Source organism: Akebia trifoliata, chromosome 8, assembly GCF_017979445.1.
Source record: "Akebia trifoliata isolate Shusen 1 chromosome 8, ASM1797944v1, whole genome shotgun sequence".
NCBI lineage: Eukaryota > Viridiplantae > Streptophyta > Magnoliopsida > Ranunculales > Lardizabalaceae > Akebia > Akebia trifoliata.
Window position 1 is genome coordinate 43,131,617 of NC_141382.1, and position 72,089 is coordinate 43,203,705.

The window sequence follows — 72,089 nt, forward strand, 5'->3', positions numbered from 1 at the left end:
CCGAATCAAAGGCGCTCTCGTCATTCCATTCAAATCTGGTTTAAAACCAAGATACTGGACCAAGATGACATTTTAAAAGGAACGAAACTTTAAACCATGACGACCACTAGCATCTCTTGAAAACAAAAACAAAATTAACTCTCAGGCACGTGTTTGGCAGAACTACTTAAAGCCAAGGTAAATTTTGTGTATTTTGAATTTGAAAAGCAATGGTGGGGGGGGTTCAGTCATCGTAACTGAAGTAATGTATGTCCTGATACGTCCAGGACACACAAGAATGAAGGTCTGATAATCAGCGAAACTTGGAAATTAAACAATTAAATAAAAATCAATATACATCAAGAGGAAATTTTGCTATTGCATTTGCTTATGAACTTATAAGGCAGCTGCTGTCAATTAAAGCCAGCAACCTATTAAGAATTTACATTCCTCACCTTCAACCCACTCTACTTTCCAAACTTTATAAAAGAAAAAGAAAACCAAGACTACTATCTCCCTCTTATACCAGACCAGACTTTCACTTCAACAAAAGCCATGTCAAGATTCATTAGCATGAGCTTTCCACATGATCGAGACATGAAATCCTAAAAATAGCATTTGATTTACAGATTATTTGTGTCAATGAGCCAAGTCCTCACTCCCAAATCGGACACTAGACTTGTCAGCTGCACGCACATTATAATGCTCGTAAACTCTTGCACGGTTCTCTTCCCACCATTTTTCTGCATGTTTCTGAGTAAACCGCTTCCGACTGCATTCAAATATTGTAGAAATTAAAGCACCATTGTTACCTCTTTTTTTTTCCTGAGAGAGCTTATATTGCCACAATAAAAGATTAAAAAAATCTTAAATAGATTTTTATGAAATATCAGATTTTCTTTACATTATTTATGAGCTCCTAGGAGATTAGAGATCATGTGCTAGGCTTAGTAAGAGTGGAAAGAAAAAATGCCATTTAAAAAAAAAAAAAAAAAAAAAAAATTTGTGTGGGGGGGGGGGGGGGGGGAGAGTTCTGTATAAGACTTGATAAGAGTATTGTTAGAATAATAAAATTTTGTTGTTATTGTTTTGTTTTATTTCGAGAGAGAGGTGGTGATGGAAGAAAAGACCAGTTATCCCCACCCCATTTTATTTCATAGTTGCGGTTTATGGCAGTAGGAGATCTCATTTTCTTTGAAAGAGAAAGCAATGCAAACTTCTTTTCTTCCATTTGATAAGAGTATTGTTAGAATAAAAATAACGATAAAAAATTGTCGAATTTCCAACTTCTTCAGATTGCAGAGCTTGTCGAGAGGAGGGAGAAGGGGGGCGGGGGGGGGGGGGGGGGGGGGGGGCGGGGTCAAAGAAAAGGATGGTTGTCCCCCACCCCTAGACACCCCATTTTATTTCATAGCTTTGGTTTATGGCAGTATGAGATCTCATTTTCTTTCAAAGTGAAAGCAATGCAAACTTGTTTTCTTCCATTGATTTACAGATTATCGAAAATATGGTTCAATTAAACAACAATCAAGGATACTCCAACCTAGTTAACTGTCTAATATCAGACTCAGCATATGCCACAGAAAAAAGTGAAAATGGATAGTACATACCTGAAGCGGACTCGCTTAAGATCCTTAATGCCTCCAGGCAAAGATGAAAGTGTTATATAAACACCAGGTTCATCTTGCTCAACCCATTCAGCCTCTTGATTGAATTCCCCTTCTGTCGTTTTGCTCCCATTCCTAGTGCTTGCTGCTTCGGAAAGGCCCAGTCTATTGTGATTTGAATTACGGTTACCAGTTGTGGTTGATCCATTCAAAACTACCAGACTATTTGATCCATTTAAATCTGTATCATGGGACATCATTGGACTGCTCATTCGGTCAATGGCCGGTGCAGAAGCATCTGACACAGGACTGGAACTAAAGGATGCATATGAAAGTGGTTTACTACTGTTCCGTGATGCCCCAACAGGTAACTTTTCAGCCATGTCCTTCAACTATTAAAAATCCAAACAAGAAGACATGAAAAAAAAATCAGTAAATAAAACATAAGAATTGTAATAATAATTGGAGTTGTCTAGGAAAATGATCAAACCAGAATCAAATATTGTTCTGGCATTTTATTTCAGTCTATCTAGTTTACATAACCATGCCTATACTATAAGCTTACAATAAATGCTATAATATGATAGTTTGAAATTACCAAGCTGTCATGGTGATTGTTGCGCACTAATTTTAAAAGACAATATAAATCATTCCTCATGTTGCTTAAATTTAATAACTACCATGTCACTTAATTGCAACGAAGGACATGTACCCAAGTCTCTCCCTCTCAAATTGATAATGTTTTATTTAAATAATGAATTACAATATATAAAATTTCCTAAAAGGCCTTTCGAAAATTGATTTCTAAACAATAATTGTGTGCCAAAATGGTAAGTTACCAAAATATTCATTCATCTTACTTGAGCGGTAAGAGACCTAATCACTTCCTTCGCTGCCTTGCATCTTGCCGCCTCTTCACCTGCAATTGCCATTGCCTCTTTCAGCTGTTTGGTGGTTCTTTCCAACTCAACTTCTTGAAGTTGGGCTTTACGAGTGAGGTTTTCCACCTACAAATAAGGTTGATCAGACACCACTCAAAAAGCATGCAAAGTGCCGAATATGATACCAGATTGAGGAAATTGAAGTTGCGTTTGTTATGAGAAGCAAAATTTAGTTTCCAAGATAAAATATAACACACGTGGCCTTAATTTTCTAAGATTCAATACACCATAGAAAGCCATTTTATAGGTATACGGAGTCCAAAATTCTAAATAAATGAGAGCTTCTATCATTCCCTAATACATAAGGCTTTGAATAGACCAAAATTATTCTCAAATCATGCATCACACTTCTACTATGTTGTATGAAATTATTGTCCATGAGATACTTCAGTTTGCATAGATAACTTTTTTTCCCTCTGTTGTGACTTATGATCAAGGATGTTCTAGCCAGAGAAACTATCACCTTATGAGATTGAAACAAGTGCTGTATTAAATATAGACTTTTTTTTTTCCTTCTAGTGGGGATGGGGGGCAGGGGGCATAGCTCAGATGGTTGATGAATTTCAGTGCAACATTGAGGACATAGGTTCCAGATCCAGCTTACCTATAACAAAAAAAAATATAGAAATATTTTTCCATACGACTCTCATCTCTTTCTTCTTTTCTATATGATAACCGAACAGATCTAAAGCATTGAGTATCATGTGAGCAGACATTTATGAGAGCCGAAATGAGAGATAAATTTCGTGGTGGAATTAAATTCACGGCAATGTCTACATTGCATCTAATCCGAAGTACCAATAGAAGACTTAGATCAATGAAGTAAATTCTAACTTCATCAAGTATGAGATAACAAAAGGGATATCCCCCCTTGTTTTAGGTTAGAGGATCAGTTGTAGATATTTTTACTAAGACAAAGAGCCATGATAACCATCATAATGGTGCAGTAGAGTTTCAACATAATGTGCTAAATGTCCATAGATGCGCAGACCAGATACCCACACCAAGAAAAGAATGAAGGGTTATTGTTAAATAAGTCTGTGTCCTTTTTAATCTTTTCCTCTACTCATCTTATGTAAAACTTATATAGCCTAATTAGGGCAAATTAATAATTTTAATTTTCTTCTCTCTCAATTTCAACTTGGTATCAGAGCCAAGCTCTCTCTACCTCCATCGTCTCCCACTCCTTCTTCTGCTACAAACTCTATCACCTTCCTCTTCCTTAAATCAACCTCCACACCTCTCGTCTTCAATACATATCACCCCTACTTGGGTTTTTTGTCTCCATACACCCTAATCACATCATGCGATAGGGAGTTGAGGACTGTTTGGAGCCTGCGATCAGGCTGTACTCACAGCAATGCTGTTGTCTAGGGCTGGCGATAACAGCAAGGCGCTGTTTTGTTGAAGATCAAGTCTTGCGGCACAGAGATTGAGTGTTTTGGACCCTTGCGACCCAGCAGTTGCTGTCGGTTTTTAGCAGGGACATCAAGGTGGCTGTTTGGAGCCTGGTGACACAGCAGATTGTATTTTTTGGCCCCTTGCGACACAACAGTTGCTGTCGTTTTTTATTGTGGACACTCAAGGTGGCTGCTTGGAGCAGTTACGACACAGCAGGTTCTGTTTTGGGCTCTTGCGATACAGCAGATTGCTGTTTTTTGACTAGGCGACACCTAAGGTAGCTGTTGTGACCCTTTGCGACATAGCATATTGCTAGTCTTAGGCCTGCAATCACAGAAATTGGCCGTTTTTTTATTTTCGATCACAATAGGTTGTTATATGAGGGTGGCGACAGTGTTGAACATCTACAGAGGCTTTTGATCACAATAGGGTGCTATTCTAGGAGGTTCTCAAAGCAGTATTACTTCTTGTTTTTTTACTCAATTGCGATAATGATTACTCAGGTCACCCATAGCTGTGTTTGATCAATTTTTTCACATCTCTCACGATCGTGCATTGTCACCTTTAGGGTGCTGCGATCATTTTCTCCTTGCAAGACGTCCCCTCGTCTTATTTTAACTCTCTTCAAACCAAAGTACACAGATTTTTTGATGGCTTCTGAGACGTCATCTTCCTCGATCACTGGCAATAGTAATGAATCAAGTGGTTTTCCTTCTCACTCCACCGACTTTCCAGAACTTCAAATTACTACCGTAAAATTAGATGGCCCTAATTATCTTCTTTGGGCACGATCGGTTGAAATGTTCATTGGTGAAAAAGGAAAAATCGATTACCTCACGGGGGCAGACAAACAACCTGCACAGACGGACACCTCTTATTCCCATTGGTTTGCTAATGATTCTATGGTCAAGTCTTGGCTGGTTACTTCTATGCAACCACACATTGCGGCTGATTTTATGTTCTCTTCGACAGCAAAATAAATATGGGATTCCACAAAGAGCATTTACTCGCAACGTCGAAACAACGTCCTGATTTTTAACTTAGAGCGTGAAATCACTTGTTTTTCGCAAGGTGACTATTCAGTTACTACCAATATATCACAGCTACGTGCTCGGTGGGAAGTGTTGACCTTCTATTCCTCGTCCTACGCCTGGAAGGACCCGTTTGATGAAACATTATATGCGTCGATTCTGGATAAGAATCGAGTTTTTTCAGTTTCTAACTGGTCTCCAGGATGAGTTTGAGTATACGAGAGTTCACTTATTGGGTATGGATCTTTTTCCGTTCCTACAGACTGCATATTCTTATGTCTTGACTGATGAGAGTCATCGCGCAGCTATCCTACCTCAGTCTTTAGGAGGCCACTTTGCTATGCTTGCTCGCCTACCTTCTCCACAACCCTCCAATGGGTCTCTGTCTACTCGTCAGCGACACAAGTGTGATCATTGTGGAAAATTGGGTCACATGAAGGCTCGTTGTTATGCACTTCATGGTCGTCCTAATCAGCATCATCAATAGTCTCAATGATCTTCAGCTCATGTAGTTTCTCAACCGACGAATGATCTAGCACCTCCTTCAACTATTATCTCCTCCTCGGATTTAGTATCTTTATCCCAAGACGAGCTTGACAAGTTTAGGAAATTCTTCAATCAGATGGAGATTTCATTTCAGCCAGTCCCTACCTTCGCTCACTTAGATACCTTTGCATCTGTACATAATGTTTCCACCACTTCCTCACTATAGACCATTGATTCTGGTGCCTCAGATAACATGACCGATACGTCTTCCCTATTTAAAACCTATAATGTTTGTTCTAGACATCGCAAGGTTCGCCTAGCTGATGGTTCCTTGTCTTCTATAGCTGGTCGAGATCATTTTCCTATTACATCTTATTTATTCTTAACTAATATACTGTATGTTCCTCAACTTACTACTAATCTTATCTCTGTTAGTAGTCTTACCAAAAATTTGAATTGTAGTGTAATCTTTTATCCATCTCATTGTGTCTTTCAGGATCTGGGGTCGAAGAGGACGATTGGCACTGGACGTGAAGTGAATGGCTTGTATCTCTTGGACGTTCCTGGTTCACCTAGCACCCATTCTGCTTTTCAGCTTAGTAGTAGTAATCAATCTAATAAGGCTCTTTATGGACTGAGTAGTCTCCTCGTGCTTGGTCTGAACGCTTCACTAAGGTCATGCATCAGTTTGGATTCCATCAGAGTTCTGTTGATCACACTTTGTTTTTGCGTCACTCCCAAGGCAAAATTGTTGCTTTGATTGTGTATGTGGATAATATTGTTCTTATTGGAGATGATGACACTGACCTTATCAAGGTAAAAACTTACTTAAGACGTCAATTTGAAATTTAGAATCTTGGGCATCTTCACTATTTTCTTGGTATTGAGGTTGTGCGGTCCCATTCCGGTATATTTATTTCTCAGCGTAAGTATGTCATTGATCTACTCAGTGACTCTGGTCAGCTTGGATCTCATCCAGTTGATACTCTTATTGAGCAGAATCACTAGTTGGCTAATTCTGAGGGGGAGTGTGTCGGATATTGGCCAGTATCAACATCTTGTGGGCAAATTGATCTACTTGTCTATGACTCGCCCTGACATTGCCTATGTTGTTAGTGTTGTAAGTCAGTTTATGCACTCGCCTCGAAAACATCTCATCTTACTACTGTTTATCGTATTCTTAGATACCTTAAGGGATGTCCTGGTCAAGGTATTTATTCAATAATCATGGTCATCTTCGCGTTGAGGCATGGACAGATGCAAATTATGTTGGTTCAGTGACTGATAGACGGTATACTTCTTAGTATTTTACTAAAGTTGGTGATAACTTGGTAATTTGGCGCAGTAAGAAGTAAGATGTAGTTTCTCGGTCGAGTGCTGAGTCAGAATACAGAGCTATGGCACTTGGAGTGTGTGAGTTGTTGTGGCTCAAGATCTTACTAGCTGATTTATGTCTTCCTGTGCCGGTCCCTTTCTTGCTATATTGCGATAATAAATCAGCTATTAACATAGCTGCAAATCCGGTTCAGCATGACAAAACGAAGCATATCGAAGTTGATCGTCATTTCATTAGAGAAAAGATTGTTGCTGGATAGATTTGTACTCCCTTTGTTCCTACATCTCAACAACTCGCGATGTTCTTACTAAAGGTGTTAGTAAAACCTTCTTTGAAGGTGTCTTGTCCAAGATGAGTGTTGTTGATATCCACGCACCAACTTGAGGGGGAGTGTTAAATAAGTCTGTGTCCGTTTTAGTCTTTTCCTTTACTCATCTTATGTAATACTTATATAGCCTAATTAGGGCTAATTAATAATTTTAATTTTCTTCTCTCTCAATTTCAACTGTTATGAAAAGTGAGAGAAGAACACAATGATGATTTCAGAGCATTTAAGTGAAGGCAACATAAATTAATTAACTACTTTTAGTAAAATATGTTTTCAGTAAAGTAAGTTCTGAATTATTACATTGTAACTGATGTTTTATCTTAAGTAGAAGTTGAAAACAATTCTAGATGATAATTGAAGGATCTTTAGTAATTTTAATAAGTTGAGGTAAATATGTTTTAATAATTCTAGGGCATGAAATGGGTTGGGTCCCCATAAATCCAAATCCAAAACCACTTCAAACCAGGCCTCTTATAACCTGGATCTGTGACTATGATCCAAATGCAGCCCACAAACACACCATGGGTTAGATTCCTCAATTTTAAGCATATTTACAGAACATAAGCCATAATAATCGGATAAAAAAAATCCAGATCCAGATATGACGCAGTGCATCATCTGGATCCGAGTCAAACCAAATATCTCGGTCTGAATTTTTCCTTTTGGTTTTGATGGAAGTCTATATTTAACCAAAATAAAAAATAAAACTTTATTCGCAACCTGCCAGCTTGTAAAAGGATCTTGCATTAAAGATCCAAACTAATACGGGACTAATCTAAAAACAACTCACAATTCTTTGCATATACTGTTATTTTATATTCAAATTTATTTCTAAATTGTCCTTGCATGCCAATAACAACAAAGGAAAGGAAGAGAAGAATTTTGTAGCAAATACGAAGAAGACAGAAAGAGGAAAGTAAACATAAAATAAGATTAATATAAGAACAGGAAAAAGGCAGAAAAATTAAAGTTTGAGGAAGATGCCTCAGATAAAAGGTGTACACCTCACTCAAACCTCGCACTAAGGCGTACACCTTTCAGAAATCACCTGTTTTGCGCCGTAGAACTCAACTGTTTTTTATATTTCTTTTTTGTGACTCGAGGCATTTCTAATGAACCTCACCTGGAAGCATGCCTTGATGCTTACATCTCAAACAACTTTAAGAATGCTGGGATACCATGATTTGGGAGGATGACAATGTCTCTTGAGATTTTTCCTTCAGAATGAATGATTGGGAAATTCATCTAGTTTTTGACTTATTGAATCATATTGAAAATTATCATATTTTTCCTTCAAATGATGACAATCACATATGGTTAAGGAATTGGGACAACTTGTTTAGGGTCCATTCATTCTCTCAAGGTCAAATGTGCATCACAGGTCTTTATGTGTATATATATATAAAAAGGTAAATAGGTGACGGTGGGGTTTTGATCCCCGTTCTGCAGTATCACCAGTCACATACTTCTACCACCTTACCACAGTAGCACCTTCTATCCCACGGCTGCTTGTCTGGCAGTTTTTGTTTGACTCCAAAATCTTTTCCTGGAACGCAACACTAGTTAAAATATTGACTTGTAACTTGTAGTTTTTTGGTGGTTCTTTTCTTCTTTTTCTTTCTCTTGTTTGGGGGCTATCTCAGCCTCCTTTGTACTCTCTTTTTGGTATTTATAACATCTCTATACTTATCAAAATATATATATATATATATATATATATATATATATATATATATATATATATATACCAAAAGGCACCTAGAGAGAGCTCGGGTAGCATAATAAACCACAGTGCACCATCCGAGAAAGCACTTGAGATTCTAATTTGGGAGTTAATATGGATGTTGAGAACCTAGTGTACCAAACTACATCAGGTATAAAAATCCATCTCTATCGTACAGCTTAACCATTGTTTCTGCACTATAAGTTAGTTCATATCAAATAAACAGCAAATATATTGTTTTCAGTGCTTCAGGCTTTTGCATGTATTAAACCTAGATATAGGAGAAGGCAGATACAATTATTTGAGTTAAGCTCCAAAGGTGGATCAGTCATGACTCAATGAAAAACAAAAGAGATGTATACCTGTGCTCTCAATTGAAGAACCTCTTCGCTCAGGCTGTCATTTGTCCTTTTAGCATCGCTCACAACGAATTTTGGGGAAGTGAGTCCCCCAAGAGTTGGTGTTGGCGTTGTTGAACGAGGTGGGCTAGTCCGTCTTGATATTGGTGATGTTGCTCGAGAAACAATTCTTGATCCGGGAACAGAAGCTGAGAAGAATTTCTTGGAGGACCCAAATACAGGATTGAAAGATTTAGAGATACTAAGTGTTCCTCTTTGAGAGCTTCCATTGGGAAACGGTGAGACACGGCTGCTATTAAATTCTAATTTCTTGTTCCTCTTGGATGATCTGCTTTCCACTTGTTTAAAGGATTCCAAAGAAGAAAATCTAGCAAGCTGCACGTGAGATCTAGAATCAAAATTTTCGCCCTTTTCGACCAATTCTTCATTCATTTTTACCCTTCTATTCATAGAAAATTGGGACATAGAATCCGTCTCTATGGCCTTCATTACTTTATCAAAGCAGTTATCACAAACTCGGTATGGTTTTTTTGGATTGGGAGCCATAGAAGCCTTAAGAGACTTTTTACTGCTGCATGAATGACAAAACACCAGCCCACAATGGTAGCAGTTATGCCTTTTTCTTTTGAAACTAAATGGCAGGCGACAGCCAGAACACATTGATTGATCTATACCAGATACCCATTTATGAAGACATATAGCAGTTGTAAAATTAGTACCACAAGCAATACTTTTGACTTGTTTGTCTTTCAAAGCTTCAACTAAGGATGGGGAATTTTTATCATATGAGTCCCCATGACCTAACTGTCCATTTGCTCCTTTCCCCCAAGTGTAAACTTCATTTCTTGAAGTTAAAACTGCAACATGATAAGCACCACAAGCTATTTCCTCCACAATATTCTTTAGTAGGTTTCCTTCAACACGGGTGGGAAGTTTACCATCGGCTTGAGGATTTCCTAGCTGACCACAAACCTGACTACCCATTGTGTACACATGTCCTGACGTTGTAAGCGCAACAGTTAGGCTGTACCCACACGCAACTTGACGGAAGTTTGGTTCAACCAGTGCAGCGACACGAGTAGGCACAAGTTTTGGTTCCTTATTTCCATGCCCAAGACGACCTTTATCTCCATCTCCCCACGTGAATAGCATCCCCGAAGAGCAATTGCTAGAACTTGACGTCCCAGCCATGATTTCTACAACTGCAGCAGTGTGCCAAACACCACAAGCTGCTCTCACAGTGCGGAGCCCTTTAAGAGATTCCACTTCCCTGGGTATTGAGACACTCCGCTGATCTCCATGGCCCAGAACCCCAAAAGTACCATCACCGAAAGTAAACAACTGCCCAGCAGAGGTTACAACAGCTGTATGCCATGCTCCACAGGAAATGGATGACACATGTATGCCTTCCAAAGGCCCACTCACCCTTTTTGGGACCCAGTGACTCACTCCATTACCATGTCCAAGGAGACCAAAGTTATGAGTGCCATCACCCCATGTGTATAGGTCTCCAGAGAGTGTCACGGCACAGGTGTGATACTCTCCACATGCTACAAGATCAATGTTTGTATTTCCAAGAGCATCAATAAGTTTTGGATGTGACACATCGGAATCCACACCATGCCCAAGCCTGCCACCTGATTCCTCCCCCCAAGAGAAAATCTCCCCTTGCTTGGTTACTAAAACAGCATGTCGTCCACCGCAAGCTATATTCTGAACATCGAGTACGACTGCAGATTCTAAGGCTTTAGGCACAAGTGAATCCATTTTGGTACTGGAAGAACTTTTAACTCTATTGGCACCACCACCCACAACACCATCCCCAGTGCCTTCCCCCCAAATGAAAACATCTCCTAAAGCATCACCATCATCGTGACCAGATCCTTGACTTGATGAGCTGACCGCACTTGATAGACTTACTCGAAAAGCATCCATTGACATACCCTTCATGTGCCCATTCATGCTATCTGAGCCTCCTGACGACAACGAGTGGATAGAGCCACTAGCAGAATCAGAGGGGAAGAAACCCTTAGGAGGTACAGCATATAATATCAGTGCCTTATCCAAACCATTCTTAGGGGGGCTGTCATATGGACTATGAAGACGAAGGGAATTTGCACCATCCTGAATAAATATAAAGATTTTATGTTTTTTTTTTTTACTTGATATGGTTAATTGTACGGTGAGCAAAACAGAATAACAGAACAAGAATCACACACCTTTTGCAAGCTATCACCACTACTAAATGGAGAACTCAAAGGAGAACTTCTTCGAGTGTATGTTCTAGGACTATTTGCCTCAGATGAAACTCCATCGCTTCTTGATTCGGTTCTCCATTTCCGGTGATGACCACGTGAAATTAACGCTTGTAGACCAACAATCCAAACCTCAGCTTCATCTTTATCCTTGCAAATCTGGAACATGAATGTGAGACAACCAAAGTAAGGAAGACTTGCAAGTTGCAACTTCCACGAAATCAGGTAGTAGAAATGAGAGAGAAAAAGGTGTATTAGAATGAAAACATATCCAACAATCACCTGAAGCAGCAGGTTAGTAAAAATAATAAGACTGGTCATGTTAAAGTAAACGCTTACCAAGTTTAGTGACCCATCATTATATATAAGAGAAAATGACTGGTATTCCTTCTCGGGTCGAGGATACCTCTGAAAAATTTGCTGTAGAAAATATAGGTGCGTATGATCAGTAAATGTCTCATTCTGAAAAGTAAGGTGAAAAAATAAAAATATTGAAAATCATTACTAGAAAGCTAGCACAGAAATGTAACAGAAAATACATGTATTTTAAAATCCAAGATGACAACTACATAAAGAAAATAAGATAAATACACAAAAAATTACAATGATTCTCATAATGATACCAAATGAAGTTATGGAAGGGAAGTGCATATGTCAAAACTCAATAGCCGGACTATAATGCAATGGGAAAGCACCTGTATCACAACTTAAAAGAAGTCAAAATGAAGTTATGGAAGGGTAGCTCATATATCATCTTTCTTAGATGTATTTTAGCATATTAGCATGTACATACAAGCATTCATGTTATAATTAGTTGGAGATATATATAAAGTAATACATGAATGTAGTACTTAATAGCTTATTCATTTAAGCACGTAAAATTAAGGTGTGTGTAATTAATGTGATTCTCATTTCTATGTATACTATAATTATTTGTGGTTGTCAGACTCTCAGATACTTACGTCAGAATGTGGTGAAACGATGTTGATCTTCATTTCCACATTCCATATGTTTGTTTATTATAGTTTAATGACTTGTGAGTACTTTCATGCCTTTCTTTTTTTTATATATACTAATTTGTTATAGTTTTGATGAAAATTTTCCTCATTTCCATGAAATTGTATTAATTTCCATGAGTTATGAGACCATATGCTACAGTCATTCTAGATTCTCCTAAAATTGTCAATTTACAAGATGGTAGAAATGCATGAGATCATAACAAGAAGAAACTTACGGTGCGCTGCCCAGGTATGATTCTGGACACATGGCTTAGTTTAAGATGTTTCTCCTCTTTCCCCGAGAACCATATTAAAACAGATTCATCCTGAAAGGAAAGATATATTCAGAGACCAACTTTATTTAGTAAAAAAAGGTAGAGAAATATTGCACAATTATTTCACTCACCCAAAAAATCAAAGCAACCACTGTGGGAAAAGATAGATTAAGAAAAACTAGCACCTTAAGCATTAAAGAATTGTCAAGAAGAACCCTGGATTGAACAGAAATGCATATATAGAATCCAACTTGGTACTTTGCTGGCCATTAATAAAACAAAGTATGGATAGCATTTATCAAATGGAAGAAACTTTACACACAGACAAAAAACGTACACAAAACTGGTGAAGAAGTGCGCTCCACGTATGGCAAATCATGGTTAAATGAACAAGATGGATATGAAGTTCAAATTATGTAGGGCATAATTGATATTAGATGCAGACTATTATTTTGATATTTAAAAAATCTGTAATGCCATGTACAACTAATGACACTAGCAAGGATGCACATATTGGAAGTAGACATAAATACCATCCAAGTCTTATCCCAAAAAATTTGGGTCAGCTGAAAGAATCTTGCTCCTCCATCTAATTTTTTCCAAGTGAACATGCACATTCTTTCTAACTGAAGTTATAATCGGCATTCATTGCACATGACAAAAATATCTCAATCGGCACTACTACATTTTCCCGAATACGTTCATTTCTAATTTTATCTCCCCTAGATGTTTTCACTCATCCATCTTAACATCCCCATTTCAGCTATGCTCAATTGATGCACATGTCTTTTGACGGCTTAATCTTCAACTGTATAAAGTACAGCTGGTCTCACTAGCATTTAATAAAATTTTCCTTTTAGTTTGATTGGAATGCATCGATCAACAAATAGCACCTTAAAACCACAGTTCCACTTTAACCATCCAACTCTAATCTTATGGACAATATCCTCCTCAATTCCTCCATCCTAGCGGATAATATTACCAAGGTAATAAAAATGGTAATTTTGTATATTTCATGATCATCAATCTCCACTGGCCTCCCCTCTATCGGTGTTATTACCATTTTACTAGCATTTTACACTTGCACTCCATAAAATCTTTCTTAGGTCTACTTACTTTGAAACCATCTAATATAGATAGGTTTGCCGACACTTATCTCAATGCCTATGATCAAGTTGAGATTGAGGTTTTTCGGCGTTTTATGACTCAATTGGAGCCTCCTTGTATGGCTTCTACATCTATGGTCGCTTACTCAGGTATTTCGGCATCGACCTTCAGTGCATCTATTTCCACTCCTAACAGCTCTTGGGTTATTGATTCAGGGGCATCGGATCATATCCCTAGTATGTCTTCATTTTTTTCATTTTATCATATTTGTTTTGGTAGGGACAAAGTAAAAGTTGTTGATGGTTCTTATTCTTCTATAGCTGGCAAGAGTAGTATTATTGGTCATCCATCTTTGACCATATCATCTGTTTTTCATGTCCCTAATTTTGCTTTAAACCATTTTTCTGTGAGTCATATCACGAAATCATTAAATTGTAGTGTCATTTTTTTTCCTTTTCATTGTGTTTTCCAGGAGTTGGATACGAGGTGGATGCTTGGTACGGGGCATGAGGAAGGAGAACTTTATTTTTTGGATCCCCCATTACGGGTTGCTACCTCAGTCTAGAAACTTTCATTTACTGTTCGGATTGGCCATCGTTTTGAGGAGTTATTACAGTGGCATAGACGCCTTGGCCATTCCTCTTTTTTGTTGTTTAAACACTTGTTTCCTCAGTTATTTTGTTTTTTTCTGTGTCAGATCTTCAGTGTGAGATGTGTGAATTGCTAAATATTATCGAGCGTCTTATCCTGTCAGTGGTAACAACAGTAATTTACATTTTTCTCCTGTTCGTTCTGATGTGTGGGGACATCCCCAATTACCTCATTACGTGATTTTCATTATTTCGTTGCACTTGTGGATGATTTTTCTCATGTTACTTGGGTTTATTTACTCAAAGCTAAAAGTGATGTTTATTATGTGTTTAAACTCTTTCACAAAATAATTGAAACACAATTTTGTGTAAAATTAAAGTCCTTAGATCTAATAATGGTGAAGAATACATGTTGATGGTCTTGCTTCATTTTTTATTGAGCATGGTATCAGTCACCAAACCACTTGTGCAAGTACTCCTCAACAAAATGACATGATTGAGAGAAAAAATCGTCATTTATTGGAAGTTACTAGAGTTCTCTTATTTACGATGAACGTACCGAAAGTGTTTTGGTCAAATGCTCTCTTAGCTGCTACGTTTCTTATTAATCACATGCCTTCGCGTACCTTGGGATTTAAAATTCCCATTGAGGTTTTGTCTTCTCTTGATAAGGTGTTTCTCATTCCCCCCCAAAGTCTTTGGGTGTGTGTGTTTTGTTCATGTCTCTCGAGCTGACCACACCAAACTTGACTCTAAAGCCATCAAATGTGTCTTTCTTAGGTATCCTTCTAATCAAAAGGGTTATAAATGTTATCATCCCCCTTCTCATAAATATTTTGTATCTATGGATGTAACATTTTGTGAGTCTACCTCCTTTTATTCCTCTTGAAACACATCTCTCCAGGAGGAGACAAATGAAAGTAAAAAGATGATTTTTTCCCAAGAGTTGTTGTCTTATCCTCTTCCTCTTCCCTCTAACAATGTTGATAGTGGTCATAACAATGGTGATGATGGTGGTCATAACAGTGGTAATGATGGCCAAGGGGAGGTTCCTATTATACAAGAGAAAGAATTACAAGTTGGCAATAATAATGGCCACGGAGAGATTCCTATTATACAAGAAGAGAAAGAATTACTTATGTATTCTCGATTGAAGTTGCTAGATCAAATAAGGGTATTTTCATCTCACAGCGGAAATATGTTATGGATCTCCTTCATGAGACAGGTATGATGGGTTGTAAGCCTTGTGATACTCCCATTAAGTCAAACCATAGGCTTTGTGAGTCCAATAGTGAGCCCTGCATTGGTATTGAGAGATATCAGAGACTTGTGGGCCGGCTTATCTTCCTCACATTAACCCGTCCAGATATGGCTTATGCAGTTAGTGTGGTAAGCTAGTTTATGCATGTACCAACTACAACTCATTTAGATGCTACTTATAGAATCCTAAGGTAAAATCTACTCCTAGACGAGGTTTATCATATGCTTGTCGTGGTAGTTTGCGTGTTGAAGCCTACGCAGATGCTGATTGGGCAGGATCAGTGTCAGATCGTTGTTCCACCTCTGGGTATTGCGCATTTGTTGGGGTTAATCTCTTTTCTTGGAGAAGTACGAAATAGACAGTGGTTGCAAGATCCAGTGTAGAAGTTGAGTTTAGATTTATGGCTCATGGGGTGTGCGAGCTTCTATGGCTTCAAATCCTCGTAACAGAATTGAACCTTCTTATTCATGGACCGATGAGTTTGTATCGTGACAATAAAACAGCTATTAGTATTGCTTATAATCCAATTCAACATAATAGAACCAAACACATTGAGGTAGATAGGCACTTCATCAAAGAAAAGTTGCAGTTTGGACACATTTGTACTCCATTTGTGCAAACTGAAGATCAGTTGGTTGACATCCTTATTAAGGGGCTTGGTAATTTACTTTTTCATAGCATTGTTAACAAGTTGGGCATGAAAAATATATATGCACCAACTTGAGGGGGAGTATAGAAATTCATATCAGGGTTTCTTTCTTCATTTTTTTTCTTCTTCTTCGCAAAAACCTTAATCCTAAAACTCTCATCTACTCTCCAGGTCTCCCATCCGTCTTTTCCTAGTCCTAGGCCTCCCTTGTGGTCTTCGTTTAATAATTTCTACAAATAAACGTACCACTTTTTTTCAATCTCTTCATCTTTAACCAAGACTACCATATTATCTTCTAATATGTCTAACATGACATAAGTTTTTATTTTTCCTTTTTCATATTATTGACATCTTGTAGACATCTCTCTTTTTTATTTTGATAAGTTTATGCTATTTGGCGCAATTTTGTTACTTTTTCTTTAACTTATAGACATCTTTATCACCCTCTTTAGTTCTCTTTTTTTTGCTAAGTAAACCCTCTTTAGTTCTCAAGTGGTTATATATCATCACATGCCTTACATTTACCAACACTCATTTTGCTTCTTTTTTGGCATTTTTTTTATATTTTAGCTAGTTTTTCTTCTTCTACTACTTTTTATAGGTTCAAGTGTGGAAGATGGGGTATGTGGTATCACATTCGTGATTGTTACTTAGTTTTCTTAGTATCTAGTCATTTGTCAAGCCTTGTAATAGATAATCTTTTTCTCTCCAGTGATTGTTTGAATATCATCATTCCACCTCGAAGTTTCTTTATCTGTGATTTTTCCATAGATTCCCCAAGAAACGTTTTGCGCTTTTTATTATTCATCCCACATTACTGTAGTCTCTACCTCTAAGATACACATTTCTTCCTTTATCAATTTATTTATGAAAGATGGTTTCTTGTCATTTTAGATTCCGCCACCTTATGATTAGGTATCCTTATTTTCACCCCTCTCATCTTTTAATTATCATCTAAAATTACTAGCCTATGTTGTGTGGTTAGACTCTCCTCAAGAATAACCTTACGGTTGTAGATTATTATTACATGATAGGTAATGATGGATAGCATAGCTATTCATTATCTATGTTTACAATAAGAAAATTACAATTTTATAAAGTCATTTACGCATAAAATACCATTAATATAATACTTTGAAGAAATATATTGATGGTGTACATTATATAGTACATAAGCATTAGCATTATAATGGGTCCATAGAAGTGATGATACATCATAGCTATGTATACATATACTTGATTATACAATCCAAACATTTAAGAGCATGATTTCGCCTTGGCAAACACGATGACTTTCGAAATTTTTAGAGGTTATCCAATTAATTTTTAGTAGCTACGTAAAACTTAAGAAGAACAAAATAATAAACTTGTGTGTCATATAGAAGTACAAAAACACAAGCTTAACTATACCAAAATGGAACCGATAACAAGAAGGAAATGTATACGAAATTGGTTATGACTAAATTAAAATCCATTGCTTACTAGAAAATGGAGATGCTCTATTTAGTTAGATAGGATATTGGCATCTAGTTCAATGAACTCTAGAAAGGGGAAATCAAATGGAAAAATAATTCCATTGTCAGATAAAATATTTAGCAACTCTATATGAGTTGTACCCACTTATGGAAGGATAATGCCTTGCATGCATATTAGTAGCACTAATGGATAGTTGTCAATGCTGATTCCTAAAAATAACTCAAATAGTTCCCTATACATTGATTGATTATGCCCTAGGCAGACCAAAGATTATTAACAAAACAAGGCAGATAAATCTATAACTGAATAGTACCAAAATTTTGAAAGGCCAAGTTAACAAAGTTGTGATACTCGGGTTCGACAGAAATACACTAGTCACTATGGAAATTAAGCACATAAAAAATTGGAACCAGAATCCACAAACTAAGAGATAACCCAAAAGAAACAGTTTACAAGTACAATGGATTTGTAAGGTCTCAAAATGAATTCAAATTCACACAATACTATCTTTGTATGTTACTCAAAGCATCCTGGCAGAGAGACTTTTTTCTAAATAGTCCCTAAGTTTTGGGCGGTCTCTTAATAGTCCATTTAGTAAACTTTTCTTTTCTTAATAGTCATTGGACCTCATCTCCCAACATTTCTCACGATTGAATGCCCTAACATCCAAATTTGTCGCTTCATCCAAACAAATTGGATTTTTGACATACCAATCAAGTTTCGAAGACTCCATTCCATCGGAAAGGATTTAAGAAGGAAGAAGAAGCCATTTTCAAGGTTTTTTTCAAACATTTTGAAGATGTGTGTAAAAAATTAGGGTTTTTTAACTTTTTTTCTCAGTTTCTGGATGAAAATCGATCAAGAATGGTTCTTTAGGTTTGAAATTATCTAAACAAGTCGTTATCTCAAGTTTTTAGTTGATCTTTCCATTTATTTTAGTCGAAAAAACTCAAAATCGAAAATGGGTGGGTTTTACCAATGTTGAGTTCACCATTTTATTTATTGTCAAGTTTAAGGTTTAGGAATTAGTGGTGAACTCAACAATAAATAAAAAGTGGTCAGTTTGACAATACAAGTTGTGAACTCGACAATAAATAAAAAGTTGTGAGTTTGACAATAAAATTTGTGAACTCGAAAATAAATAAAAAGCGGTGAGTTCGACAATAAATAAAAAGTGGTGAACTCAACAATAAAAGAAAGAGTGGTGAGTTCGCCAATAATGAGGGACCATTAAGAAATAAAAAATTACTAAATGTCTTCTCAAGTTACCACCCAAAACTTAGGGACTATTTAGAAATAAATCCCTCCACCAGGGTCCTTTAAGTAATTTTCCCTTAAAATAATGTATTACTTCAGAACTGAGATGTAGTTCAACAAAATCCCCTCACCTAGATATTGTTGCCTAAATATGATGTAAATAAATTAACGAAAACAGATAATATTATCTATGGTACAGTACCAGATCCAAATATTGATTAAGTTGAAAATTCAATCCATAAAATGAAGGTGGTGATAAGAAAATAAAAGAATAAATTGTGTACATTTTTGAGACCTTTAATCAAACTTACATTTGCTAGCCTGAAGGGACAAAACTTAGGCTTCCCTCTACGTCCATACTTGAGCAAACATGCTCCTTTCTTAAGAGCAGTAATGGCCTGTGGTAAAGATCAAGCCAAAAACCTAAAAAAATTAGAACAAATTTTAGCACATATGCTAGTTTCTGGAATAAAGAAAAAGATGATGTTAGTAAAGGAGGAAGAAAAAGATATGGAATCTAACTTTGAAATGACAGTCAGGAAAAGCGAAACGTTAACTCACAAAGTTCAAGAAATATGATTAGTAACATAGATTCGGGCTTAAAATGATATGGTGTGCATATGGATAGAGATCACAAACGATGAGACACAGATTTGTTTAGTGTCATCAGCAATAAATAAAAAGACAAGCATAGGTAAAAAAGTAATAAACTGAAAAACTTAGACACAAAGCACTCTACATTGAAAGAAGTTACCATTGGAAAAACCAGTCAACGCCATATGAAAATCTCTCTACTCTGAAAGTAGTATGGTTACTATAATTGCAAAGCAACAGAGAGACAGAGAAACCATGCCAAAAAACAAACAAATAAATAACGAAGGAGATAGAATAGCAAGAAAACCAAACAAGGATTAAATAATCCATGAAAAATATTCTTACATATAAAAATATTTCCCTAAGTTACTTGAATACTGTTAGGAGTTTCAGTTTTTGTGTGACAGCAGCAGCCCCTAGGGTTTTTCGTGGTGGGATTTTTATGTAATGGGGCCCACCTTATGTTATGTATGTGGGTCCCACATACATTTTATTTGTTTTTTATTTAATATATAGGAGGAGAGGTGGAACCCTAGTACTTGGACTGTGTTCGGCACTCTCTCTCTCCCTAATCTTCTTCTTCTCTTCTATTTCTCCTGTTCTTTTTGCTCTAGACTGTTTTGGTTCTTTACTTGGTATCAAAGTGAAGTTTTTTTCTTCTCTCCCAACTTTTTTTTTTATAGTTTTAAAACCTTATTTCTGCAAGAACTTCAGTTCATTGTGGTGGTGCAAGATAAACCCTAGATGTGTATCTAGGGTATGGTTGTGTGTTTGTGGTTAGTTGTGACTGATTTTTTGGGCTGCATAGTGCTGCTTTCAGACTTCTTAGAAGGTTTAATTTCGGTCGGTGGTGTCTAGGTAAGTTTCTTTTGGCCAAAATTGGATTTTTGATTTACCCAAAATTGGTGGAGTTTTTTTTTCCTTTTTTGGCACCTCCTACCCTTTTCACCCCTCTCGAGTGTCTTTTACACTGGTTGTTGCCTCCTTCATTGTGTGTTTGTTCCTCTTCGTGATTTCTCTAATGGATGAACGTAGCTTTTTAACTGATAATTCCACCAAGCAAATTACGTCGGTAAGGTTGAACGGAAATAATTACCATTCTTGGTCCCATGCTATAAAGGTGTTCCTACGAGCCAAGAAGAAAGCGAAGTACCTTGTGGAAGATCCTCCTCCTGAAAATTCAAAGAACTATGAAGATTGGTGGAGTGAAAATTCATTGGTTATGACCTGGCTTTAGTTAAGCATGGAACCATTTGTAGCTTCCAATATCCAACTCCTTGACACTACAAAGAAGATTTGAAGCTCTCTTGCAGAGATGTACTCTCAAGAGAATAATGTGACTAGGGTGTTTGAGTTGTTTGAACGCATGTTCACTACCAAACAAGGTGATAAACTCCTGAATGAACATTACAGCAATCTGAAAGGTACGTGGGAAGAATTATTGTTCTATCAACCTCTGAGCACTGATTTAAAAGTTTAATGACGTCAATGGGAAGAGTTTCAAATTGCATTATTGCTATCAAGTCTAAACTTAGAGTACAGTGTCTTCAAAGATCAGATTCTGGTTGGTGAATGCCTTCCTACTGCAACGAATGTATATTCTCATCTTCAAAGGGCCTCACTTATGCACTCAACTCCTTCTCTTAAGAATCCATCTGCCTTAGTCACTAGTGGTGGTACTCGTGGAACTCCCTGTGGTGGACGCGATGTACTCGTGGTGGTGGTCGTAGTGGTAATCGTGGTAGCCGTGGTGGAACCCGTGGGGGTCGTTGTGGTGGTATTGTTTCTGGTCGTGGTACTGACACGTCCAACTAGAAATACAACTATTGTGGTAAGATAGGGCATAGTGAGGATTATTGTTGGAACAAATGGGGACATCCTAACTTTGCCTACAATGCATCTGTCAATACATCATCCGCATCTGTCACTCAACCAGCTACTTCCAGACCCCTAATTAATGATTTTGAGTCCTGCTCAACTTAGTCAGCTCCTTCAGAAGTTGACAGGTCTACATCCTCTTTCATCTGCTCCCACACCAACTATGATCAATAAAGGTAATTCTACTTGTGTAATTGCTCAATCTCCTTCATCTTCCTGGATTATTGACTTTGATGCTAGTGCTCACATATCTAGTATATCCTCCATTTTTTTCTAATTTTCATTCATCTAGATTTCATATTGTTTTAGTTGATGATACCTCTTGTCTTGTCCTTGGCATTAGAGATCTTCATCCTACCAATTCCATGACTCACTTTTGGCTTATTTATTCCTGAATTTTCTTTTAATCTTCTATTTGTAAGTCAGCTAACAAAATCTCTAAACTATTCTGTAACATTTTCTCCTACTTCTTGCGTTTTTCAGGACCTCAAGATGAAAAAGGTGATTGGTTCGGGGACATGAACGGAATGGGCTATATTTTTTGGACTGTGATGAGTTGATTACTACTTTGAGTGTTGTCGTCTCTTCTCTACAGTGGCATTATCGTTTGAGTCGCCCATCATTGCAGAAGTTGTGTCAAGTTGTTCCCACATTGAGTCATATTTCAGTAAGGCTTGTCAGTTAGACAAGCACCACCATAGTAGTTTTCCTCCAAGTCTAGAGAGACATCAATTGCATCCTTTTGATATAATCCATTCCGACATTTGAAGTCCTACAAGAATAAAGAGTATGTCAGATTTTTCTTATTTTGTCATTTTTTGGATGATTACTCTAGAATAATTTGGCTTTTTTTAATGAAAGACCGTTTTGAATTACCCAAATTTTTCTTAACTTTTTATAATGAGATATTTGTTCAGTTTGAAAGTCGTATTAAAATTTTCCATTCTAACTATGCCCTTAAATATATCCAAAACTGCATGTCTAATTTCTGCCGAGACCATGGTATAATTCATCTAACTATCTGTCTACATACTTCCCAACAGAATGGCATTGTAAACTTCGTCATCTTTTGGATGTCACTCGTATTTTATTGTTTAACATGTCAGTTCCTAAACCTTATTGGGCAGATGGTATTCTTACTACTTATTACCTCATTAATCGAGTTCTCACACCTATTTTGGGTAGCTAGACACCCTTTTCTTTGTTATATCTTAAGGCCAAGCCTTTTCCTCTTGTTCCGTGTGTCTTTGAGTGTGTGTCCTTCGTCCATATTCTTGGGATTGGTCATGATAAGTTGTCTCTTCGTGCAGTTAAGTGTGTTTTCTTGGATTATTCTCGGACCCAACAGGATTATCATTGTTATAATCTTATAGGACGTCAGTATTATAACAGTGCCGATGTCACCTTTTTTTAGTCATCTTTCTTCTCCACTTTGGGTCGTCAGTTCGATTCTGATCTGGTTCATTCTCGTCAAGGGGAGTTAGTTTTGCCTAATGTTCCTCTTCCAGTTTCTTTTCATCCTCATTTGAAGTTTTATCAGCGCTCTCAACATCGTCCCGTTGTATTTTTAGGTCCAATTGTAGCCAAACAATCACCTGACTCTCCTTAGGATCCTCCACCTCCTGCCTCTTCTGAAGACCTCCCACACCCTTCACGCTACCTATTGCATTGCGGAAACGTATTCGTTCATACACTAACCATCCTATTTCTAACTTGTCTCTTTTCATCGTCTTTCCTCTACCTTTTGCTCCTTTGCATTCTCGTTGTCCACTATTTTTGTTCGCAATACTTATCGCTAATCTCTAATTTCTTCTAGATAGAAACTTGCTATAGATGACGAGATGCATGTCCTTTTATCAGAATCAGACATGGGAGCTCACCACTCGTCCTTTCGGAAAGACCACTGTTGGTTGTCGTTGGGTGTACACGATAAAGAATCAAGCTATGTTGATCGCCTTAGGCTTGATTGGTGGCTAAAGGGTATACTCAAACTTATGGTGTAGATTATTGTGAGAAATTTTCACTTGTTTGCTCGCCTCAACTCTGCTAGAATTCTTCTATCTGTCGCAGTAAGTTATAACTGACCACTTTATCAACTAGACATCAAAAATGCATTTCATGGAAATTTACATGAAGTGTACATGGATCAGCCCCCAAATTATGTAGTTAAAGGGAAAGAACATCTTGTGTGTAGGTTGAAGAAAGTGTTGTATGGACTGAAACAGTCTCCACGTGCTTGGTTTGACAAATTTAACTCTGTGGTGCTTCGGCAGGGGTTTCAATGTTCCACCTATGATCATTCTGTATTTACTCGTCATTCCACTTTAGGTACTATCGTTCTTATTGTGTATGTGGATGACATTATTGTCATTGGTAGTGACACTATTGGTATTGCTCAGTTGAAAGATCATTTGAGTACTTATTCCATACAAAAGGCTTGGACTTTCTTCGTTATTTCATTGGGATTGAGGTTGCACGTCCTAATGATGGACTCACTTTGTGACAACACAAGTATGTGTTGGACTTATTATCTGAGACAAACACTCTGGGATCTCATCTAGTTGATATTCCCATGAATTCCTCAATCAAGCTTGACACTGAACACGGGGAAGTTTTTTAGGACATTGAGAGGTACAGGCGTTTGGTTGGCAAGTTCATAGATCTCATAGTTACTCGTCCTGACATTGATTTTGTTATGGGAGTGGTAAGTCGATTTATGCATGCCCCCTGACAGCCTCATTGGGAAGCTATCTGTCGTATTCTATGCTATTTGAAGGGAGCTCCTAGAAAGGGTCTCTTCTATTGTTCTTCCTTTTCCCTAACTATTTCTGGATACTCTAATGTTGACTGAGACGAGAGTTGTTCTGATCGTCGATCCACCTCTGATTATTGCACTTTTGTTGGTAAAAATCTTGTTACTTGGCGTAGTAAGAAGCAACACATTGTGGCGTGTGCCTCGCTTTAGTGTTGAAGCTGAATATAATGCCATGGCCCACACTGCTTCTAAAATGTTGTGGGTTCATTATCTTCTTCACGACATGAGTGTTGATGCTCCATTACCTATGCAGATGTATTGTGACAACCAAGCTGCCATTTTTATTTCTAGCAACCCTGTCTTTCATGAACGCACCAACCATATCAAAGTTGATTGTCACTTTGTTCAAGATTTACTCATGCGTAAACAGATTGTCACACCCTATGTGAAGTCAAATGATCAATTGGCTGATTTTCTCACTAAACTCTTATCTTGTGTACCTTTTTCTTTTTTATGTACCTAGTTGGGCATCTTTGATATGTATGCTCCAGCTTTAAGGGGAGTGTTAGGAGTTTTGGTTTTGTGCAACAGTAGCAACCCCTACTTTTTCGTGGTGGGCTTCTTATGTAATTGGCCTCACCTTATATTATGTATGTGGGCTCCACATACATTTTACTTGTTTTTTATTTAATATATAGAAGGAAAGGCAGAAGCCTAGTACTTGGACTGTTTTCAGCTCTCTCCCTAATCTTCTTCTTATCCTCTATTTCTCCTCTTCTACTTGCCCTAGACTGTTATGGTTCTCTACTAATACAATATGTCAACAATTGATTGAACTTTCCAATATATGATAAATCTTACTCATAAAACATTTCCATGCGAAACATAAACTCATTTTTGTCGCAAAGATATCAAGTGTAGTTCATGGCATGTCATGTAGCACAATCGAACAAGGTTGGGGTGATGACATGTTGGCTGGCCATAGTTTATGAGGTTTAGATATTGTTTTAAAATTCCATTAAATCTGGCTGAATCATTCCTGAGTTTACGAGGCTGAACAGAAGTACAACTAGTAGAGGAAATTTACAAAAGTTCCCTTTTGACTCGACCATGTGTCTTTCTAACAAGTAAAATTCTATTTTACTCGAACAGAGGGAAAATCCGTAATGTATACAAGAGCAAGGATTGTGAACAATACTCTCACTCCACCCTTAGACTAAACTATTACACTTGAACAAGATTAGCCTCACATAAAAAAGGTGGGCTACAAGAGGAGACAAAAGAAGAGTACAACTAAGAAGCTCCTACATGCATAGATCAAGGATTTTGTCTTTTTCAAAATTCAATTATTATCTATGTATGTGATGTTGGGCTAAACCCCTTCTCCTTTGTTGGTGCAGTTGGTGTTTCTTCCCTTGGGTAATCCTCTGCTTCGGATTTGGGCTCAAGGTCTAATGGCTTTTATTTTTATCCTTATGCATCCCCCCTCTCCTCAAACTATTACACCTGAACAAGATTAACCTCGCATAAAAAAGGTGGGCTACAAGAGGAGACAAAATAAGAGTACAACTAATAAGCTCCTACATGCATAGATCAAGGATTATATTTTTTTTTTTTTTCAAAATTTAATTATTATCCCCCCCCCCCCCAATCTCACCCCACGCTTTCCCTTAGACCAAGATCTCTTTCGTTAACAGCAAAGTTGCTCATACTCCATTCAATCAAAGAGTGTTTAATGCCATCACATTGGATCATATATCACTGAAGCATATCTGTTGAATTTACATGTTGTTAGGTAGTGCTTTATCAAACCATAGTAGCTCATAAAACACATGACCTTAATGAAGCTGATTACTCGTTGACCTTCAGTGATGCAAGTCATGATGGCCAAAGAATCAAATAAAGAAGCGGCACATTGGATGGTCAAAATGGAAATGGTCTTATTTTCTTTGTTCTTTACTGGAGAATATGCCAAATTGTTTTGTCTGTGTTCTAACTTAATGGAAGGGAAAATTCAAGGATGGAAAATTTGAAGATAGAGCATGCAAAGGTATTGGAAATATAATATAATAATGGCTTCAGCTATGACTATCATTGTGGAAGCAAAGCCTTAACTTTAATTGGGGCAAGAAGAGACATAGGGTAAACTTCCATTGACATCCAAATGGTTGAGTGGCAATCACGCTATTGGTAGAGAATGAACAATGGAGATCAAACAAAGTGTTTTGGAGGAAGATCTTTTTCCTATTTCAAAACTAAGATTGTTGAAAGAAAAAAAAAAACAAAACAAAAATTGGCAGATTTTTATACGACTTTCAACGATAAGCTAGAGGTAGAAACAAAGTATTCATGTTCCCAACTGGTCATCATGGTTTAAAATGTCATTTCGTTCCGATGTTTCGATTCTTCCGAAAATTCAAACATTGTTGAAACAATACGAAACACTAATATTATTTAAAAGATAAATTCTTCCCCAAAAGACCATAGTCAAGGGTCATGTCACCGTCTTAAAACATAGGGGTATATCAAATATTTACCAAACACATGGGGGGCAGGTCTAAATGACCTAGTCTTCTATTGGAGACCAAGGTCAAGGGCATCTCTTTTGTTTGAAATTAAGAGGAGATGAAACGCAACCACATTTTTTTAGTTTCAGAGAGAGGAAGACAAGAAGAGATGAAGATTGCATTAGATTAGCTATGTAATGACCTGAAATCCTAAAATGTATCTCGAGGAAAGAATTTTAGATCCGTGCATTGATTTAAAAGTTATCAAATCCTCGAGTTTCGCATTAGATATTTTCCCAATAGGTAAACGACACCTTAGAGACGTAATTTAAGGAAACCGATCATACCATTAGATTCGTGTCGAAAAATCACCCAAAATAGAGTATAAGTTTGTCCAATTTGGCATTCGGGAAAAACAATTCCCAAAATGACAAGTATGTCCCAACTTAAGTGATATAAATATCTAAATCCTATTAGAAAAAATCAGATTTTTCTTATTCTTCTCTCCAAACAAATCTCAACTATTTTCCTTCAATATTTGAAACTCAGATCTACACTAAACGAGAACGATCCGAGCTTAGGCGCAAGAAGGAAAGTTGTTCCTCTCGCCGAGGGTTACGCGTGGACGCAAAGAAATCCGATTTTCGCCGGAAGAAAATTTTAGAGATTGGCCGGAGGCGATTTTAAAGTTCGTTCAACCGTTGAAATTAGCTTGAGGTAGGTTGCCTTCCCTTCTACCTTCTAGTTATGCGATAATTTCATAGAAAATCCATATGATTGTTGATAAATCGATTATTTCATTAAGTTTATACATATTTGAACGATTTGAATCATGTTTACATGCTTAGTTATGATTGGTTTTAGTTCATTTGATGTAACATAAGTATTTTATAGTTAGTATAATATTTGAATCGATTTTGGTTGAGTTTCAACGAAAAATGATGAAAAATCAGCCATTCGGAAAAGTATCCGAATGTTGAGTTTGGTTCTAATTTGTTTTGTTTTGCTTCCATATAGTATGTATATCCATTTCCTACATTTATTTCATTAAAACTAATTAAGTATTACTTTAAGTTCTTTAATAAATAAATAAATAGTTCGTTTTCAATTTCGACTTTGAAAAATCATTTTTTTTTTAACACTTAGTTAAATTTTCATAGATTTTCAGCTTTTATGTCTTATGGTTTTATCTTTGTTTTCAAGTCTCTCGACTCAACCAAAACCATCGAATGGAATTGGTTGATGCTTTATGCATTTCGAATTACTTTAAAAGCAAAATTACTTTAATAGATATGTAGGAAATTAGATGATAGATTAATCGATTTAATTGATGGATAGATAGAGAGAACGTATGTTCTCGACTGATTGATGGGACAGTGCCTCCAGTTCTACGTAGTGGCCATGCCACGTAAAACGTGATAGATAGATAGAGGGATGAGATGGTTGATGGATGGAAATGACAGATAACTGTCACTGGAAGGCACTACCAGAGTTTGTTTGTATTTTTGATTAAAAAGAAATGATATATTATATACAAAATAAATTATTTTGTTTACCAGTAAGGTTTGTAGAAAACCCATAAAGAGTGACGCGTTGCTGTGTATCCGGAAGCGACGAGTCAATCTAGGATAACACTAGATGTCATATGCTCTTCGGTAGTATGGGATACCTTAGAGCATATTACAGCTTATGAAATCCGGGAATTTCTCCTACTTATTTCCTGGGAAACGTTGTGTGTAAAGGCGGTCTCTGTATAGTGTAGAGCTAGGCGGGGTTCACATGCATTGCCTCTTGATAGGCTTCGACGCGAGGGGTCTCCTGGGCTAGTTAGTGATCACTTTTAGTCTGTAGTCGTCAAACGGTCGACCTCACCGTTAGTTGAACTCAGTATTGGGTTCTTGGTCAACGGCCAGTCTGAGCCGGATAAATGGTCATCCAACCGTGGTATGCTAGACCGGCCACAAAATCAGATTATAACGATGGGATTCCACATCGGAGGTTAAGTTTGGAATATCGTATTGCCATAGCCGAGGCGGTTATATCGGCGTGTTCCTCTGCTCTCTTATCGATTACACCGCCGTGTTCTTATTATGTATCTTTTTTCTTATTTTGTAATGATTGATAGGTGTTTTCATTTAAAAGATGCATATGTTACTTTAAATGATTGAAAATGATAGATTGAAAGTTATTATAACTGTTTCCTGAGTATGCTTAGACATTTATCGTATGTTACATTATGAAAACTTGCATTATTTAATTGTTCAACTGATTACTCGTGCAAGTATGACTCGTTGTTAGAACGGCGTTCATCCTGCTGAGTAACATTCCCATGTTACTCACCCTATCCTTCCCCTTTCAGATTATGCAACTTTTGAAGAACCGTTCTTTGAAGAGTCTTTTGAGGAGGTCCTCGAGGAGGATCAGATTGATGTCTTGCCGCCGCCATGTCTTTGAGGACTAGTAGAGGATCTTAGCGGTTTTTGGTTGTAGATAAGAAACATGGTAGTTTAGAAATTTTTGTAACCTGATGAATTATGAGATTAAAGATCTTGACTTATATCAGTGTTTGTCGATTTCTTCTGTTTACTCTAGACTCTCGTATAGATGTTAGTTAAATGTTTATTCCGCTGCGTGTATTTTCTTTTCATAAGTATTATTATTTATGAATGTTCTGTTAGATTTTGTGATTGATTACTTCACACTTCGAGATTCTGACTGATGAATCATAGGGATTCGTGTTGGGATTTCGGGGCGTGACAAGCTACTCAGGTGTACCTCTCTCTCTGACCTCTCTTTCTCCCCCCAGAACTCTTTTGAAGATCCATGGATTAGGAAATGTCCTTTATTGTTTCGAAAATTTTGGAATGGTGATTGTTTTGTCTCGGCTGGCTTAAAACCCCAAGTGTTTCATACAAAACATTACAAAATGAAATGGATCTTTAAATCAGTTATGGTGACTGTTGTTGCTAGATCTATCATGGAGACCATTAGACTCACAACTTCATCTTCATAGGAGGAGAAACTAGAAGCATCCTCATGCTAGTTCTTGAGACTTGTGTTCTAATCCTAAGAGAAAACATCTTTTTCCATGCGAGCAAAGCATCATAGTAAATCCAGTTTAGTCACATCATTTGATTGTAGGACCAAGATACTGGAAAATTCGTGTAGCAAATTACTCAAAACCACTTTAGGACTTGTTAATAGATTGGGGGCCCTATTTGGCTTTTGATGAATTTTGAATAGGCATGTTGCTACTATTCAATTCAAAATCGAGTACATGGGGGGCCCAAATTGACACTCTGATTATGGAGGCAGGGACAACTTAAAAGTACATTAGAAGTGGTTAGGATTCTCATTTTGAATTCCATCTCACCCCATTTGGGCCCAAAAGAGAATAACTATTGTTAACTCTTTAATGAGATTTGTTCCTTTTTGGTAGATAGTAACGGGTTATGGATCATCGTCAATGCCCGGAACTAGGTCCCCAGGAGGCCCAGATTCCTTATCTCTATTTAATCTTTATTCCATCAAAGATCTAGGGAACCAAAATCTTGGACACAAGCTTTAATTTGTGTAGCAACTTACTCAGGACCACCTTCTGGCTAGGCATAAGGGTGTTAATAGAATGGGCCCGGGTTTGGCTTTTGATGAATTTTGAATAGGCATGCCATGGTAATACAATTCAAATCTAGGTCTGTGAGGGGCCACATTGGAACGACTTAGAAGTGGACAAGATTCACATTTTTGGATTCTATCTAATCTTATTTGGACCTAAATAGAATAATTATCGTTGACAACTCTCAAAAGGAGTCCTTCAGGGTGTCTATGGATTGGACCTGAGTTTTTCGTTTGATAAGTTTTGAATAGTCCCTCCCAGGGCATTCAATTCAAATCCAAACTTATGGGGGCCTGCGTTGACACTCCTATCTAGAATGACTTCAAAGCGACATATAAAATAGTCACAATTCACATTTTGGGTTTGATCTAATCCCATTTGGGCCTAAACAAGAATATTTGTTATTGAAATCCCTCAAAAGGACTCCTTCCTTAGTGAGATTCGTTCCCCTTTGATTGGTTTAATAGATTATGAATCTATCATTAGTGATCGGACCTAGATTTGCCAAATGTTTAATCATTATTATTCAGTCGTTCATGAATGAAAATATAGTGTTGGTAGGGGTTAACGAAACTATTTATTTCATTAGATAGCGGAATTGATCTTCCATCTACGTGAAGAAGTTCAGGGGCATATCTAGAGTCTTAAATATGGTGGCTAAGGACGATATTTACCATATAGTTTTAGAGGTGGTGGAACCTTCTTCAAGGAATCGTCTTTCTCCCTCCTTTTTTGATAGGTATCATTTTTCTCCCTTGAGGATGTCTGGTAGTTTGCATGATATTGAAGTTGCAACGACTACATCATCAGTGTTTACTTTGAATGTGGCTAGTTTCGTACCTGATATGTCATATCTCAATTCATGTGTCCTCCCTCATAAGGTGGTATGTCCTAGTAGCATGATTTTCTTTACCCAACACGCCACTCTAGTTTAGGAATCCTACTCCCGCTTCAATCAAATAATAGTTCAAATTTCTAATTTTCAATAACATTTCCGCTCCCAACATAGAGCCTCATAGAACTTTCAATGACTAAGGGATATGCTTCTTTGAAGATTTTATGTTTAGATGAGATCTTAACATAAAATGGAGCAAGTTAGTGATTTCATTTGTACTTAATTTGTTTGGCATTCTTCTTCATTTCTAATAAATCTACACATAAATAATAAAATAAAAAATTTCATTCCGCAAAGAATTAAGAACACAAGCAGCAATGCAAATCACAGTGGCACATGAAACAATGAAAGGTGGAATTTATTTGAAAGAATTAAATTCTGAAAGAAACATCTTCCAAGCAATCCTTACCTGCTCAATGTCCCTTTCCACAGGGACTGTCCTAGTAAGATTCGACGTCATCGTCTCTGTCTGCAACATCAAGAAACAACTTTCTCGAACAGATTGTGACTCTCCACAGGAATCAAACAGTCATCCATTCTCAAAATAAAACCCTTTCATTCATTCACCCAAGAACTCTGACTACCATAACTAACAAATTCGCCTCAAATAACTGTTAAAGATCAAATCAACGGTTATGATCCATCCAATTACACTTCAACAATTGCTTTAACACTCGAATACAGCTGAAATTGATCAAATCCTTAATCCATGATTAATCTACTTAATGCAAATGACTTCGAAGTTTCTGCGACTGCGAGAATACGAAGAACGCGAAGTAGAATAAGAGAAAAGTACCTTTAAGCTTTCGAGGAGAATCTCCTAAAAGTAGACCGAAACTCCACTGTTTTCGATGATTTCGGGTTCGTTGCGCTCGAGGTCTGATAGAGGAAATCGGAGTGAAAAACAATGAAGATGACAGAGAGAATACAGCAGAAGATGATCAGTTGCAGAATTCCAGATGAGAGAGAGAGAGAGATTTAACTTCGATCCAATGGAGAAAAAAACAGTCGAAATAAAATAAAACTCTGCTGTGTCTCAACTCTCAAACCAAGAGCCTCAGAAATTTTGAAAACCAAGAAGACCACATTTTATTGATAATATCTAAAAAGCCACTCCTTTTGCGAGATGGAAGTTGACCCTACCTTTAACGGAGTCTATGTAACGGTGGGTCTAATGATGGATACACAATATTAAAAAATAGTTAATATATATATTTTTATTTTTTAAAATAAAAATTTGTAATAAATATTAAGAACAGTTATAATCTCAAAAACAATTGAAGTAATTAGGTAATTTACATTTAAAACATTTTTTTTAAATGGATGGGGTGACATTGAGATTTATTGTGATTCTCACATTTCAGACGTTGGGTGTGCACATGACTGTAGATTGTTTCCTCGAGATACAAGTGAAAAGCATTTACGATTATGTGTGCACCTTTACGTCAGAAATGTGAGAATCCAATGTCACCCCAACATTAGTGTAAATGAAAACAACATCCCAACCATTAGACATAAAATTCAATAATTACGATTTAATACACATTTAAAGAGTACAAATTTGCTATTAAAAAATTTATGTACTAAGCTAATAAATCAATATCATGATGTCACATGTATTGGAAAAACAAGCATGATTGATTAGTTGGTTGAGAAAAAAATTTTGACCGATTAAAAGTTCTATTCTTTTAGTAATTTTTCAATACACATGTCATTGGTTCATCAGTTTAGCACATAAATTTTTAAATAGCAAATCCGTACTCACATTTAGAGGATTCAACACATGTTGTTATAATAAATTTACAATTTTAATAATTAAGCTATCAAATTGACTTACGGGATTACGTAAAATAATCTCAAATCACGAAAATAATCACTCATATGGTGGCCTAAGATGCCAGGAAAATCATTTCCAAGAAAGTGGGAGTGAATCTAGTGTGTTTCAATTATAATGGGCATTATTTACATTTATATTTTAAATTATGAGTGAATTAAAATTTATATATTATTATTTAAAAAGAAAAAAATCTTTGACAAGACCACTGGAACTTTTTCAATATAGGCCAATTGAGATGGGGACTATGGTGGTGTCACTTTTTGAAAGTGGTTGTCAAATGGCACCCACTTTTAAATCAAAGGTCACACTTCAACCCCGACATCTATCGTGATAAATCCCAAACATTACATATGTTGGGTTAATTTATCAATTCTACTAAGAATGTGTTGATACTATATGATCCATTTTAATAAGTAATCGTTATCAAACATCAATTATTGTCCTAATTAGAAGGAACAAGGAAATTAGAGATTCTAAAAGTATTAGAAAAAAAAGATAATATAGATTAAAACAGATAGAACAAATATCATGATCATCAAGTCTTATCCCAAAGATTTTGGGATCAATGGAATGAATCTTGCTCCTCCACTTACTTTGTTAAAAAGTTTCTTTCATTCCTCTTGAAATTTCAATCTCTCTTTTTCTCTCTCTCAACATATGCCACTTAAATCATGATACGAGGAATTTTTTTTTAAATTATTACTATTATTGTTGTTGTCGTTATTAGATCTAAGTTTTTCCATTAAATTAATTTTGAGTGATGTGGTGTTGAATTGCGAATTTGATAAATCATTAGTTTAACTACCTATTACTAACTGCATCAATTTATAGCATCCAAAAACATGATTTGATGCCACATGCTTATAAAAGACAAAATTCTAAGAATTTTCTAAAGAAAAAAAATGCAAAATACAAAAAAGAAGTAAGTTTTCGATTTTAATTTTAGTTTTTAATTTGAAAATAAGGTAATCATCCATTTTCAACACCTTGAATCAAGCTCAAAAAAGTTTTTTTTTTTTTTCTTTTGAGTCTAAGTTTTTCCATCAAATTTAGAAGGTGGTGAAATTGGATTGCTAATTTAATAATCTAGATAAGCCCAACAACTCTTAGTAAGATTTCAAATCTTATTAAGTTAGTCATGCTAACATCTTGTCGTGAATTGCAACAGATGGGTGTGCCTGGTTAATCTCTCTTTATATCATGCGCTTCTTAAATTAAGAGAAGTTCAATTTAAAAAAAAAAAAAAATTATTATTTTTCTATTTTTTTAAATGATGGACGAATGAAAATTACTTTTACCTTTTAAGAGGGTAGAGGATATAATTTTCATTGGATTTGTAGTTGACCTTTTATTAAAAAATAAATAAGAGAATATTTAAATTAATAAAAATTATTATTATTATTTATGGGCAAGCTTTATTTGAACCCATGACCTCAAAGTTGTTTTGAAATGTGTCAAACCAATTGAGTTATGAGTTTAAATCCTAATAAAAGTTTCCTATGACACTAAGTTAGTAAGGATTTCACCCTTACTTAGAGTTCTTGGGCTCACCTCTCGACATCAAAAAATACGATCTGATGCTTTTGGGTTGCAAATGATGAAATTCAATGAATTCTTAAGAAAAAAATTATTTTTCATTGTTAAATTTATTTTTTAAGTTTGGGAGTTATGTAGAATTTTGGTAGTCATCCATTTTCAAAACCTTGGATCTAGTTTAAAAGAAATTATTAAAAAAAAAATTATAAGAATTTTTTGATGAAACCTAAAGGGATGTGGAGTTGGAATTCTAATGTGGTATTCCATTTGAGCAAAATGACCCTTAATAAAGCTCAAAATCTTATTATGTTATTAAGGAAAGGATTTATGAAAGAATCTAATTATTTAACCAAATGTTTATGTTGCTATAAGAACGGGGCACCACTATGAAATGCGATGCTACCAAAATAAAACTTGAAGGCACAATTTTGTTGGTAATGATGATAATGATAATGATGATGACGATGATACAATAAAAAAGAATCGTCATAAAGCAACGCGTTAAAGATACACAGTTGACGTGACAAAGGCACAGAACCATAGATTTTTTTCTTCGGGACACACAAGGAAAAAGATTTATGTTTCTTTACCTTTGCCAGGTCAATTGCATATAGACTGTGTATTTTTTAACACGTTGTTTTACCATTAGTCAAACAAAAATTAGTTTTAACATAAGTCAGTGTGGAATTGGACCGTTGTGAAGACTAACTCCCTGATTTTGTAGGTCTGAAGCAAATGTAAAATATTTGTCAAAGTCGTGATAATCTGACTCACTTTTTTTTATACTCTTTTCGCATAATCGTAGATCTTTTTCTTCGGGATATACAAGGATAAATCTTTTTTATTTTATATAGTTATGTGGCAGGAGCATACAAAAAAGTGATCTGGATTGTATTAGTCAATTTAAACCACTAAAAGCAAAAGTAAAATACTTAGGATGTGGCATTATTGTAATTTACTTTAAGCAGAAGCCCTTTTGTTTTATTTGTAAAGCGCAAACTGCCAACAAAGACAAGGAAAAATGTTAGGCGCAAAATCTGATTCCAATTATACCCATTTTTATTCTCAGCCGAAAATCGCTTTTTACAAGGAAGGCGATCGAACACAATCAACACGTGTTAATAGGGTCCACTTCGCACGAGCGCATGCTAATTTTATGGTCAAATGCTCCCAATTACACTAGAGAGCGACGTTAACAAGGACCACTAACTTTAACGACCGTTTGGTCGACGTCACCCTTACCGTCAGCTTCCCAATGCAAGAACGTGCTTGGTCCCCGCCACGTGAGATTCTTGACATGTGTGAGATTCTGTAAAGTAGGCTAAGATCTGAGAAGTGTGATACAATTTGGACCCACCAGAGCCCATGAATTCATGGGCCATCCTTGGAGGACTTACACACCCTAAAGTCCACCTGATTGGTGACTTTTAGCCTTTGAATTTAGTATTTTAATTATGAATCTCGAGGATTTAATGTTCTTGGAGTAAATGCGAAGTCTAACAGCTGAAAAAAACATACGTATTGCAATTAAAGAGTGATTGAAACATTTGATTGGGTCAGTGGGCTTGAAATAACATGCCACGTGTCATGTAGGAATTGGTCATTTAAGTAAAGGACGCAGCACATGCTGCTGATGTAACAATTATCACACATCAAAAATTGCTATTTTATTAGGGCCAGATGCATGCATGCACGTGCATACACACGTGCAGTCATTCTTTCAATCAAATATATATATATATATAAAAAGATTGTACAAGTGGAAGAAATAAATGTGAAAAGGTCACGGAGGTCGTGATAATGGTTTGAAGTTTTGTTTGGTTACAAAATAATTTTTAATCATTTAGGTTGAGAACATTGTTCAAAATAATAATGTCCGAATGGATCATTCTTATATTAGAAAAAGAAAGGGCCCCTAGAATATTGAATATTTGAAGAATAATTTGATCAAGATTGTTTAAAATTTTTTGATCAAGATCATCTAAAAAAATTTTCAGACCAAAATGTTGCATCAACATGATATTTAAAACCTTGGTTGATATGACCTTCGAAGCTAAAACACATCTCAAAAATAGAGAAAAAATATTAATAATAATTACACCAAGAATATTCCCTATGTAACAATCATATCCCATTTGAATACTAAATCTTCAAATTAAAATAAATAAAGAGTTGTGATTTTTCGACACTCCCTCGAACATACCTTGACGTGGACTGTGTTAGAATCGTAGATTTCTTTTCCTTGGGATACACAATTGTACATCCCTATAAATACATGTGGTTGAGTATCCCGATGAAATCTATGATTCTTGTACACGTCATGTCAGAGAGCGTATGTCACAGAGGGAGTGTAAAAAAATCATTATTCATAAATAAATCCCATTTACATTCCTTGAAAAAGGAAAATCTAAAACCTTGATACAGTGGATAATGTTGTGAACATCTTCTTCCTTGCCTTCAATAGCTCTTTGATTGTACTCCATCCACATAGTACTCCAACAAAGGGCCAAAGAGACCCATAGAATACAACTTCTGATAAAAAATGCCACTATGTGCTAGTTTTATAAACCTTAATATCATAATTAGGTAAATCCAAACTAAATTTTCTATAAAAAAGAAAAAAAATATATATTCTAGATTAAATTGGTTAGTATGCCCACTTAAGAGCGAACGATTTATTGATTTAGTATTTGCTTTTGTACGTATGGATTGATGTCCATTCTCACACTTTAAGTGATAAGTTTTTCAACAAATCTATTTTAAAATGAAACATCATTGTTAATGAAGAAGGGTAAGCGTACTCGTGATTTCAAAGCGCACAATTTAGCAAAAATCAGTCAATTAGACAGAGAAGTCACTCGAATGATGATCCAATCATTGATTACTTAAATTACATCCAAGACACTTTGCCTCAATAGCAAACGACGTGGTCAGTATAAATAATTTTAGTTTACATATGAGCAAGGGCGGATTTAGAGTGGGGGCACTTGCACTCACAAGAATTTTCAAAGTCTATAAATTAATGAGATATTGCAAAATAATAATAATTATACCAAGAATATTCCCTATGCAACAATCATATCCCATTTGAATGCTAAATCTTCAAATTAAAATAAATAAAGAGTTATAGTTTTTCGACGCCCCCTCTGACATACCCTGACGTGGCATGTGTTAGAATCATAGATTTCTTTTCCTTGGGATACACAATTGTACATCCTGTAAATACATGTACTTGTGTATCCCGATGAAAATCTATGATTCTAGCACATGCCATGTTAGAGAGCGTATGTCACAAGGGGCGTAAAACAATCATTATTCATAAATAAATCCATTTTACATTCTTGAAAAAGGAAAATCTAAAACCTTGATATAGTGGATGATGCTGTGAACATCTTCTTCTTTGCCTCCATCCACATAGTACTCCAACAAAGGGCCAAAGAGAGGTAACCCATTGAATACTTTGTTATCTACTTACTGATTTCTTATGGACAAAGAGAGAAGAAGTTTTAAAAAATTTTGATTTTAAAATTGAATGTAATAGAATAAATATTACCTAAATAAAATGGTTGAGGCATGCACGACGCACTGTGCAAAAACGGGCCTTTGTGCGCACCTACGTGAGCACGCATGTCGTACGTGCCCACACGCATTAAGGTTTTCAGACTGGTGAATTCAAATTTCAATTGGAACCATGGATTTACCTCTTGGGCCCCCGTGTACACGCGTGAGCCCGCTCACTACTTCTATCCGCTTTTAAAGCTATTGAAGTATAATTATTTAAAAATTGCAAATCAATTATTCTCCTAATCGATGTGAGACTAAAATTATTCAAGACAAAAACAAAACTATCAATTAAACTTAAAGCAATAAAGTAAAAAAAGCATAAAACATAAAGCAAACAAGTAAAAAAGCATAAAACATAAAGTAAACATGGGATTAATTACCCTATGGTTAATAGATTGATTTACCATATGGTTAAAACTAAATGAATATTAAAGGATTTTCAAATTCAACCCTCTAAATTCTAATATACTTCTCATAAAAAATGCCACTATGTGCCAGTTTTATAAATTTTAATATCATAATTAGGTAAATCTGAACTAAATTTTCTATAAAAAAGAAAAAAAAAATATTCTAGATTAAATTGGTTATTATGCCCACTTAAGAGGTGAACGATTTATTGATTCAGTATTTCCTTTTGTACGTATGGATTGATGTCCATTCTCACACTTTAAGTGATGAGTTTTTCAACAAATTTATTCTTAAATGAAACATTATTGTTAATGAAGAAGGGAAAGCGTACTCGTGATTTCAAAGCGCACAATCTTGCAAAAATCAATCAATTGGACAGAGAAGTCACTCGAATGATGATTCAATCATTGATTGCTTGAATTACATCCAAGCTTTTTAATATTTGTTTTGGACTAATCAGATTACATAATTGGATTCTTTTGAAGCAACAATTCCAAACTTGTCATAGGATGTGGTTTTGAAGTAATCGAAGCATTGCACCTTCTAAGACACTTTGCCTCAATAGCAAACAACGCTGTTAGTATAAATAGTTTTAGTTTACATATGAGCAGGGCAGATTTAGAGAGGGGGCACTTGCACCCACAAGAATTTTCAAAGTCTATGAATTAGTGAGAAATTGCAACAGCTTTTAACGACAGATAAATAAATTTGCCACTATTGCCTCCACAATTTTTTTTTTTTTTTTGTCCAATCTTAGTTGTCCCCACAACTATTTTTTTTTTTTTCACTCTTAGCTGTACCCACAAAAAAATTTCTATTCTTGGTTGCCCCAACAATGGCAAAATCCTGGCTCCACCCTTGTATATGAGACTTATACATTTGTGCTACCTAGACAACAGATAAAATGCCATTTTTCAGCACCAAATAATTGTTTCTTTATGATAATTGAACAAACATGCCATTCACTATGTCACCTCCTTAACATATTGTTGACAATAAATTTTATTATCTACCTCGAGATGAACAAAACAAGATGACAAAAGATTTTGATGAATATGATGGTAATACAGATCTTAGTACACTCGCTCAACAAAGAAATCTCTCATACCGTGGCAGAATCTTAATATGTTTTGACTGCCAATTATTCTTTGCTTAGCCATTTTCTTATGATAACAAATGCATTCTACGTGAAATTGAATTTCCCATTCAATAAACAACAAAGTGGTTCAGCGACCCTTCCAAGCCCTCGTAATCGGGTTTTAAAGTTATTCAAATGTATTTTTAAAGCCATTTCCATATATGTTTTAAAGGGAAAATTTCATAATTAATTTCTCATGGAGAGGGTATTTTCTTCTTTTGTGTTGATTTCTTTCTCAGTTCTATAGTTAATTATTCATTTTCCCTAATTAAAAAAAAAAAGAGCTTGATTTTTCATCTTCATCCCACTTTTGTGATTTTGCCTATATTAATCTCCTTTGATTAACATTCAAAATACAAGAAAATGATGATGTGTGACTTTCTTCTCTCTGACTTACATGGTTGATCATTGAGAATGATTTTTTTTGACCTCTAAAAAGGTTTTTTAGATTGATCTTCTTTAGATTTGTGCTTTTTTATTTTTTTTCCTCTTTGAATTTCGTTTGTAGGGTCTAATTATGATGTTTCTGCTTGTAGAGGAGGGCTTACAAGATTGATCTTCTTCAATTCAAAGGTTGATTTGTCTTTGAAGAATGGCTTAAGAGCTTTTTCTAGAAAAGGCCTTGTGAGCTTCATCTTTTCTCATGGTTGTGTGAATTTGATCTTCTTCAGAGGTTAGAGTCCATATCTTCTTAAGAAAAATGTCCAAAGGTCTTTCCAAAAGGCCTAGGCTTTTGTATTTATAGGCCTAGGGTGGACTAACTTTCCAGTTATACCTTTACTTAAATGGATTTTAATTAATTGGTCGAAGTGTCAAATGACTTCAATTCCTATTTTAGTATATGGATTTTTAGTGGGCCTCACCCATTTATTTTGGTGGAAGGCTCATTACCAGGCCCATTTCGATACACTTGTTGTCTTATTGGATGTGTGGACCCAATTCCTTGTATGGGTCACTTGAACTTGTTAATACCATGGGCTTAACTCATGAAAACCCAACTCGTAAGAGGCCAATTCCCAACTGCTTGGCCCAATTAAAATGCGTGGCCCCCTTATGACTTTCAGGACTTTTTTCAATTAATGAGACAATATTTGATTTGATCTTATAAAGAAGGGGAAGTTGGAAAGAAGAAGCTGGGTATTGTTTTAGGGTCTTTAGGCACACTACTTTCTTGTCTAAAAATTAACTGGTGTGTCTATATTATATCCTTGTTACTAGTTGCACACTACCAAGAACCAATTACACTTCATCACTTAAAAAAAATTCACTTGTACTCCATTGGTATGATTACACTTAAAAATAAATAAAAATAAAGGCAAGTTCACATCTCTCTCTATCTCTCACACACTCTCATATTCGGAGTGCAACTTTGGGAGCAACTATTTGCAAATCATGAGTAGGCCCTTACACCCAAAGTGTTTGGGAACCAAACTAATTATCAAGGGTAATTTAATTACTTAAGGCATTTTACTGTTTGGTGGCTAAGTGTGCCCTTAGGGAAAACTGTGTATGAGCCCCCGTCGTCTATGAAAGATAGATGTTGTATTCGAGAAGTAAGACGTAATACCCTCCCTAGATTGGGCACAATTCGACTTAAATATCCAATAATTTATAACAGATTTGTTCATTTTGTAGTATCTTAATTAGCCCCACCGATCAAACAATTGCAATTATCCATTAACCAAGTTATGCTTACATCTTATTATATGTTGATGATATGAGTGATACCGTGCCACTTTAACTTTGAGACCTTTCCCCCTATGGTGTTAGGATATCTTCGACGAAAGGCCAACAAACACATGCTCACATCTCACAAAATTTTTGGACAATCTCTTAATAATTCATTTGGTAAATCTTTCTTTTCTTACCTGTCTCTAAATCTCATCTCACCTGTATAAGGTTTTTGAAATACCCAAATTACTATTTTCTCATTTTCTTCACATAATTAGATGTTAGATTTTCTAACGGCGACTGCACTCATTTCTGACGATCTTTGATCATGAATGATGAATGGAGAATGATATTTTCTTAAGTACAACTTTTTTTTTTTTTTCCAATGATTTATAAAATAATTATATAAAAAAAATAAAAATAAAGAACAAAATTGAGATTCAATATTTTTATGATTAAGTTGTTACTTTTTATTTACAACTATGATTTATGCATTTTGGCTGTTTCGAGGAGATTTACCCAATATTGAAGTTGGAAAAATTAATATTTTGATTCACATTTATAGCGTCGAGTTCCCACTTTTATTGTTTAGTTTGCCATTTAAGTTCAATAGCGTTTTTCTTATGAAAATATTATCGAACTCGAAAATAATTAAATAAAAAGTGGTGAACTCAACGTTGTAATGTGAACCAAATTTTTTATTTTATTTTTTTGTTTTTCCAACTTGGATACTTGGTAAATCTCCTTGAAATACCCAAAAATGCATAAATCATGGTTGTAAATCAAAAGTTATGATGTACTCATAAAAAAAAAATTGAATCTCTACTTCGTTTTTCAATTTTTTATTTTTTACAAACTATCGAAATAAATCAAAAAAATATGTATAGATGTTCAAAGTAAGAGAATATCATTCATTCGTCATTCATAATCAAAGATCGTTAGAAATGATCGCAATCGTTGTTGGAAAACCTAATTATGTGATGAAGATGAGAAAAAGGTAGTTTGGGTATTTCAATGACATTATACCCGTGAGATGAGGTCCACTGACTGTTAAGAAAATAAACATTTACTAAATGAACTATTAAGAGACCACCTAAAACTTATGGGTTATTTATAAAAAAAATTCCCTCCACCAGGGTTCTTTAAGTAATTTTTTCATATAAGAATGGTAAGTCCTCCACTAGACTGCTGTTTCAATTATTGGTGTCTTATAAAGAAAAGTTGGACTGGCAATTATTCAGGAGCCCTCCCAGTCTCATCTTCATAAATGTAATTGGAAAAAGGGTAATTTAGACATGCCCTCCTACATTTTCTGAACATTAGAGATACCCCCTATATTTTGAAATTGAAGGCATGCATCCCTTGACCTTAGTCTTCTAATAGATTAAGGGGAAAAGACTCGAATACTCTCATCTTCAACCTCTAGCCAAAAACTTAGATTTTTCTTCTTATAACCAATCTTCTTCAAGTTCTCCAATTTTTATAGTATATTTACTGAATTTAATCTTCAATTCATCATTTTCTACCTTGAACTAACCCTTTACCTAAAATCCCAGATTTTTCATCCCAAAATCTCATCATTGTCAATTTTTACAAAAATATTATTTTTTTCTTCCCAAAACAACTCATTTTTAAGCTCTTCAACTTAAGGAAGAAGGCTAGCATTCAAAATCCCTTGTATATACAGATTTTCTAGGCCAAATATCAAAGGGTTTTAGGTAATGGTTGAAGACAAGAATATTTAGGTCATTTTAAGTTACTATCTTAGACAAAATCTAAGTTAGGAGGTGTGTGCCATTAGTTTGAAACATAGGGATTGATACTTCTAATATTGACCAAAACATGATAACAAATGATTTTCTAATCTACCTCGAGATGCACAAACAAGATGACAAATGATTTATTGAATATGGTGGTGATACAGATCTTAGTACACTCGCTCAATAGAGAAATCTATTATAGCGTGGTAAAACCTTAACATGTTTTGACTACCATTTATTTTATGCTTAGCCATTTTTTTATGATAACAAATGCATTTTAGGTGAAATTGAATTTTCCATCCTAAGGGAAATTCATAATTTTTTATGGAGAGGGTATTTTCTTCTTTTTGTATTTAGTTCTTAAGATCTCTGTCTTCAGTTCTATAGTTAATTTTGTATTTTTCCTAATTAAAAAAATACTCCAAAAAAAAACTAGAATTTTCATCTTCATCTTGTTTTTGTGATTTTTACCTACATTAATTTCCTTTGATTTCTAGTCAAAATGCAAGAAAATGATGATGTTGTGCTTTCTTCTCTCCAAATTATGTGATTGATTGTTGAGAATGATTTTTTGACTTCTAAAGAGACTTTTAAGATTGAACTTCTCCAAATAATTTGTGTGTATTTTTTTTTTTTTTTCTCTTGGAACTTTATTTGTAGCATTTAAAAATGATGTTTCTGCTAGTAGAGAAGGACTTCAAGTTTGACCTTCTTTGAATATTAATTTGTTTTTGAAGAATGGCTTGTGAACTTCATCTTTTCTCGTGATTATTTTGTTTTGAGATAAAAACGTGCTTGTGAGCTTGATTTTCTTTAGAGACTAGAGCCCAAATCTTCTTGAGAAAAAAGACCAAAGATTTTTCCAAATAGCCCAAGCTTTTGTATTTATAGGTCTGGGGTGGACTTACTTTCCAATTATATATTTACTTAAATGGATTTTAATTAATTGGATCTAAATGTCAAATGAGTTCAATTCCTATTTTAGTATATGGACTTCTAGTGGACCTCACCCAATTATTTTGGTGTAAAGCTCATTACCAACCTATCTAGTTATTGAGCCAACCCATTTTGATAAGTTTGTTGGCTTAATCATTTATTTAACTTGTCTTGTTTCATGTGTGGACCTAGTACTCCAACCCATTTTGATGTGTTTGTTGGCTTAGTCCTTGATTTAACTTGTTTTGTTGCATTTGTGGACCCAATACCTTGCATCTTGGTTTCAAAACTCGATTTGTGGTCTCATCTTGTTCACGAACCTAGTTGTCTCAGGCAAGCAACTCATCTCAAAATAAATTAAACCGGCTATTTAACTCGCTTTACAATTATTTATTCATAAATATTTAAAATTCGAAAAAGAAAAATTATTTTATTAAAATATACAAATTCCCAGTTGACTCGACTGAGATTTTCAAAATATAGTCCAAGTCATCTCGTTTGACTTGCGAGATTTTGCACTTGTGAGACGCCTTGTCTATCCATCTCGTTCATGGATGATACGGAGATGACTCTCGGTCTTGGACGGGATTTAAAACTTCAGATCATGGGCTTAACTCATGAAAACCCAACTCGTGAGAGGCCTATTCCAATCGTTTGGCTCGATTTTAAATGTGTGGCCCATTTATGACTTTTTAGAACTTTTTGAGAACAATATTTGATATTTTGATTTGATCTATAAAGAAGAAGTTGGTTACTGTTTTAGATTCTTTAGGCATACTACTTTCTTGTGCATGATGATGGGCCTGGCCTGTGACGCAATTAACTGGTGTGTCTATATTAAGAATCTCTCTCTCTCTCTCTCTCTCTCTGAGTGCAACTATCTGCAGATCATGAGTCGGCCCTTACACCCCAAGTGTCTGGGAACCAAACTAACCAAAGGCAATTTAAGAGAGCTGCTATTGCCACCACAACTTTTACTATTACACCCCAATTGAAAATAAAGGAATATAAGTAAAAGTTAGGGTACGAATAGAAGCTCTCTTTTTTTTCTAGAAATCTATGTTTTTTTGGATTTAGGACCTAATCATAAATTGTAAACAACTACTGATATTGTTTGAATTGAGATTATAATGAGTCAACCGTTTGTAATGTTAGATTGGGGTGTGATAAATAATTTAAGAAATTGGGGTGTAATAAGTAATATTTGGGGTGTCATAATTTACTTACTCGAGGCATATTATTGTTTGGTGGCTAATAAGTGTGCCCTTAGACCAAAGTGTCTAGGACATACCCTCCTTAGATTGGGCACAATTCAACTCAAGTGTACAATAATTTATAACTAATTTGTTTATTTTTTTTAATAACTTGATTAGTCATGTCGATTAAACAATTAATTGCAATTAATATCCCTAGCCTTCAACAACAACAACAAAAAAAGCAATTATCCATCAAACTTATACCTACATTTTATGTGTTGATGACCGATGAGCAATACTATGCTACTTGAACTTTGAGACCTTTCCCCCAAGGGAAATGTCGAAGTAACATTGAAGTTGACATTGTTTCATACATTGCTGACATGGATGTGTTTACAGAACCATAGTTGTTTTTCATTGAGATATGAGTAAGAAGTATCTATGGTTTTGTGCACTCCAATGTGTGAAATAATGTCAATTTCAATGTTACCCCAACACGATTTTGTCCCCTATGGTATCAGGTTGTCTTCCACGAAAGGCAAACAACCACATGCACACATCTCACCAAAACAAAAAAGTGGGGGCCTTAGACATAAGGAGAGTGAAGGGTATGAATCGAATATTTTGAGAAAGTGACTTTGGAGATTTGACGGGATACTTTTGGCCCATGAAAAAGAATTAGCATAATGCAACAGTGACCTCAAGATTGTACTCATATCGCGCATTTCTGAAGTGGAAGTGTGTAAGAACCATAAATGCTTTTTCACTCTTCCACGCTAGGAATGTGCGATATGAGGTACAATCTTGAGGTCACTCCAGCACGACTCAAAGAATTATTGAAAAGCCTTTGACAGGATGGGAGTGCTGAGGTTCTTAAAGGTGTGGTGATTGGAGAGGCATATATCCTAAATGGGAAGGAATTCAAGATAGCCATCGAGTTCTTAGAAGAAAGTTGGCTTTCTCATGCTTTTAACACTACACTAGTACGTAGTCCTTTAAAGTTCAAACATTTTTAACCATTTGTTTGTAGTTTTCTAAGGGCAATTTCAACCGGGTTTCAAATCTTTATATTTTGATATCATAATAAGATCATTTTTTTTTCTTTTTCCTTTTACGGTTTCAATAGTTTTAAAATAATTTACCGATCAAAAAAATAATTTTAAAATAATATTACCTGAAAAGTAGTTCTTGGAATCCAAAATTCGAAAATCAATAGAAATTTTCTTACTGAAGGTGGCAAGCAATACAATATTTTACAGCATTTTTCTTTAAACAATACAACAATATTGTGGATGATATAACAAAATATAAAACAAAGAAAACACCAATACATATATTGTTCACCCACCAACTATTTAATTTAAAATATTTTATCACTCATTACTGATTTTAGATCTGTCTTTTGCATATTTACGAAAATAGTGACTTTCAGGATGAGACTTCATTTTACTGTCATGATAATATGATGCCCCCTTTTGACAAACATCCCCATGCACCTTCATCACAGAGCTGGGGATCATTTGCCTCGGGATACATAGAACAATAAATCTTTTTCTTTTGTATCCTAAGGCAAATGATCTATGGTTCTGTGATGAGGGCATTTTTCAGAGGAGAACGTCATATTTTCACGATTCTTCATTTTAAGGTTTGTTTGTTTCTCTTCTTTTTCAAAAGTTTCTAGACCTATAGATATTTGGGATTTTATATCTTTATTTTAGTACAAAATAGAAAAAAAAAAGTAATATAAAAAGTTGTAAGAGTGTTTTTGAAAAGGAGGTAGAAAAAAAAAAAAAAAACAATAATGTTAGGGTTATTGTTGGAGAGGAGAAGAAAAGAGAAAGACAGAGGAGGAGGGACAATCGTCCTCGAGATATATTGTTTATGAGTATAAACCTCGAGACAAATGAGTAGGATCCACCTTTCTGTTTTATTATATAGATTTTTCTTTTTCTTTTTTTTATATCAAAATTGGGTACTTAGATTTAGGATTGTCAATGGTTGTTTATCGGTTAGGATACAGTAATATCCAAATCCAAATCCGAAATATTTATCTAATATTTGAATTCGAATTCGAATCCGATGGATGCTTTAAAACTTTATCCGAATTCGAATTCGATTATCCTATTGGATATCGTATAATATCCTATTAGAATTTGAATAATTTGTATATTAAAAAAAACATAATTTTTTCTTATCAATTGATTTTTTATTATTTAAAAACCTATTATATTATGTATATAATAAATAAATAAAATAAAAATAATATATATATTATTTTGAATCGGATTTGAAATGTTAATATTTGAATCCGTATCTGATAAGGACTCGAATATATAAAACTATTCGAATTCGAATTGGATTCGAATTTTCGACTATCCATTGACACCCCTACTCAGATTCTTCTCTCCATTATCACTTTTGATTTCTTTTTTTTTTTTTTGGGATATTTTAGAAACTCCCATGTTAAATTGGTGATATTAGCTTTACCCCTTTGCAAAATGCAAGATTAAGTTTAAATTGCCCTTTTACGGTCAAAGTAATAAATGCAATCTTGCACTTTACAAGGGGTAAACCTAATATCACCAATTTAATAGGGGCATTTCTAAAATACCTTTTTTATATTATTATTTACAGGTGAAGGCAGGGGCCCCAAATGAGATTGGGGCATGTTAAGTATGTGATGCAAGAGAATCCCACAAATCTTTTGTTTTGAGAGAGGTGGGGTTGGCAAGAGAAAATAATAGTACAATAAGTAGACTTTCAAGGTCTCAAAGATTTTATCCTAGAAGATTGTAGCTTATCCCCAAGTCCTAGAATCGTAAAGACTCTAGCAGTGGTTCTATTATAAAATATAAACACAAGGCTATCCGCAAACCCTAGAAATATGTGGGCGTGGTGATGACAATGTAAGAAAGGTGTAAAGTCTTCCACCAAACTGTTTTCAATTATTGGTGTCTGATAAAGAAAAATTGGAGTGGTAATAGAAATTCCCTAAAAGAGACCTTCCCAATCTCATCTTCATAAATGTAATTGAAAAAAAAAAAAAAAAAGGATAATTTAAACAAACCCCTCAACTTCTTTGGCAAATGTAGGAACCAAAAACATTCTTTCTTGGGATTAGCAAAATTATCAAATTAAGAGGATCAAATCTACCTATACCTCATCCGACCCATTTGTCCAATTAAAAAAAAGGTAAAGAGAGGTTTGGCCTCATTTGTCGATCCTCTTATTCTCCACGCTATGAAATTTGGCCCTTTGGCTGAACCATCCTTCCTCTCAATTTTACTATACGTTTGGTCCCCTTGCCCGACCCCTCTATATTTTTATTAGATAGTTTGATATATAATTAATTTAGGAGGTTCAACCCGTAAAGCCAATTATACTCCGTTATAATTAATTACAGTAGACCAATTAACATGGTAATATTGAATAAAGCTATCTAACTGGTAAAGAATTGCTGAAGTAGCATAAGAAGATATGGTGCTCGAAAGAGTTACAATTGCATGACTCAATTGAGTCAACTTGAAGAACTAAACAATCACCGAATTGGAGCAATTACATATTTAAGGTCACTCCACATGTAGATTATAAGAATCATAAAGAATGGATCTTCATTACTATTAAAGTATCGTAAACATTTACTGTCATAAATACCAGACAATATGAGGAGTGATTACAACTAAGTTTATTATCCTCATTAAAAACACTCTACAAATAAAAAAGTTGCTCCCACTTAAACCCAAGGCATGAGCCACGCGTAAATTCCTCACTCTAATTCTCTTCTTTTTTGCTATACATCTTTTACAAATTTCTAACTTAGTCGAAAGCTCTTTGGTTGGCACCAACCGACTTCTTTTTAAGTTAAGAGGAAAGAAAAAGACAACCCAGAAAAAGAATGGTTCATTGGAGAAGACATACACTTAGAAGATAATCGGAAAATAAGATCGGAGAGAAGCATTTCGAGGAGTGAGAAATCCAAAAAATTCCCCACAACAAATATTTGAGGTACTCCCGCATTTTCAAACTCACTCCTCTTAAGGGATAAAGATCAAACAAACTTGATTTTCCTTCTCAAAATCAGTCATTTTTTACTTCTTCCCTAACATTTTTAACCCATTCAATAGGATTTTCAACTTTAAACTCTCTTGAAAATGTGAGTAGTAATGTAAATTATATTTTATTTAAAAGAGATTCTATTGCCACACCAGCTTTTGCTAATGCCAACTCAATTTATATGTAAATCACAAAAGAATTAACTAACATCTTGGTGTGGCATTAGCAAAAGTTGGTGTAGCTATAGAAACCATCTTCATTTAAACATGGGAAATTTGCCTGATCTTTCCTGGTACAAATTGTTATCTAATTGGTTTTGGATCCTAATACTGGGGTCTGATAAAAGGCTGATCCAACAAGGATCCAAATCCAATTCATATAAATCCAACCCAATTCCAATCCTTATCAGATCAATCCCAGATCCAACCCCAAACCCAATCCATTGACAACCTTTCTTAACATTCTTCCATCTTCTTCAACCTAAGATTTTTGGGAGTCTAGAAGATGCTGAAATTATTCAAGGTTTTCAGAAGCTGAGGTTTAATAGGTTAAAAAACATAATTTTGGGAAGAAAAATAAAAGGGTTTTTCTTCTTCTTTTTCTCCTTTTGTGGCAAGATGTTGAAGATGAGGGTATTTGGACATCTTCCTAGCTTCATAGTCTCAAATAATAGAACAAGATCAAGGGGCATGTCATCAATTTGAAAACAAATGGGGTGTCCTAAATACTCCCAAAAATGTTGAGGGGCAATGTCTAATTGACTCCCCAATCCCCCCCCCCCCCCAAAAAAAAGTAAAAAATATGGGGTTGGTAAGGAATTCTACAGAAGTTAGCTTCATCTCTTCTATAATTCCATCCATAATTTACAATAATGAATAATAGTTTTATGTAAATACTGTATACAGAGGAAGGAAGAACATCCCTCTCCACATTTTTCATGTGTATTCAGCATTAAAAGGGAAAAAAATAAAAACAAAAATAGTTATTAAGGTTCTAAGAAAAAAAAATTATTAAAATCAAATCACTGTCAAACTGCTGTATCTTGGCCTTGTCCTCTCAGGTGAAAGTACTTCTTCCATAGCCTTCCTCTTGTTGATGGGTTGTTGTTGTTGCTGCTGCTGCTGCTGATGTGAATGTGGTGGTTGTTCTTCCTCTGTGGATTTCCCTTTAAGTAGATAGGGTTTAAGCCTATTAACATCTGATGACCGGACTGGTTTCAGAAAGAATTCTTGTGCTCCTTCTTCTAAGCATCTGAACAAATACCCATCAATCCATTTCACCTTAGAAACCAAAATCAAGATCTGGGTATTTTTTTTTTTTTTCAATTTTTATTGAATTTCAAATCATATTTTTTTTTTTTTCTATTTTTACCTGTCAATCCTTGCAGGTACATTCTCAGATGACATGATTACAACAGGAATGTCTTTTAGAGATGAAGATTCCTGCAGTTTTGATGATATATCAGAGGTAATCTTATGGGTTCCTCTAAAGATTTATAAGGAAAGAAAGTTAAAAAAGATTCCCAATAAAAGAGAGACAAAAATAGAAAATAAAATCTATCTACCTTGATTTTTTTCAGAAGATCATAGCCTGTCATTCCAGGCATACAATAGTCTGTAATTATGAGATTCACTTCTACTACCTATCAAAAGAAAAAGAAAAAAAAAAATTAATCAACAAAACCCATTTTAAGTATATAAAAAAAAAAATCAAAGAAAAAGAGACAAAATTATACCTGATGATGATGATGATCTGAAGAAACAGGAGAGTTTGAGTTTGTGTTTGGGTCACTTTGGTCAACCTCATGTAACCCAAGATACTCCAGAGCTTTACTACCAGAATCAACAGTAGTAACTGCCAAAATACACAAACCCCATAACTAAAAACAATCAACATAAATTTACAACTAGAAAAAAAAAAAATTGAATCTGAAATTAATATACCTTGATAAGATGAGTTCTTGAGGAGTCTCTCAATGAGTTTTCTATCCACTTGGTTGTCATCTACTGCTAAAACATGAAATTGGGTCTCTGTTGCCATACCCATTAGAGTGATAGAAGATCAAGAACAAGTAGAAACAGAGAAAGAAGAAGAAGAGAGACTTGATTGCTTTGCTTCTATGGTGGTGGTGGTGGTTGTTGTGGAGGTTGTTATAACCTTATAGTTATAGGTGAGAAGAGAAAAGAAGAAAACCAATTGTGTTGAAATACTACCCACCAAAATCTTTCAGCTTAGAAAGCAAGATCTGACCAGATTTCATCAAAAAATTTCCAAACTTGATTTTGAATTAGAGAGCAAGCAAGCAATGGAGCCTTCTTTTTTTGACTTCTAGAAGATTTAAGGAGGAAAACTTGTGACTTGTGTTGTGTGAGTGGTGAGGATGTTTAAGGTGTGGTGGGGGAATTTTATTACAAAATGGAAGAAATGTTGTGGAGTCTGGACAGACTTTGAAGGAAAAAGAGGGGTGAAAGGTGAGTGCATTGGGGTGGAAGTAGGACCCACCAAAATCTCTCAAGAGATACTGTGATGTCAGACATGCTACTTTCCACTGGCGTAAAATCATGTGCGCTTAGCATATCTTTGGGCAGGTGGGGGGATGGTGCAAAGAGAGGGCAATTTTATTTGATTCTCTCAAGATTTGCTTCCCATGGCCATTTAATGAATTGTTATGTGTGTGTTGTATGTATGAGTGTGACATCCACATACATCCATACATATTTACCCAAACAAGACATTTCCCTTCCTCCCCCATCACACTCATAATATAATAAAAGATTTATTAAAATTTTCTCAAAGAATAACAAAAGATTTAATTATAAGGTATGTCGGTAGATAAAATAATTATCTTTACTAATTCAATTATATCTGAATAATTATGTTATTAAACCATATTAACATCTTGTAGAATTTTACCAAAATTATTGTTTGAGGATTTGAATTATAATTTTTTTTTTTTTTTTTAAACATGGTATCCCTATTAGTAGAGAGCTTGGACCTGGTCCATCAGGCAATCCATAAGATGGGCCCAACTCAGATTTTCCAGTCATTTTCGACAGGACTAATTGATAATCACATGTATCGACCCACACAATACATGTGACATTTTAATCAAGAAATGATCCTCAATTTCGAACTCACAACCTTAAGGAACAAACTCTGGTTGTTGGTGAGACTCTTGAAATTAAAATCAGGTTTAAAAATATCAATACGCATAGATATTCATCAGGTTGATAGTTTTAATTTTTTTTCTATTTATATATACTTATTGTGAAATATATCCAAAGCACATGTGTCACATCAAAATTAGTTGTACATGAGGAACTTGATAGCTCTCCAACAATATTGCCAACTAGAAAAAGAAGATTGATTTGAGGCTTTTATAAAATCTCATTTTTATTTATTTAATTTAATTATAAAAAAAAATTTGGTGGGGGGTACAAATGGCTTCAACATTGCTAGAATTCCTTCTTAATACAAGTTAAATTACAAGAACATGAAATAAAGCTTTTAGATTGGGTGCTTGCAACCTCCAATGATATTAGAGGTGTAAAAGACATGAATTTACCACGTGTCGTTAATATTTAATTAGAGTAGTTAGTGTTCTTATAAATTAATTATAAGTAAAATCCATTACTTATTTATCTATAGGTACTGAAGGAGACACGATTTTTAATGGGTTGCCTAAGATGGTTACCTAGAACCAAATCGAAAATGATCAAGTCCATATTGGTAGATTCAAGATTTGATTAATCAGTTTTGGATACTTGAGTAATTTGGTAACACCTTTAAATTATCTAATTATTTGATAAATTGCAATGCAATTTTGATGTCGTGGGTTCAAGCCTTCCAAGACACTTTCTTAAAATAAATAAATAAAACAAATTTATAGAATTTCTATGAAATAATTTGTAATCTAAATAAAAAAATTTAGTAATTAATGGCATTCTAAAGATCAGTAGTATTTTGATTTTAAATAATTACTTTAGATAAAAATTTATAGTATTTTAAATTTAAAATAACATTTAAAAAATAAAAATAGAGGAATAGGGGCACATGATTTGATATAATTGGCTGCAGAAAAGTAGATAGATGTCTCTGTAATAGATGAAAGGTATTTTGGTGGAGAACATGCCAGAGAAACATCACACACCCTTCTGCCTAGTAAATTTGAATATATTCAATGCCCTTAAATTTCCATAAAGGAAATCCACATAAGTATACCTCAACAGATATGAAATAAAATACCAAAATTTCATTTAAAGCATAATTTTAAATATCGTCCAAGACTGAGATAACTCGTCCGATACATCTCGATATCGTCTACCAATGAGACAGATACAGAAGTCAAACATATCGAATGAGATTTAAATCATAGTTCATTTTCTCATTGTTGAACAAGACGATTCAAATGTATCAGAAAACTTGTCCGAGACGACTCATGGACGAAGGGAGACCTCAAAATGAGTTGTAAAACCATGGTTTAAAATTTTATATTTTTGAAATGTCAATTTTCTTATACTCAAAGAAACATAACTTGCAAATAAATAAATAAAACAAAACTCATTTACAAGTAATTGATTTTGATGTAGAAATTCTTTACTAAAATAAAGACTTTATATTTTAAAAAGATCTTATAAGGCAAGGTATTGAACAAGTTTAATATTTGATAGATAAATTTAATATTTTAATAGGTACAAATAATTATTTGTATTCTCTACAAAACATTAATATATATTACAAAATAATTCAATCAAATTTTTTACCCAACTCGGTGTATTTTTTAGAAAAGTAGGCTAATTATAAGTTGACGACTTGACTTGGTGAGTTGGTTTCATTGACTTTTCGGACTAAGTCGAGTTGACTTGAATGAGTTTTGAGTTGACTCCTAGAATTATAAAACTATGGTCGAAGAGGTTGATGCACTTGCAACTCATTCCATATTTTTATATTTATATACCATTTAAGAACAAATATATATAATCCTTTATGGGAATATATGCTTGTACTTGAAAAATTATTTATAAGAATATTAGTAAAAATAATTGTTATTGTTGAGATGAGAGGACCATATAGTTCCAAAATCAAGATCACCGATTTATCTTCGGGATTTGTATGATGTGAATTTAAAGACCATCGAATGGTCAGGACTTTTGTGATGATGGTCCATGGCTCCATGGAGGTGGATGGCCTCAATAATACTATACTACTAATATAAAATTCAATTATTTTAATGTTTCTTTAGCCGGCCAACAACACCAGTGGGTATACATGATCCATCAAATCTTTAAACGTATCTTGATATGCCATTTCCAAAGTCAAAACCGTCCTTTGTTGGATTAGGTTAAAGATTATTCCTAATACCAAATTTAACCTAAAGCTTTTCTTTAACTAAGGTGTCCGTGCATCTTAGAGCATCTGATCGATTTTTTTTCAGCATCAAGTAATTTCTGAGATAAATTCCTACGATTGGTCCTGAGGGACGATTCGATTTCAAGACTTTCACTTCCAGAGACATTATTCTGACCATATCTTTAACCGTTTGAGGTTAATTTAATCTAAAGTAAAATATATATATATATATATATATATATATATTGTTTACAGAGAAAATTAGAGTCTGTCGAGGCCTATCATACGAGTATTCTTCTTGGTATGAAAGGATAAAAGAGGAAAGATAATAAATTCCTGAGATAAATTCCTACAATTGGTCCTTGAGGGACAATTCGAATTCAAGATTTTTCACTTTCAGAGACATGATTCTGATCATTTCTCTAATCGTTTGAGGTTAATTTAATCTAAAGTAAAAAATTTATTTATTTTACCTAGAAAATTAGAATTTGTCGGGACTTATAATACGAGCATTCTTCTTAGTATGAAAAGATAAAAGAGGAAAGATAATAAAGGTGGAGGGTTATTATTGAAGAAGGGGAAGAAAATTAAAAAAACAATAAAAATTAGGAGGCATTATTAGAGAAGGGAATAAAAAAAAAAATTGAAATATGTAAAAGTTGAAGGGATATTATTAAAAATGAGAAAAAGAAAAAAATAATATAGGTAAAAGATTTTCTCGAGATCCTTTCTTTATGGGATATAAATATAAAAACAAAAAATTGGGGATAATCATTGTGTGTTATTATAAACATATCTGGTGTTCGAACACTACATTAGTGAATGTGACTAAACATTCGCGAAGAAATAGTCTCAACCCTTAAGAAATACATTGAAACCTTATCTCGAAGATTTGAAGTTGAGTAAATGAATCTGGTTCCTCCATTCAATGCAATCTAGTTACATCTATTGTTACAAAAACTACACTTACAACGTTCTAATCCAAAGGCCAATTTTTTTTTGGTTAATCACACAAAAAAAAATTTGAGAATAGGAGATTAAAAAAGTCGATTGGATTTCGGGTAACAAATTCCATGGGATCCAAAATGGACATCTCGATCCCATCGGAAATAGTTATGAACCGACCCATTTGTAGTCCATATGTTTTGTGAATAATCGTGCTACATCGGGTCAACCCGACTAAAATCAAATAAATTTCATTGGATCTAAATCCCATACTCTATAGAAGGATCTGCTCTTGGAGACAAGAACCCGGTACTCGAAGTTTTCAAATCTTGATTCTAGCCTGGAATTGTGCCTCACTTTCCACAATTTGATGAATCACCTGGAAAGCCAGTCAACGAAACTCTAAATTATTTATGGATTTTCGATATGACTAGGTATCAAACTCAGACAGGTTTTGAATCACAGTGTTGACTCGGAAATTAATCAATTCAATCCAAAAAACTTGTCGAGTTACACTTAATTCGATATGTATTTTTTTTATTTTAGTGTGCCGTATTTGATTTTCTTTTTTCGAAACAGAAAATCAAATATATTAAAATAGTAATATATGTTAATTGACTCTTTGAGTGACTCGGCCTTTGAGAGAAAGAGAGAGAGAGAGAGAGAGAGAGAGAGAGAGAGAGAGAGAGGGATGGCATTGTGGTGGGGACCACCCTAAGCCACACATGTTTGGTAATAAAGAAACATCATTATACATGGTGGATGAGCATGGTCCCTAGCTCCTAATGCCAAAAAATAGCAATAATTTTTCACGGGAAAAAATTTGTGTATAAGGTGTGATGGCATCTTAATTATCATTAATGACAATGATTCAATTATAAGAAGAACATCAATTCATCCATGTAATAATATTTTAATTGTTCAATTCATCAATGCTTCTTTTTTTTTTTTTTTTTTAACCGTGATAATATGACACTCCCCTCTGAAAAACTCCTCCATCACAGAACCTTAGATCAAATGCCTAGGGATACATAAAAAAATGATTTATGATTCTATGTATCCCAAGGTAAATGATCTATGATTCTGTGATGAGAGTGTAGGGGTGTCATATTATCGTGACTTTTTTTTTTATAACACGAGGCACAACATAGACCCGAATCGTTTTTTTGGGATAGGATTAGTCCTTATAGTTGTACACCTCAACTATAATAACAAAAAACTCTGTTTTTTTAAGAAGTTTTATTTAAAATACATTTCATACCTTTAACGAGTAAAACAATAATATAAAATTAAATAATAAAAAAAAACTCATCTTTTTCAAAATAACACATTTTAATGTTTATAACACGAGTTTTATGTTTTAAACGTGTTTTTTTAACATTTTAAAACATTTTTTTAATAAATTAAAATTAACCCAATTTTGCAACTCTATGGTTAAATTCAATGGCGTTATGGTTTTTATACTTTGATTCATTGTTTAATATAGGATTTGATGATAATGCTTGATGCTATATATATTTTTTTCTCATTGTGTGTTATTTTGCTCAAAAGTTGTATTGATGATTAGATTCTTTTTTATTGTCATAAAATGTACAATTATGCGTGGGAATTTTAATTATTTTAAGCATTTGAAAATACAAAGTGATTTTAACTATTTTGGTATATATTAAATATAAAGTAGGTACTTTTAGCTTTTCACCATTTTGGTGTTAACGAATACAAAAGTATATTTTTATCTTTTTAACTATTATAGGTGTATCCAACACACAAGTGATGAGTATTTAATTTGTTCTCTAAATTATTCAGTCTCACATCGACTATGAGAAAGACTTGTTATGTTTTTATATACTATCTTGATTTACTTATGTGATAAGGTTAGAAAGGATAAGTGGAGGTTCATGCATGCATGGGGCTCGAGGGTAATCCGAAAATCTTAATACTGGTGTGCACGTACGACATGTGCATATAAATTTTATGTTCTTAAGTTGTTCTAAAATTATTTTCTCTTCATCTTTTTTGATAAGGAGCAATCTGAGTTATTCGACCTTCTCAGTCATTGCGAGTGCAAGTTTGGTTTGAGATCCCGATTATTGTACCTTGTAGGGTATTCTACTATAACTTATTGCACTAAGATATAATCTTCGTGGGGCGCAATATACTCTTAAGGGTAGTGATTCATCACGCCTTAATCGTTCTTGACAATTAATTTTTTATCTTGTTAGTTGCATCAGTACATATTTAGAATAGAAACATATTATCATACATAGATATTTAATAATATTTCCTTCAAAAATTTATTGTAAACTTAAAATAAATGTCTAATGTATCATATTTTACATTATGAATATAATTTTTAATATATATCTATATCATTTTTTTTCTTGATGTTTTCTTGTTTCTTTTTCGTTTTTTTTTTTTTCATTTTTACCTTATTGTTTTAATTATCCATACATCGACTTGATGAATATGACCCCAATCCCATAGAAGTTTCCTAACGTACAATATTAGGGCAACTCAAAAGACCACCAAGTAAATGGAACACAAGATCAAAAGCAGCAACACTCTTGTCGTTTTTTTTTTTCAGTTGGGCCAAATCACTGGGGTAATTGATTAATGGTTTGCCAGCTTGTTGCACAAACATGTAATAATTTATATTATCGATTAATCAGATTGTTAGGATAGTAAGTACATCAATCCACAAGAGTTTTTAAATGTATTAATTTAGGTTTTTAGGGCATCTATGTATCCTTTATGTTAATAATTTTCATTTTTTAATATCTCAACTATAGGTTTTTAGTACATATAGATAAGATAGCTAGGCTATGTAGTTTTATGATCAATAAGATTTAATTAAAAAATATATATATTGGTTGGTTGGACAAAGATGAGAAACCTTTATATGTAAAAAATAGCTAAGAAATTTAAAATTTAGGGCTTCAATAAGATCAGTCCGAGTTGGGAGCGTAAAGCTCTACCTCTGATTAGATGACATGTGGACATAAATTATTATTTTTTAAATAAAAAAGAAAGTAAGAGGTACAATCTTAAGATAATGTTTTGGAATGCACGTTCAAAAATAACTAACAACCCTTCCAACCCTCAAAAGCCTTTTAAGTTACAAAATTTTGATTGTGTGCATGCAGGCTTGATTTTATGTTTTTCAAATTTTTTTTAATCGGGTATCCTTATACACATCAGACCGATTTGCAACACCCGTACATCACACGCATCAAGTAAGTGAGGGTGTGCCCTCGTGGGTGGCTCCTGAGGAATTAATGCTCATATTGAGTGTCGAACTCACGACCTACTAGCATTAATTGCTTATTGGTCTAAAATTACCATTGAGCCGACCCTTCTGGATTTTATGTTTGTTGCGTATATTAGAAATTGAAAATGTGCCAAAAGTGTGTATATATATAATCATGTTTTTACTGAGATCAATTGTTCGAAACTGAAGAGAATTGAGGTCAATTTTGTATTTATGAATTTTTTTTGAATTATGGATATTTCGTATGAGAATGCAGACTTTTTTAGTTAACAATGACTAAAATATCACACAAAATATTTTTAATGATATAATTGTAAAAAATATCAAGAAATTATTTTCTTTAAAATATAAATTCTAAAACTCTACAACAGAAAGAATGATTTAATTTTCCTGATTTATGATATTTTTTTTATTCTTCACATCTCTCCCTCTTTTTCTTTCTTTTTTTGAGTGTAAAAAAATTAAAATTAAGTAAATTAATACAATATGACTAAACTCCTTCTAGATGGTTACTCGTAAGTTGTAATGTTGAGAATTCTAATATTACACGTCCCTACCATGCAAGTTGCAAGTCTTGCACGCTTATTATGACTAATTGGGACCTTCTTGATTTGTGGGTCCCAAAAATCGAAGTTGATTATATTGTTTCGGAATATTGCATTTAATTTTGACCATATTTTTAAATTTGTCGACCGTTGACTTGAGTGATTTTTGACCTGTCTCAACACTAAAACTCGTTTAAAATAATTAGTGAGTTCATTAAAAAAAGTACATCGAGTTGGATGGGAAACTCGGTTGAGATGTACAAATTAATGTCGTGTATCTAAGAAAATAATAAAATTCATGTATATGTGAAATCCAAGGGTTGAGAATTATCTTAGAGATTCGTTGGATCTCATATTCATGATTACAATTATATGTGAACGTATGAGTGTACCGATCTCAATAAATTTATTTGAAAAATGTCGAAGTAATAAAATTGACATCGATTCTCACATTGCTGAAGTAGATGTATGCACGGAATCATAAATATTTTTTTTATCAGGATACAAGTGAGAAGTATTTATGGTTATGTGTGTGCCTCGACATCAACAATGTGAGAATCAATGTCAGTTTTAATGTTATTCTAGCGTCCTATAATTTATTTAATATATTTAAGATAATAATTATTAAGTATGTATTTATTTAATTCGTTTGAGTTGGGTCACGAGTTGTTGAGTTGATTTGACTCATTGATGGTTAAATTCTTTAACTAACAACAGATAAACGATACACGTCGATGCATTGACTTGGAAGAGAGAATCATTAGTTGGTCAACCGAGGCAGAATGACAAACTACGCGTGTTCGGACTTTGGATTTTTTTTGCACGTGATGGCCTACACGGTGTGGGGTTTTTAACACGTGCCACTGCCACCCATTCTCATCTATAATAATTCAGGAAATTATTTTTCAAAGAAAAAGGACTCTTCTTACTTCCAAAGGACGTTTGAGGTTTAATTTGCATAAAAAACAGACAGTTGTGATGAGTGGAAACAAGACAAATTTTCTAGCCGTTAATATTAATTTTCTAAGGATTAGTACGGCACAAATGGGTCGGATCTGGGTTGGTTTCGGGTGTCTATATTGAATTAGATTCTTATCTGACTAAGATTTTACTAACTAAAATCGTATCCAAACTATTTCATGTTCAATCAAACAAGATTTGACCTAATTCGAATTGAATTTTTTTATTTATTGGTAAACTTATTTTTAATGAGTTCAATAACTCAATGCTAGTGAGATATAAACCTAGGTCGTAACATCATCACCAAAAGACTTTACCAACTTAGTTAGCTGGTACTTGCCAAATTAAATTGAATTATTTGATTTGGATTCAATAATCCTAGATTGTGTGATCCTTTTTTTTTTTTCATTTTATTTTATTATTATTAGTTTTCCTGCATGACTTGTTTGCTAATTGTTATGCTAATTTATTTTACCATTATAATCCTTTCAATTTGTAAGAGTCTACGTTGTCAAAACTATATATATATATATATATATATATATATATATATATATAGGGGGGCGTTCAATGGCCAACTTTTTAGCAAACTTTTTGGCAAAACATTTTTCAAAACATGAGTTAGAGGTTTTGGAATGGGCTGATTTTTGGTGAGGATGATCTCTACATTGAGGAGATCATCATCACCAAAAATCAGCCCATTCCAAAACTTCTAACCCCATCAAACACAGTTTACAAAAAATGGACGGTCCACGATTTTTCAGCTGGTAAACATGGGTTAGAAGTTTTGGAATGGGCTGATTTTTGGTGAGGATGATCTACTCACCCTAGTGATCATCCTTACCAAAAATCAGCCCATTCCAAAACCTCTAACCCATGTTTTGAAAAATGTTTTGCCAAAAAGTTTGCTAAAAAGTTTGCCCTTGAACGCTATCCATATATATATATATATATATGGGAGCGGTTCGGCAGCCCTAAAGTTTGCCAAGTTTGGTGCCAAACATTTTTCAAAATATGGGTTAGAAACTTTGGAATGAGCTGATTTTTTGTGAGGATGATCTCTATGATGAGGAGATCATCCTCACCAAAAATCAGCCTATTCCAAAACTTCTAACCCCATCAAAAGTGATTTATAAAAATTGGATGGTCCACGATTCTTTAACTTGTAAACTAAGGTTAGAAGTTTCAAAATGAGCTGATTTTTTGTGAGGATGATCTCTTCACCGTAGAGATCATCCTCACAAAAAATCAGCCTATTCCAAAACTTCTAACCCCATCAAAAGTGATTTACAAAAAATGTTTGGCACTAAACTTGGCAAACTTTAGGGCTGCCGAACCGTCCCCTATATATATATAGGGGGGCGTTCAATGGCAAACTTTTTGGCAAAACATTTTTTAAAACATGAGTTAGAGGTTTTGGAATGGGCTGATTTTTGGTGAGGATGATCTCTACGGTGAGGAGATCATCATCACCAAAAATCAGCCCATTCCAAAACTTCTAACCCATGTTTACAAGCTGAAAACTCGTGGACCGTCCATTTTTTGTAAACTGTTTTTGATGGGGTTAGAAGTTTTGGAATGGGCTGATTTTTGATGATGATGATCTCCTCACCGTAGAGATCATCCTCACCAAAAATTAGCCCATTCCAAAACCTCTAACTCATGTTTTGAAAAATGTTTTGCCAAAAAGTTTGCCATTGAACGCTACCCATATATATATATTGTGAAACCCAAAAGTATTTTTCAGTAGGGGTGTAACTTGGTCTGGTTCAAAATGAGAAACAAACCAAATCGAGAGCTTTGGATTAGTTTGATTTGGTTTATAATGAACTTCAGTTATGTTTCTGATTAACAAAATAGAGAACCGAACTGAGAATTGAATCCTTATTAATAAAATTATAAATAAATATTATTAATATATTTAATAAACTATATCTATTGTTTATGGATAAATTGGTTATTTTTTATGGATGGACGAGATTAATGACTTGATTTAATTGATGAAAAAATTATTAACCTTTTATTTTTTAATGGATACATTAATGATTTTTTTTTATAAATATATTTATGGATAGATTAATGACTCATTATATGAGATTTCATCTTCATATCTATTTATTTTTATTAAAAATATCTTGATTCAATTAGGTTTTTAAGATATTGACAATCCATAAAACCAAACCTACCTTAGTTCAGTTCAGATTGGTTTGGTTCTTATGACAATTTGGTTTGGATCTGGTTCTCATTTAATGGAACTGACCTAGGTCGGTTCAATTCCGATTTGGCCTCAAATCGAACCAAGTTGCACCCCTATTTTTCATATAATACATCATATTGAAACCTTTTTTTTATTATTTAAATTATAATCCACTCCAATGATCCAAACCCACTAAATTCCATTTTTGAATCACTTAGATTTTGGGTTAGCTTTGATTCATTTTATGTCCTAGGGCTGGTATAAATTTTTTTGGGTGGTAATGAGGGGAACAAGCGAGCCCCTTTTCACTGAAATTAAATAGAAACAAAGGCCTAAAGACTTACAAAACCTCTACGATAAGACAATGAGCAACATAAACCACAAGGCATAACAAGGCACAAACTTCTAAATAGAAACAAAGGCCTAAAGACTTACAAAACCTCTACGATAAGACAATGAGCAACATAAACCACAAGGCATAACAAGGCACAAACTTCTCTACTTCTATAATAAATCCTATCTTTTCCATCTACAAGGATGATGGACTGTAGCTCATCCAGGAATTCAAGAGTGTCTAGATGTCTATCCCCTATCTCCCCACTCATTGATGCCAACAAATCAACTACCCTATTAGCCTTTTGAAATGTATGCATAAATTCAATTAAAGAGAAAAAAGGGACAATCTCCTTGATTTGATTCACGACAAACTCCATATGCCAATGAATAACACACTTAGAATGCAATTGATAGATAGCCACCAAGATGGACGAGGCTCAAAGAGAGAGCTAACTCCAACCCAAACTTAATGGCATGTAGCTCGTGGAATATGACTATAGAGGAAGTTGCACCGGGACACTTAGCTCTAATAAGTCTACCATCCCAATCTCGATGAGAACACCCTCTCCCCCTAGAGGAGGTTTGAGTGAATCATTTGCATTAATTTGTATCACAGGGGGAATAATAACAATCCCTCTATAAGAAGTCCTCCCTCTATGGAAGAAAACAACATCAATACCCCCAATAGCCAAAGAAGGATATGGCCAAAAGGGTGTCCTCCACTCCGAGAATGGAACCTACAAACTTATCTCAAATGAGTATCATGTAAATTGCATTATATCTCAAATGGGTGTATTTATTGCATGAAAATTCATTGTTTGATTTCATTAGAAAAAGGAAAATGTTAAAATGACAAAAAATATTTACTGCAATTCTCACAAGTCTGATGTGGGATGTGCACATAACTATATATGTGTTTCCTCGCGATACAAGTAAAAATCATTTACGATTATGTATGCATGTCCACATCAGAATTGTGAGAATCATAGTAAATCCTATGTCACCCCAGCATGACTCTTAGAAAAATATCAAAAGAAAAATGAGAAAGAGAGAGAGAGATGAGGAGGAAGGGTGACCCGTGGGGATGGTGGCGATCAAGGAAAGTGATGGTGGTGGTGAGGAAGAAGAAGAAGATTAAAGTTTTATCTTTGGCATTAGATTTCTTTTTTCTATGGATTGTGAAAAAATGAAATACACTTTTTGTTGGATTTTTTAATTGAATGAGAGTGAAAATAGATTTTTTTTAATTAAAAAATCTATTAAACGATAGAAAACTGAGAATTTTCATGAAAAATGGATTTCCCCACGAAATCAAATAATCTTTTAGATATAATTTTTTATAGGGAATCCCTAATCTCTTAACCAGACGACTGGACGCATATATTATATATATATAAATAAATCATGGAACCCAAATTAGAAACAATCAAACAAATATGTCATAATCCCACTTCCTTCTTTAGAAATTAACAAACAACGCTATCCCTACCTTTCTTTAAAAAGAAAAAGATCCAAATTGCGCTTTATTGGATTGTGTCAGAGATTGATCCAAATACCTACATAAGAGAATTATCATATTTAATTCACAAAGTAACCTAAAATCTAACCAAATTAGAGGATAGTAGAGGATCAAAATTCATAAAATGATAAACAGGTTGGATTCGAAATACCCAATTGAAAATCAGATCTTAAAGACCCATACCTAGATCCAACCGATTCCAATTATGACCGGACAGGATCACTGGTTAATCCAGTCCATTTATAATTGAGACAAAAAAAGTATCATGTAAATAATCGGATGTTATGGGTCAACTCGGACCAGACCTGACCTGATCTGATTAGTGCAAGTGTTGTAGCCCCTGAACCCAACTTTGATGGATCCGAATATGTAGAGGCAAGACCCAGTCGGGTAGGGTCCCTCGTTTTAAACATGGATTTGGTCATAGGGACAAGGATCCAACAGTGGGAGTTTTCAAATCTAGATTATTGCCGGAAATAGTGGGTCATGTGTCAGCTTTTACTTTTGTAGAAAGATTGGAAAAGTATTGTGTGGGGACCCTAAACTATAAATGTCTTTTCTTAAAGAGGAAAGTACGAAAATGGGCAGGTGTGATTCTGAAATTACTGACTTAACTTCATTTTTCAAACACAGTGAAAAACAAAGTTCCTCTACATTTTCCTTTTTAAAACATTTATGAAAAAGGGTATATTTCCATTCTGGTATTGATTTACTTTTACTAAACTGGTTACTTGTTGCATGTTTTATATCTTTGTTTTCTATTCTACACAAATGGTCTTTGATCCGGGATAAAAAAAAAAAAAAAAATGGGGTATAAAACTTTAATCATGAAAAGGATACATAGGGTGTCTCAACATTCACATCATCTTGTGAGATAAACAAGATATCTCATACGATATTTTAAAAATCTCATCTGAATAGTCAAATTTGGCCGAGTCAATTGAGATTTTATAGATTTTGATTAAAATAATTATTTAAAAAAATATATTTATTATATAAACAAAACTTGATTTTATGTAAATCAATCATTATAAACTGAGTTAAAAGATTTGTTTCGTCTAAAATAACCCGGTCTTGTCCATGGACAAGACAAGACATCAAACCGAATTTTGAAACCATGATCTAGACCGATCATTTTGCCAAAATATACGCTTATCTTGGTAAAAGACCGTTAAAAACAAAAGAATGATGCATATTAATAGTTATATTAAGTTAAAATCAAATGTAAACTTTTATTTTTTTTTCCAAGCATTTACGGAACACTAGGTTCTCATGAGGCCTATTTTGATGTCATGTGGCTTTTTTTTTAGCCGACTAATCCCATAAAAGAAAGATGCCCAAGAAAGAAGGAAAGTCTACGTATATAAATAAAAGGTAAGCTTTTTTATTTAGGACTAACTAATTGATCCTAGCACAATTATTATTGTTGGTTTGACCTTGGTGTTAAAGTTTCTTTCGGGAGATACCACACCACTACTTAGATAAGTATGTATCAGTGGTTCGATCCACTAATATTGTGAATCTCAAGGTGGAGGCCGAATAACTTTTACATTATTTGCCAACTTGATCTAACCTTCTTCCTTCATCTTAAAATTGGAATCGACAAAGTTGCATAAAGAAACACTATCTAGCTATGCAGAGTTTCCTTACACAATCAAAATAACATTATTTAAAGTCTTAATGTAAAATTAGGTTTTTCTCTCATTAAGTGAGGATGATTACTTGTTTTTTTTTAATTTTTGGGTTTAAATTGATGGACATGGAAAAGCATATTGGGGGTTAAAAAGCAATGGAATGATGTAGGTTGGGGTGGCATGGTTGGACAAAAGAGGAAACCTTTAAATGCCAAATGTCTACATAAGACAATCATAGTTTTGGTGGGAAGCAAAAGCCACCTCTTGTGCTTGCAATGTACACCAACCTACCTTCAAAAGTGGCAAGGCTAATAAAGAGAAGGACTACTAGTCTTGAGACACTATGGAGACAAACATAATAAATTAAGGGATCTCTCTTCTTGGATGAAATTCTAGACTTATAGTGGGATTCCAAAGCTAAATGGGCTTCCACAAGGTTATATTTCAAAATAAATTTGTAGGAAATAATTCAATTAAAAGAAATGTTCAATCAGATTACATGAAATATTTACTTAAATATTACCATATTGGTATTCTATAAATAGATGATTAAATTCTATTAAACCTAAAATACATGTTAGAAAATTACCTCAAGTTGATTTAATCTGTATTAATTTGTTTCCATCTTATTGTTGAAAAATGATCCTCCAGAATGCAATGTGTCTACGGTCGATTATTGTTCTTAATCATCTCTCTCTTCAAGTTAAATCGAGGTTCTCTAACAAGTATTTCTTATAACCCTGGGCATCTCACGTAGTGTGTCTCTCACTCACACACTTTGACAATTAAACTTTAATTTTTTTTAATAGGTAAAAAAAATTTATTAGAAAAAGTGGCCGAGATGACCAAAAACAAGACGAACCAAGAAACTAGTATAATGGAAAGTCACACACCCAATACAAGGACAAATGAATTCCTAAAACAAATCCATTTAAATACCTTAAACATTTTACACAAAAGAAAATGATTGCTTAAACAAGAGAAAATAATATCTTGTCTCACATAGTCCTTGCTCTCAAAAACTCGACCATTAGGACTCTGTTGAATCTAAGTAGAAAATTAATTTCTCCAAAAGGTATTGAACGAATGTGTTTGGATATCCCTCCCATAGGGATCCCTGTATTATGTGAGAGCTATATATTACCATCAATTTCCAAGTACTCTCATCCATTATATTTTTGAAATATTTTATCACGTATATTGAACAATATGTAGTATAATACATAACCCCAATGGGTTGGCCTAGTGGCAAGCCGAGCCTTGGTAATCTCCTCAGGGAAGGGTAGGTTGAGTGTTTGAAACCCCATGAATCAATGAATTCCTTGGAGCCACCCTCCAAGGTCCGGTTGACCAATGCATGTGACTGTGGGATTAGTCTCACTCCAAGGGTGGGGATACTCACGATAAGCTAAAAAAATTGTGGCATAATACATGAAAGAATCATCTTGAAGTTTTCAAAATGTAGCAAATAAACATGTTTTTTGAATAAATACATTAATTTATAGGTTAATTCAGATCACTTAGGGTTATTTAGACATTCCCCCTCTCCCGCCCCAACTTTTTGGTGAATATTAAAGATATAGGCTCCTATGGTTTGAAACTAATGGCATGCCTAGTTAACCTCAGTCTTCTTGATAGACTAATAGGAAAAGACCAAAATGTCCTCATCTTAAACTTGTAGCTAAAAATCTTTGATTTTTCTTCCTAAAACCAGTCATCTTCGATCTCTTCGATCTCTATTGACTCTTTTTGTAATTTATGCTAATTAAAAGATAGACCTAATGTTGCATTATAAAGGGGGGCTAATCTAGTTTGCTCCCATTTCAGTTTTTTTTCTTTTCTTTTTTGGTTTTAGGGAAGAGTCGTGTTGGAGTGACATTAAAATTGACATGGTGCGCACATAATCGTAGATGCTTCTCACTCGTATCTCGATGAAAGCATCTATGGTTTTGTACACACATCCACATCAATAATGTATGAAACTATGCCAATTTTAATGTCACTCTAGCATTTTCCTTTAGGGAATTTTGTTGTTTCACCCCCACCTCCTCTAGTGTGTGAAACTTACATGCCACGTGTTTATGGATTTGTTGGCTCGATCATGGGAAGGCCCATCTTGTGAGGTATGTGGACTCAATGCGTAATATGGATTACTTGAACATGTCCGGTTTAATCTATGCTAATCTACGGACAACATCATTTATTTCATAGGAGATGTTTGGAAAAAGAAGTACTTTGTAGAAGAACTTATTACAAGGAAATGTTGAACGATGCAAGAGCTCTTCCACTTGTACACTGTAAACAGGGTTTTCAGATTTTTGGGGCTGTTGTATCCCTTCAAAAATCAAAAAGTGAATGTATCTAGCGTGCTCTATTAATTCATGCTTATATTTAAATAGTTATAATTTTTTTATAAAAATAAAATCGATTAAAAGATGCTCAGCTAACCCCAAACGGTTGGCCTAGTGGCAAGCCAAACCTTGATAAGCTCCTCGGGAAGGGTAGGTCAAGTGTTAGAAACCCCACGAAGTAATGAATTCCTTGGGGACACCCTCCAAGGTCTGGTTGATCCTCGACTCGATCAACCAGTCAAAATTCCAAATTGTTTTAGGCCAATGTTACTTGAACATACGCACAAGTATAAAATTGGCTTAAACATTGTGGCGTGTATTGTAGAACATTAAAATTAAGATTGTTCTTGTGTATTAAGCATTCCAGCTTGGTATTTTTTTAATACCAGAATTGACATTGATGTTGTACATTAAGCACCCCATGATGTTTTTTAATTGTACTATAATTCAGATTGTTGTCGTAAACTAGCCTGTTTTTTTCTTTTCTTTTCTGTTTTTGATAAACAAGTTGGGTAATCCTTCGCAATTAATGGGTGAAGGTGGTTATAAACCTACGTCGTGGTATCTTTACATTTTTTTTTCTTTAATTTTTACTTTCGATGTTGTTGTGCAAAGATGTGGAATGACATGCTTACTTAACTGAATGGAAGAGATTCTTCGTACAAAACCTCAGATGCATCCACCGCCTATTTGCACAAACTTGACACATTGGCCAATCCAAGATTGGTGTACTCTTACCAATGAGACCTTAATAATATACTTATAACATGCAAATGGAGTATATATATCAACTCAAATTCAAGGTTACGATTGTAGGGACACCATCAAATATCAAAAGCTTATGATGGGTGTGTTTCTGAATTGTATTTAATAGACCATATGAGAAAACCTTTGGATTACTCGAAAGACAATGATCAATAATGAGAAGAGATGTGACCATCCAATGCTTTGTCAATGTCGAATCTCCATCCATGCTCACTTCATATTATAGGATTCCTAAAGACGAGCATCTATCAACTGATTGAAGCCATCATTTGTTCTCAAACAATCATCAAGATCGTTGATCGATTTATAGTACTCAACTTCCGTCTAAAGTCCATTTTGTCTCTCTTTCATGAGTTGTTAAGATTGCTCCTAAAAATTGATGAATCTGTTCTATATAATTCATAAATCATGAAGCTGACTATTCACATATATACAAAGAAAGCACGCAATGCCAAATACCAATTATTATCCCAAAAATCGTTACAGACATGGCTAGGAAACTCGAAAACTCAAGGGAGACCTACAAGAGATAAAGATTCATCCGAAGATTTTATCCTCAATACGGGACTACCCTTGTTCCTCAAAAATAACTTATCAACAAACAAAAAAATTGAACGCCAAACATGGGAAAGTAGAACAAGATTTATTGTAGTCAAATCCCACATTCGCTTATAAGTCAAAAACATTGTTTCAATCTGATTAATGAAAGTGAGATTTAAGAAAATAATACTTTGAAAAATTGGTGGAAAACAGGAAAGACAACTAGTGTTGTAAGTACATAGTTCGTGGGATGAACAAGGTTTGAACCAACCTCCCTCATGAATTACTAAATAAATATCTCTTGTTTTATCTTTTTTATGCTTTTGATATGGCAGTTATAGACTAACTTCAATGATTGCACGCCCAATCCAACATGCTCAGGAGGCCACCCAGTTTCGTCTCCTCCATAGTCGCCTATGACATGAAAAGTGTTGTAGAGCTCATGTTTCATGGTTCATCATTTTTCTTTTGCTATGTTCTGTCATGGTCGTGTTCTTTCGAAGTGAGGTCGTGCGGTACTTGGGGTGCTAATCCACAAGTAAACCTGTAAAAAATGTCCTATATACACAAACGTAACTAATAATACAAGAGAACGAGAGCAATATAAGGCAAAATCCAGAGACAACTTTATTGATATAGTATGCAATTATATAGAGTAACATGTTACAAAAACTAATAAGGTGTGTTACAAGTAACTAGTGATCTAATACATGTAAAACGCCACGTAACTTGGGCAAGGATTCAAAGTCAACGTGGGTATAGGTTGGGGATTAGGACCAAATACACACTTCCTACGTATTTAAAGTTTGAGAATAAGTCAAGGGCGTTGCGCCCCCGATGCCTCTAATCATTGACTTTACTTGTTAGAACTTGCATGCGGGCTCTAACCATCCACGTACTGCACTCACACTCAATCTCTTATAATTATGTCTCAATTGGTAAGTGAGTGTCTTTTCAAGGCCACAAAATTAGTGATTAGTAGTAATTGAACAGAAATAGTGATTAGGCGATGTAAATCAAGATCATGTATTGCTACGACCACATACACAAATTAACTTTAAAAATACAATTTAATTTTCATTTATTTGATTTCATGGGTTAAAAAAAAAATCTTTTATTCTGTTAATAAGTCGTTTCATTACATTTCCATCCATCCATCACTATATTGTCAAAGACCATATCACCACATTCTATCATAAATATTTACATATTCCAATGAGTATGATTTGACAATAGATTTGAGTATTGGAAGATTTACTTGATGGGTCCCGTTCAGTACCCTAAGCTTTACCACACACTTTAACAAACGTATTTTGTCTTACATGGGTTAGAAGTTTTGGAATGGGCTGATTTTTGGTGAGGATGATCTCTATGGTGAGGAGATCATCCTAACCAAAAATCAGCTCATTCCAAAACTTCTAACCCCATCAAAAATGGTTTACAAAAAATGGACGGTACACGATTTTTCAACGTGTAAACATGGGGCTGAACATTTCGGAATGGACTGATTTTTGGGGAGGATGATCTTCTAATCATAGAGATCATCCTCACCAAAAATCAGCCCATTCCAAAACTTCTAACCCATGTAGGACAAAAAACGTTTGTTAAAGTGTGTGGTAAAACTTAGGGTGCTGAACATTTCCCTTACTTGATTTAATTATTATATAAGTTGAGCCGCAAAGACCTGAATTCCTATATGTAAATGGTTGAATTCTACATGTGAATAAGCAAATATGTCATTTTAAAACAAGTTCTTGTGAGAACCATATGCCAGAGATTTGGTCTCAAGCATTTTTGTGTTGCATCTTTCTTTTGTCATCTCTGCGCCTTTTCCAAGTCTCAACGAGACATTTAGTCGTATGTATATCATCTCAACTTTGTCTAGTCTTCAATACCACATTTTCTTTTGTCTTGAAAACCCATGAAGATATTAGTGTTTATAGGGTTCGAGACTTTTCTTATTTTAATTCAAAGTTTTAGCCTAAACTAATTTCCTACGTTTTCTAAGAATTCTTGAATTATTATAGTATCAGAGTTACTAATCCATTGATCAAACTTTTGATCCAGTATTTTTCAGTGGACGAGACCACTATCCGTATAAATGCATTATCATCTACTAGAAAGTGGTACGGGGAAAGCGCACATGTATTTTAAGAGTTTATTTGTAATTTACAATATTAGTTAAAGGCGGTTTTAAGATTATATATTAAAAATGATATTTTTTTAATTTTGGAAACAAGAAAAGTGTGTAGCTTTGTGGAGTACAATTTTTTGGAT

The 72,089-nt window shown here is 34.4% G+C and overlaps 2 protein-coding genes across 5 annotated transcripts; both read right to left on the reverse strand.

Moving 5' to 3' along the window:
- Positions 1 to 334: 334 nt before the first annotated feature.
- On the reverse strand, positions 335 to 32,371 carry LOC147396980 (PH, RCC1 and FYVE domains-containing protein 1-like). 3 transcript variants are annotated; one of them, XM_086452336.1, is made up of 10 exons: positions 32,101 to 32,370; positions 31,714 to 31,915; positions 19,371 to 19,457; positions 12,681 to 12,770; positions 11,786 to 11,866; positions 11,411 to 11,605; positions 9,195 to 11,315; positions 2,447 to 2,593; positions 1,590 to 1,978; positions 335 to 751 (listed from the first exon to the last, which is right to left on the reverse strand). In XM_086452336.1, exons 2-10 carry the CDS (start codon positions 31,780 to 31,782, stop codon positions 619 to 621), a joined length of 3,312 nt encoding a protein of 1,103 aa, XP_086308462.1. In that variant the 5' UTR covers positions 31,783 to 31,915; positions 32,101 to 32,370; the 3' UTR covers positions 335 to 618. The 3 variants fall into 3 exon arrangements, with proteins under 3 accessions (XP_086308462.1, XP_086308463.1, XP_086308464.1); XM_086452337.1 differs by having other exon boundaries at positions 31,714 to 31,988; XM_086452338.1 differs by lacking the exon at positions 2,447 to 2,593 and having other exon boundaries at positions 32,101 to 32,371.
- A 17,270-nt stretch (positions 32,372 to 49,641) lies between these two features.
- ARR9 (response regulator 9) lies at positions 49,642 to 51,850 on the reverse strand. Of its 2 annotated transcripts, none has more exons than XM_086452339.1 (5): positions 51,347 to 51,850; positions 51,139 to 51,257; positions 50,968 to 51,045; positions 50,775 to 50,845; positions 49,642 to 50,654 (listed from the first exon to the last, which is right to left on the reverse strand). In XM_086452339.1, exons 1-5 carry the CDS (start codon positions 51,447 to 51,449, stop codon positions 50,420 to 50,422), a joined length of 606 nt encoding a protein of 201 aa, XP_086308465.1. In that variant the 5' UTR covers positions 51,450 to 51,850; the 3' UTR covers positions 49,642 to 50,419. The 2 variants fall into 2 exon arrangements, with proteins under 2 accessions (XP_086308465.1, XP_086308466.1); XM_086452340.1 differs by having other exon boundaries at positions 50,968 to 51,046; positions 51,143 to 51,257; positions 51,347 to 51,848.
- Between the last annotated feature and the right edge of the window lie 20,239 nt (positions 51,851 to 72,089).

What these genes read in the sequence shown, in the direction of transcription:
- LOC147396980 (XM_086452336.1), bottom strand. Translation starts at nt 31,782, where the DNA reads ATGTTGCAGACAGAGACGATGACGTCGAATCTTACTAGGACAGTCCCT. An exon ending in TCATACCTGGGCAGCGCACC is followed by an intron (nt 11,867 to 12,680) that starts GTAAGTTTCTTC and finishes TATTTTCTACAG; the next exon opens with CAAATTTTTCAGAGGTATCC. An exon ending in ATGATGGGTCACTAAACTTG is followed by an intron (nt 11,606 to 11,785) that starts GTAAGCGTTTAC and finishes TTCATGTTCCAG; the next exon opens with ATTTGCAAGGATAAAGATGA.
- ARR9 (XM_086452339.1), bottom strand. Translation starts at nt 51,449, where the DNA reads ATGGGTATGGCAACAGAGACCCAATTTCATGTTTTAGCAGTAGATGAC. An exon ending in CAGATCATCATCATCATCAG is followed by an intron (nt 51,046 to 51,138) that starts GTATAATTTTGT and finishes TTCTTTTGATAG; the next exon opens with GTAGTAGAAGTGAATCTCAT. An exon ending in ATCTTCTGAAAAAAATCAAG is followed by an intron (nt 50,846 to 50,967) that starts GTAGATAGATTT and finishes TCAAAACTGCAG; the next exon opens with GAATCTTCATCTCTAAAAGA.